At 41.2% G+C, this 62,631-nt stretch overlaps 2 protein-coding genes and 1 long non-coding RNA gene across 4 annotated transcripts; all 3 read right to left on the reverse strand.

The window, feature by feature from the left end:
- Positions 1-1,572: 1,572 nt before the first annotated feature.
- On the reverse strand, positions 1,573-17,135 carry LOC308385597 (tumor necrosis factor ligand superfamily member 10-like). 2 transcript variants are annotated; one of them, XM_080864609.1, is made up of 6 exons: positions 16,314-17,128; positions 15,218-15,343; positions 10,955-11,012; positions 10,746-10,841; positions 10,001-10,242; positions 1,573-5,092 (listed from the first exon to the last, which is right to left on the reverse strand). In XM_080864609.1, the coding sequence occupies exons 1-6, from the start codon at positions 16,419-16,421 to the stop codon at positions 4,883-4,885; spliced, it is 840 nt and encodes a 279-aa protein (XP_080720735.1). In that variant the 5' UTR covers positions 16,422-17,128; the 3' UTR covers positions 1,573-4,882. The 2 variants fall into 2 exon arrangements, with proteins under 2 accessions (XP_080720735.1, XP_080720736.1); XM_080864610.1 differs by lacking the exon at positions 10,746-10,841 and having other exon boundaries at positions 16,314-17,135.
- An 18,823-nt stretch (positions 17,136-35,958) lies between these two features.
- Positions 35,959-37,513, reverse strand: LOC308386067. Its single transcript, XR_013969709.1, has 3 exons — positions 37,375-37,513; positions 36,354-36,433; positions 35,959-36,159 (listed from the first exon to the last, which is right to left on the reverse strand). It is a non-coding gene; the product is annotated as an uncharacterized lncRNA (long non-coding RNA).
- A 3,694-nt stretch (positions 37,514-41,207) lies between these two features.
- Positions 41,208-52,637, reverse strand: LOC308385799 (neutral cholesterol ester hydrolase 1-like). The gene is made up of 5 exons (XM_080864943.1): positions 52,421-52,637; positions 49,787-50,009; positions 47,451-47,520; positions 46,221-46,392; positions 41,208-45,441 (listed from the first exon to the last, which is right to left on the reverse strand). Exons 1-5 carry the CDS (start codon positions 52,553-52,555, stop codon positions 44,821-44,823), a joined length of 1,221 nt encoding a protein of 406 aa, XP_080721069.1. The 5' UTR covers positions 52,556-52,637; the 3' UTR covers positions 41,208-44,820.
- Positions 52,638-62,631: the final 9,994 nt, after the last annotated feature.

A 62,631-nucleotide genomic window follows, 5' to 3' on the forward strand; every position in this document is an offset into this window, starting at 1 on the left:
CTTTCCCAGACCAACTGGCAGGGATGCTCACCAGGCTGTTCAACCTCTCTCTGACTTATGCCACCATTCCCACCTTTCGGAAGGTTTCCACCACTATTCCCACCCCCCCAAAAAATGGCATAGACAGCCTGATTTTCTATAGCACCATAGCCCTCGTGTCTGTAGTCATGAAGCCTTTCTAGCACAAAGTGTCTCAGCACATCAGAGCCTGTCTACCGCCTCCCTCGACCCCCACCAGTTTGCTTACAGATCGGTCCACAGAGGATGTCATCACATCGCCCTGCAGATCCATCTGGAGAACAGAAAGAGCTACGTGAGAATGGTCTTCGTGAACTACGGCTTAATGTTCAACACCACCATTGCAGACATCCTCACCATCAAACTGCACCATCAGTCTGACCCCCCCCCCCCCCCCCCCCCCTCTTGTTTTGTATATATTTCTCTTGATTGTACATATTTCCTCTGTTTGATATTTATTCCTGCTATCTTACTATTGATAATTTACTCCTGCACAGTTGGTGTTAAGCACCCATAATTTTGTTGTACATGTACAATCACAATAAAGGCTATTCTATTCTATTCTATTCTATTCTATTCTATTCTATTCAGAAGCCCTGATTCATTGTTCTATTCTCTTATGTTCTATTATGACTGTCTGATATCGGGCTCTTCGATGTTGCTTTCGTGTTTCTTATTTGGAGAAAAAAACCTGGCACTTGTCATCTATTTAAATTTAAAATGTAATTTATAACCCCAGGTATTTCACATGAGGTATGATTTGTGCCCACGTTTAAAAAAGTTTTGCAAATTTAAATCATATAAATCACATAGATCTGTGATTTTAAGGATTTTAACCCCCCGTAGATCACAAATAACACACGTTCACACCTTTTTCTTATTTATTCAGCTGCTTATTTGTTTTTTCCCTAAAAATTAATTCCTTAATTACACATAGTGTATTATTACATATATTTTTCTTTTCTTGTATAATTGTTAAATGCTAACGGTATTTTCTTTTTTTTGTCTTCTTTTTCTTTTTACGATGTCTGCTTTAATGCATTCACATTTCTTTGTTAAACTGCATAATTTTCCGTTCTCTTCAGCATTTCATGCCCCTAATTTATAACCACAAACAAACAGCAACCCTTCAAACTTTGAGGAGGATTAAAGTGACTCAGCTTATTTGGTTTGCAGGCCTTTAGAGAAAGAAAAATCTCCTAATCCCAGGCTTCTTCCTCCATGATTTCTGCGACCCGCTTGCTTGCTCGTGCTACCAGAGAACATGCTGTGCTGCTGCAGCCTGGCATCACGTTACTGAGTGTGCTTTTGTAGTTTTCCAAAAACGTGGTGGTATTAATTTATGATTTACACTTTGACTGCTCAGAGAAGAAAGGCACAATATAAATACTGGTCCATTCAGCAGATGTTTCCAAGAATTTCTTATTATATCCTTAAGAGCTGACTTTCTGGACTCACAGAGTTTGCCAACCTCAGCTTTTGATTAGAGCTTGGACTTCACCCTCGTCTCCAGTGCAACTGTCTCTCACATAAGACAATGGACAAAAATCCAAAGAGCTTTTTTATTGAATCTTTATTTCACATATTTACACCCACAAAAATTGGATTATTTACATTCACATTTAATTATCTGGCAAAGAATTAAATTCTTAATAACCTGATGAGTGTCCGTTTTTGATGTCTGGCAAATAAACTGAAGTGGACAAAGAGGGCTGAATTTAAGGTACTGGCTTAATTCACATCAACTTCCCAGTCTGATCGGGAGTGAAAGGGAAAAATAGCATGGACTGTTTTGTAGTAGATCCACTTCATAAATAATTAACCCCAAAACACAAATGTGAAACCACATTTTTACACCAAAGCTGGTCCGGAGCATAACATGACTTAACAAAACTTAAACAACCACCTTTACAAAAGTTCAAACACGCGTTCTTAAACACAACGTACGAGAAATGATTGTGCTTTGTATTTATTTACATAAGTAATACAGTGAATGTTGCATTCATGTCTTTTTATGTCACGTTAAACTCAACTAAATCTTGCTGCATCCATCAGTGAATACAACAAAATACCTTTAATGGGGATACTTGAGATTGAATTCATAACCAGATTAAAAGTATTCGTTGCTTAAAGTTACATTACCAGGTGTAGTCTCGTGTTCAGCAGCATCGAGCTGATCATTTTTGTGGTAATGGTAAATATTTGGAGGGGGTTTACATTCATGCCATTAGCAGATGATGATGATGTTAACTATAGCAACTTCTCCAGGTTTTCTGCACCTTAAATTAGAATTAAGATTTTATATTTTATTCCACTCAGAATGAAATTTGAGGCCAGCTGCTTTAAACAAGCAAAAACTGGAGGAAAAAAGCTGTTTGTGTGGTTTGTTTGATGCTCTAGTTGCGCATGAAAACAAACATTTCCTTGGCAGGACTGTAGACGTGACCTGGAACTTGTTGGGGAGTGCACTGGTTTGATTCCCATCGCATAAATTTTGAAATCACTTGGCCGCCAGTTTTTACTGACAGCTAGCAGACAGGAAAAACCTGGTCATCTTATTTGTTATATATTCTGTTCTCACGCTTTATTATTTTGAAAGACTGAGTGAAGACATTTGTCAACAGTTGAATTTCTTCTTTTCTGAATCATTAGTGCTGTACCAAACAATAGCTGCTCTGCTCTCACAAATCACTGGGACCTAATACGAGAGATCTGGAAGGTTAAATCAGGCTACGGTCCTATTTGATTGCCTCAAACATTTGTTTTCCATCATGCACCTCTGTCTGGTCATGTCTACTAAGGTTCGGGGCTGCAGAGCATGTGTGAAAACAGCTTTTTAATTTGAATTACCTTGGAAGGCATCTGCTGTGTTGTTCACTACAACAATGTGGAAAGCAGCAGAGCTACACAGACATGAAAACAACATATTTCTGCTGTTTAGATGCAGACCATTTTCCCGAGTCTGAAAGTCACATCTGCAGTTAATCCAACATAGCATGAATACCAACTGCAAGGGAGCATTTAATGCACCTCTTGGAGAAAGGTTGGAGTTGACGAGCCAAAATGCTGAAGTCTGACAGAAAAAAGCGAGACTGTAAGCAGCCCTATTTCATAGTCCCAATATGGTTGTCAACATGATGGGTCGGTATATTAAGTATATCTGAAAGGCAGTAAATTGTCTCTAAGGTTTATACTTTTACCCACATGTTTGTACTCTGACTGGGGGAATATCAAGAACAAAGGGTTCACGAACTCAATACTTAAATGATTATTATAAAAATAAAAAAATATAGCACAGCATTTACATCTCTAAACAGGAATACACCTAAAATTTCTGTGTGGACTCAAATGACTTTTATACAAACATTTCTTAATGGCAGAACTGAGAACAACTGCAGCTGGTATTGCTTTTGTTTATTTGTGATTGGTGTATCCAGGCCTGGTGGGGAGCACTGTCCCCTCAAAGCAAGATGGTTCCTTGGTTTAAACTTTGTGGCCAGGTGGGCCTTTTATGTGGAGCTTTTGTGTTCTTCCTGTGCCTCCATGGGCTTTTCTCCAGGTGGTCCAGTTTGCTCCCTCAGTCCAAAGATGTACAATTTTCTTAGTGTTTCTAAATTAGTCATAGGCTTGGATATAAGCGTTAAAGCTCTGATTCTTTGTGCTAGCCCCCTGGAAGTGGAAGCCTGTTCAGGCAACACAGGCAGTTTCAATGGTTCCAACTTTTGGTGGTTTTAGGCACGACTGCTTCAGGGGTTAAAGAAGAATAAGAACAAAGAATAAAAGTTTGACAAACTCTCGGTCTTTGGCAAACTTTCCTGTGGATATTTGTGTTGCACAGCCACTTCACAGCCAAATTGTCTACCCCAGGCAAGACCACTATGGCAAAACATTACTTCCATCTGCACTAATTTACTTTTGGCTACATGACTCTGCTCTGGGACCCCTGCAGCAGCAGCAAGACCCTGCAGAGAAGAAAAGAAAAAGAGGCGATAGGTGAAGGTGGGCTACAAAGTGGCTTGCAGGTGTGGAGCAACTGTAGCTAGGCTGAAGCAGTTTAAAACGCATGCCCTACATTACATTTGCCTCAGGGTGTGTAGTAGGCTGTAAGAGTTGATCTGCAGGTTTGCATCTCAGTGTGACATTGAGACCTACCTATCCAAGACTTCAGCTAGTCTGTTGTTTAAGCCTCTGGAGACGCGTAATTTGGGGGGTATTCCGGTGTAGCCCGTGGATTAGTTTAGGAACTCCTTTCTAGATTGCATTTTAGCAAATTGAATCCTCCTTTTGCTCTCCACACAGATTGTAGATGACACAACAAGAAATTAAACAGTTTGTGCAACAAGTAGTCTATATTTTGCTGAAGATCTAGGTTGGATATTGGGTCCAGAGCTATGAATTAGGCATTAGATGCCTAGTTGGATATTAACTCATTCACTGCCAGCCATTGGCAGTGAATGAGTTAAACCCATTGACTCATTCACTGCAATTGACGGCTATAGACGTCAATGGCAGTGAATGAGTTAAAATTGCTTTTGGGCCTAAATATCCTTAAAAACTGTACTTCCGCCTTAAAGAGATGTTTGTAAAAAAAACTACACCCCTGGAAAGTCCAGTCCACACTTACTTTAAGACACTCGAATACAAAAGTCTGTTTGGTTTGATAAGCACTCATGCACAGCCACATCAGTGTCTTCTCCCCCAAGAGAACCAGTGTCGTAAAAGTTGTTTGACTTCTCCTTGACTTTTATAGTTTTGAACTCTAGGAGAAGTCTAGATGCTACCACACTCATCATTACAGCACGGTAGCATCATTAAGCTATTTCACCAGGTAAAACCCGAGATGCCCAGTCCAAGACCTGCTACTCTAGCTGATCAGAAATGCACCGAAGAAGCTGGTCTCCTCGTCCATGTCCACAGCAGATGCATTTGTCACCGTGACGAACAGGCGGTCGCCGGTAGTGAGCGGGAACAGCCCCCCCTGGTGGGCGGAGTGCAGAGAGTACTGGGAACCTCGGGACCAGCAGGAAGTGCGGCTTGTTTTCATCAGCAGGATGGGAGCCGGGTATGAGCTCATCTGTTGGGAGAAGAGCAGGTGAGAGAAATGCGATATGTTAGAAGCGCTAAAGAATGAGTGCTTCAAAGGTGGCGTGAAGGCAGGAATTACAAATTTTGATTTCATGTTTGAGTCTCAACCACAGAGAAGAGAAGCAACCAATCAGCTGTCAGCGAGCTGTCACTGCTTATGATCAAAAACCTCCTAAATTTTGTCTTAAACAAAAGCTTTCTTGGGAGTTGTTTACAAGTTTCTCAATCATACTCTGGTCCATAAATCTGTCTTTTGCAGGACAAAACAAATTAATTTCAATTATAATCTGGGCTCAGAAAAACAAAGCAAAAGACAAAGAAGAATCCAATCCATGTGCTCCATGAGTACACTGGCAACAGCTGCCTGTGAGAAAATACACACAGTCACAGCAAGACTTCAGACACAAAACCCCGAGGCTTTCATTATTATATCTGGAGACTTTAACCATGCCACACTGGACTCTACTCTGGCTGCTTTTCACCAGTTTGTGAATTGTCCCACAAGAAGCAACAGGACAATTGACCTACTGTATGCTAATGTGAGAGATGCATACAGAGCCACCCCCCTCCCCCCACTAGGGAAGTCAGACCACAACCTGGTTTACCTACAGCCACAATACACACCCCTCGTCCAAAGGCAGCCGGTCACAACGCGCTCCATCCGGAGATGGACCCCAGAAAAGGAGGATGCTCTGAGGGACTGTTATGACACCACAGACTGGGATGTGCTCCTGAGCCCACATGGTGAGGACATAGAGGGGGCGACACACTGTCTTACAGACTACCTCAACTTTTGTGTGGACACGGTCGCCCCTGCTAAGACGGTACGGTGTTATCCTAATAACAAACCGTGGGTAACACAGGAAGTCAAAGCTGTCCTCAACATGAAGAAGAAGGCTTTCAGGAGCAAAGTGAAGGAGGAGATGAAGGCAGCACAGCGGGAGGTGAAACGCTGCCTGAGGGAAGCAAAGGACACCTACAGGAGGAAGGTGGAGCAGAAGTTGGAGAGGAACAACATGAGGGAGGTCTGGAATGGTGTGAAAACCATCACAGGCCACAACACCAAGAAAAGCACAGTGGGGGGGACTGTGGAGAAGGCAAACGAACTCAACAACTTCTTCAACAGGTTTGACCAGCCCACAACCCCCCCACCCTCACCCTCACCTTCACTACAGAGTCCAATCCCCACTCTCCTACCTCCCTCGCTTCCCCCCCTTCCTGACACCATGACACCCCCCTCCTCCAATCCCTCTCTCAGCAGCAAGACATCTCCCCCCCTCCCCTCTTCCCAAACATCTCCCAGTGTCACAGTGGATCAGGTCAGGAGACAACTGAGGAAGCTTCGCCCCAGAAAGGCAGCAGGCCCAGACAAGGTGTGTCCTAGGATGCTAAAGGCGTGTGCTGCTGAACTTGGGGAGCTGCTACAACGAGTCTTCAACCTCAGTCTGCGACTGGGGAGAGTGCCCGCCCTATGGAAGACATCCTGCATCGTCCCGGTCCCCAAAAAGAACCGGCCCAATGAGCTGAATGACTTCCGACCGGTGGCACTGACGTCACATCTTATGAAGACTCTAGAGCGGCTCTTCCTCAACCTCCTCCGACCACAGGTACTACATGCCCAGGACCCACTACAGTTTGCATACAAGGCGGGTGTCGGAGTGGAGGATGCCATCCTGTACCTCCTACACAGAGCCCACTCACACCTGGATGGGGGAAAAGGCACGGTCAGGATCCTGTTTCTTGACTTTTCCAGTGCCTTTAATACCATCCGGCCCTGTATGCTTCAAGAAAAACTGAACAGGATGCAGGTGGACCCCTGCCTGGTGGCTTGGATCTCCGACTACCTCACCGACAGACCACAGTACGTCAGGCTGAAGGACATCACGTCTGACACAGTGGTCAGCAGCACAGGAGCACCACAGGGAACTGTGCTGTCCCCTCTTCTCTTCACCCTGTACACCTCTGACTTCTGCTACAACTCTGAATTATGCCACATTCAGAAGTTTGCAGACGACACAGCCATCATGGGGTGTATCTGGGATGATCAGGAAGAGGAGTACAGAAGTCTGGTGAGGAACTTTGTCGCATGGAGTCACACAAACCACCTGCAACTCAACACCTCAAAGACTAAGGAACTGGTTGTGGACTTCGGGAGGTCCAGAGAAGGTCCACTGCCGGTTCAGATAGAGGGGGAGGAGGTGGAGGTGGTCAACAAGTACAAGTACCTCGGGCTGTGGGTGGACAATAAACTGGACTGGTCATGCAACACAGAGTACCTGTATAAAAAAGCCCAAAGCCGACTGTACTTCCTCAGGAGGCTGAGGTCTTTTAACATCTGCAGGAAGCTCCTGAGGATGTTTTACCAGTCGGTGGTTGCTGGAGTACTTTTCTATGCTGTGGTGTGCTGGGGGAGCAGCACAGCAAAGAAGGACTCATCCAGGCTGGAGAAACTGATCAGGAGGGCTAGCTCTGTGGTCGGCATGAAGCTGGACACTCTGGTGACAGTGGCAGAGAAAAGGACATTAAAGAAACTGATGGACATTATGGACAATGCTGGGCATCCTCTGCACACGGCCATTAACAACCAGAAGAGTCTGTTCAGTGACAGGTTGCTTCTCCCAAAGACAAGAACTAACAGACTTAAAAACTCCTTCGTCCCACACGCCATCAGACTGTTTAACTCCTCTCTGGAGGGGAGAGGGAGGAGAAACAGGAGGACAAAGGAGGGGGGAACAACTAAGCTGTAGTGCCTCTTCACCTCACTGTGCAATACTTTTGTAAATAGTCAACGGTGCAATAGACTCAATACTTGAAATGTGCAATTCACTTGTATTTTTTATTTTTATTCCTATTTATTCTATTTATCCCCTTCGTATATTTTATTTATATTGTCTCTGTATTTATATATATGTGTGTGTGTATAACTCTGTAACTTCTGTCGGTGCTGTGCTTTTTGGAAATCGAATTTCCCAGAGGAACCCACCCGAGGGATTAATAAAGTTCTATCTTATCTTATCTTATCTTATCTTATCTTATCTTATATGGCCCTTCGGTGGCTGGTTTCTAAATGCTCACTAATAAAAAACAAGACTATTACTCAGAAAAGCTTTAACACAGACTTCTTTGATGGCCTGTACTACACAATATCATTTCAGCACCAGAGGTTTTCGCTTGGTCGTTCAGCAAAAAAATCAAGTGGAAGTTGGTCAGGTGATAGTTGAGGCAGCTAATTTGGCTAATGCTAATCAGCTGCAGCTTGCCTGGTGAGTGACTGGTTACTGTCACATACCTGCAAACATCAAGCATGACCACTGTTAAACTAGTGAAGTCCAACAGTCACATTTAATAAAACATCCATTTACAAACAGATGGCACACGGCCCGGGATGCCTTAAAAGATTGTGACAATAAGTTCAGCATGTTTTTCCACTTGCACAGTCTCCACAGTCACTACAAGAAAGATTGTTGTCATAAATAACGGAGAAGCATCGGTGCAGATCCTCGGCTCAACCTCCTTAATTTGGTTTGTTATGACAGGCCATCTTAGGGCTGTTCGATATAACGATATATATCGGATGACGATATAAAAACGTCTATCGTTTCATTTTACGCTATCGTTTGTTTCGTGGTGTCGCAAAATAAACTCTTTACGGCAATATTTGTTCATGGTTTTGATGGTCACTGTAGTGGCTATATTAATTTCTTAAAGTTCTATCTTTCTCTTATATTTTATATAACCACACTACAGATGGACAAGTGCCTGTGACGGTAAAACCATCGCGTGTCTGCTTGTTTATGTTCCACATAAACCTTTCACAATAAAGCTCAAGATCCTGTTGAGACTTTTCAAAATAAACTGAATCACGTGAAAGAGCAGATCATTTACAGATGAGAAGTAAAAAAGAGCCGCAGGTGCTAAAAAATAAACCTTAGACTCAAACGTTAGAACAGGCTTTTCCCCGCAGCACGCCGTGTAATAAATAAATACTCACAAAGAAAACGGCGGCCGTTACAACTTACGTCTAAAAATGTATAGTTTCATGCATCGGTTAAAACACTCGACTCCAGCTACATGATGCGCAGCTGGAAACACTTCACGCAAGACGAGCTGCCCGAGATTCACAGAATTTACAAAAATGTTAAATTTTTGTGATTTATATCGTTATCGGACGATAGAATTCTTATATCGGGATATGAGATTTTGGTCATATCGCACAGCCCTAGGCCATCTGTAATGTCTTCTTCAGAAGGACTCCAAAGACTCCGAACAATGATTCAGGCGTCTGAATTGGCAGAAATTAACAGTTTGAACAAACACTCTCATGAACTCATCAGCTTTAAAACTTGCGACACAATCCCAACTATTACATCCTGATCAACCAGACTGGATGCCCCAGTGGGCTCCATTTTTGACATTTTTATTTTAATTCATTTTTGATCCAAAAATAAAAAGCACAATGGATTTGAATGCCCATTAATACACAAGCATAATGCTAGAAAATGGCTCTTTTTCATTTTTACGGGTAAAATATGTCCCCTTTAATTGAAGTTTTAGCTGACAAAGCAGAAGCCAAAGGTTACTCGATATTTACAGCAATTCTGTCTGAATGCTTATTAGTCATCATATTTTACTAGTCAGACACCATCCTAACACACCCCTGCCCGCCCCAGTGACTCAACAGTCTGCAATGTTCTGTGCAACAAACACTAAAAGATTACAAATAAATGTGCAGATAGGTCAAGACAAGCTGGATTTAATTCATGCAGAAGGAGTTTTGTTTTATCGCCAAAATGAATAATTAGACTGATGCATGAGTACAGGTCAAACCAAATTTTTACAACACTAGACGAGTGAAAGAACAAAAAGTGATAAGTTAGTTTATGAATGTGTCTCTCACCTTCTTATAGATGTACTGCAGCAGAGGTTTCCCCCTATCCTCCACCTCCTCGCTGTCCTCTCCATCCTCCCCCAGGTGGCTGTGTCTGAAGTAAGTCTGGGCGTAGACGTAGTAGAGGCCCGGCTGCGACACCACCAGCTCCCCATCCACCAGCTGGACGTCCTGGAGGAAGGCCAGCCCCTTACGGCCCTCCCACCATGAGATCTTCTGGCCATAAACGCGCCGCCCAGCAAAGACTGGAGCTGAGGAAGTAAGGCAAGTGGACAACATCAGATTTTGTTATGCAATCACATGTGATGACAGCTAAAACTTCATTTTAAGGGTGGTGGAGTTCAACAGTTTGTTTTAAAGACTCCTAATAACGAGGTCAGGATATGTGAACGTAATCATTCTGAGCCAAAAACTCTCAGTTTTGGGAGTTTGTTCTACTCATAAATCTCTATGATGTCGGTGAGAGGGGATATCCCTAATGTGGTCATCTTAGGCCCAGAAGCCGCACCCAACTGCTGTCCAAATTTTGTTAATGAGGGGCATTCAATAAGAAGAAAGTTGGCTTAAAGGGCAAACAGTTTGTTTAAGACAGGGGATCTGGCTTATTTTGAAGTGTAACTCATGCAAAGCTACGCTAGTAGAGTCCAAGAATAAAATACAGACGTTGCCTTTAAATTGAAAGGTCACTCTGTGCATGCTGTTTAAATTTTGCTCTAACGCAATCCGCCTAACGGCCACTTTCAGCAGCACTCACCTCCTCCTGCTCGCTCCAGTTTGGGGACATAGCTGCCCGTGACATGAGCGGCAACTTTGGGGCGAGAGAGAGAGAGCAGCACCTGGGAGACTTCATCTAACGTGAAGGAAAGGATGGAAAATGCACCCAGAAAAGTCCGATCAGAGGATAGATCAGTATTTAGTAGGTCATAGGTCAGATGTTTGCATGTTTCGGTTTTGCTTTCTCACCTTTCACTTCCGACGAATTCTGCCTCAGCCTCTGCCTCTGCCTCTGCTGAGACAATGACTGTAGGAAAAACAGTGGTGAAGTAAGATTTTTGAGTAATATGTCTGTAACATTAAACATAGTAATAACCTTTTGCCACTTTATCTGCCGAGCGGGGCCATCAGCTCATACCGCAGACCTGCCAAGCAGCGTCTTATCTAACTTTGACCCTGTAAATGTGCTGACATCAGATCAGGAGACTTGCTCCTTTGAATAAAAAAAGAAGTCTTCGTGTTAACGTTGGCAACGGATTCTTTCCTGGAAACGACCCGTCTCCAATTTCCTCGTGTTTTTCATTTCTTTTGCCAATTAATTGGAAACTACTGCCAAACCAACTAAAACCATTTTCTAAATAATGGTTCTGGACAGTTTAGCTCAGCTGCAGAAATGTGTTTTAAAAGAAAAAAAAGAAGAGGCTTTCTGAAAGAATCTGAGAAAAGAGATAAGACATCATTTAATGATTATTTAGCTGTCAAAGAGATGATCAGAACATAACAACAGGTAACTTATTCAAATATTCCCAAAAAAGATGAGTTAATCATCGGAGATTAGAGATTCATGCATACTTTAAAAACAAGATGTCACTGGATAGTTTCAGCACGGGAATACTAATACCGGGTTGTCAGTCTGACAAACGGCTGGTCAGCCGGTTCATTGCTTTGGTTCAAACAGAAATATTTTCTCCTACAGGATCAATTGTCTTAAGGTGTCTTTTTTTATGCAAATAACGCTTCTTAGTGGCAAAATCCTGCTGATATTGGTGCTAGCACATTTGTAGGAACTAAGACTCATCACACCAGGCGGACAGGAGAGTCGTCTGCTGCTCATCTGCTTCAAGTTTTGACATGTTCCGTGTTCAGAGAAGCTCTTCTTCATACCTTGGTTGTAACGAGTGGTTTGTTACTATCGCCTTCCTATCAGTTCAATCTGGCATCAATGACGCATTTTCATCCAGAGAACTCACGGTCACTGGATATTTCGTCTTTTTCAGACAAGTGTCTGTAAACCAAAGAGATGACTGTGTGGGAAAATCCCAGCAGGTCAGCAGTTTCTGAGACACTCAGATCAGCTTGTCTGGCACCAACAACCTTTCAAAGTCACTTAAATCACCTTTTTCCCCATTCTGATGATCAGGTTGAACTTTGTCTGCATGTCTAAATGCACTGAGTTGCTGCCATGTGATTGGCTGACTAGATAGCTTTGTTAAAAAGCAGCTCAACAGGTGTACCTAACAAAGTGGCCAGTGAGTACAATAAAATGATTAAATTAGGTTTAATTGACGCTGTAAATCTTTACACCAACACATCTGCAGCTATGGGTGTTTTTTAGGTTTCTACCATTCACCTGCCTGTTGAGTGTGTTTTTAGAGGAAATACTACTGTAGATTCAGATTCCTTCCGAGTTTAAAAACCCGAACCAACGTCCTGGATCAGACCGTCTCTGTGTTGTTTATGTTCTGAACTAAATTTAATCAACCAGCAGAATCGGAAAAAATCCAACTCGAAGTATTTAGCAGAGCAGCAAAGTCAGAGGAGGAGAAAAGGGAACGAAAACAAACAATGTGCACAAATAGCAAGCAAAAGAAAATGAATATGTTTGCTGTGTGTGTGTGTGTGTGTGTGTGTGTGTGTGTGTGTGTGTGTGTGTGTGTGTGTGTGTGTGTGTGTGTGTGTGTGTGTGTGTGTGTGTGTGTGTGTGTGTGTCAGTGCAGGGCAGGGCAGGTGAATGCATTCCTGTGCTGATTAAACCACACAGGATCACATCACATCTCCAGCTATGAAGGAGTTCATTGTGCATCCGCAGGCAGTGATTTGGATCATTTCAGTTTTTCTTTCTTCAGCGAATATCCACAGGAAGCCCCTAATAATGATAATAATAATGACCCCTCTTTGAGTTTAAGAGATAAAGCTGCCTTTATTCTACATTTTTCTTTCTGCCAATGAATCCCATGGAAAACAATAAATTAATAGTTTTAGGATAACAATGGAGCCCTGTTAAACAGAAGCCTTGTTTTTTTAGTCGTACTCCTGCTCTCCCGTGGCGCCCCTCTTGTGTTTATCATCAAGAGTAAAACTTTGCTTGAAATTTTCTTTGCTTGAAATTTAATTGAACTCCAGCTGTGCGGAGTTCAATTAAATAAGGGACCGCGGAATAAAAAATAACAATAAACCTTCTTCAGCATTTGCTTTGTAAGCATTTTTCAGACTTTGCAGCTGGGAGGAGTGTAGGAGGTTAGCAATGTCTCCAAAGCCCTGTGGGTGGGGAGTTTTTGATGCAGTGCAGTGAAGGAGAAGAAATTAAGTTTTGAAATCTCAGCAGCTGGCCAAATCATTCGAGTCATTAATAGAGATCGGCTGAAACCGATATGCACAGCTCATTTTCAGATTTTACCAAGCGGAAAAACTCTGCAGCTGAGACATGAAAGCAACTCTGAGCTGCCAGAAGCTGCAGAGCCTCTAATGCAGCGGTCCCCAACCTTTTTTACGCCACGGACCGGTTTATGCCCGACAATATTTTCATGGACCGGCCTTTAAGGTGTCGCGGATAAATACAACAAAATAAAACTAGTACCGGTACCGAAAAAAAGAAAATTTATTCATAACACAGATGAAAAGACCCAGGAAAACCGAGTAAACGATAAAAACGATAACAAAATAACGCTGAAAACCGATAAAAACCCTGAAAACTATACATTTCACACCTGAGCCTCAACTCTCGCGGCCCGGTACCAAACGACTCATGGACCGGTACCGGTCCGAGGCCCGGGGGTTGGGGACCGCTGCTCTAATGACCACTTGAGGCTCCTAAAGTGAGTCAGTCCCCCCAGTAACTCCCAGGTTTAACATGTACACCTTCAGATTTAAACAGGTTTACTGAAAACTGTTTTTATTCTAGTGACTTATTGAACCCTTCATAGTAGCTTTATGAGACCTGAATTATTTTAAGTTTATCCAGGCTTAAAGTTAGGGCTGTGCGTCTGATGAGTGTCAGGTAGCCTGTAGCTCTCTGCTAATATGTGGATTCTGGATACCAGCAGCTTTTCCAGGAAGTCTTTGTCTCTTCTTTGGTATTTTATCACTGTTTCTAAGTACTAATTATCTGATATATGTGTCTGTAGGTTACAACTAAACAGTCTATGGATGCAGCAACAACAAGAACAGCATGGCATCAGCCAAAATGCTATCACTGAGGCTTCAGAAGAGGGTTTTAGAAAGAATCAGGTGACGTCAGAGGCATTATATTCAGAGCAGCAAGTTAAAAGCCAATCAAGTTGCTGTGCATGTGAATAGGAGAGGCGGTTTCTGCTGTGTGGTAGCAGACACAGCTCTCTATTGGTTAAATATAAAGATGTATTTAAGTGTATTCTAACTTTTTCTTGGCTTCCTGTATCCATAGTGTGCATAAACATGGCGCATATTCAGCATATGTTGAGTTGCTGTTTGTGTCGGCACTCTAATGAACGAATGATAACATTTCATGACTAATACTGGTTTACTCATCGTGTAGTCAGTGTGGGGCTCTGGAGTGTGTGTCAAACGTCTACAATAATGAATCTGTTAAAATGTTTATATTACTTTGAAACCCACTTTGAGGTTTAGATTTAAAATGTTTTTACAATGAGCGCACTGTGTTTATACCCTGTTTATTTTAGCATAACTAACGCCATTTCTCTTAGACGTTTCAGTGACGTTCTTCTTCTACAATAATGAAATTATTTAGATGTGTTAGCTGTTGTGTTGCTTGTTTATTAGTGAAGTTAGTTATTTGTATAACAAGCAAAACCCTCAATACTTCATCTTAAATACTGTTTTGTCCAATGTGTAACAACATTTGAACATTTCAATGAAAATGAACTTAAGAAATGCTTATTTGCCATCACTGGTATTCCTGCAGGATGAGGTCAAAATGATCCCCTAAGAGGTTTCAGTGTTAAACCTCATTTCGGGGCAAGTTAGCCAAACATTATAAGAGGGTTTTATCAGATTTGCTGCTTATTCTCTACATGTTTTTACATCCCACTGACAGCTTAAAGTTAAGACGCTTTCTCCCTATTAATTTAGACTGTAGCTTTAAAGTAAGCACCCTGATTTCTTTCACAGTTTTAATTTAATTTCAAAGTAATGCCACAGTGGCTGCATTCATTGTTTACATACAGTTTGTGGATTTTATAGGTCAGTTAAGTTCTGGGGGGTAAAAGTAAGCAATAATTCCTCGTGATACTGTACCTTCTCGATGAGGAGGTGAACCTGCTGAGTGACCTGCCAGCATAGATCCCCTCGCACATCCGTGATGCTCTGCAGGTCAGTGCCCGTCAGACAGGAGACACTGCTCCTGGCAAAAGTCTCCTTTATCTGCGAATAGTGACGGTATGAAGTATAGCATGGAACAAGTGGAGCAATGTCTCTTTATTTTCCCATCAAACATTCCTGACACACCTGACGGTCTCTGTGGTTTCATTTTGCAAAACCAAAAGTTGTTTTCAAGGTCTGTTCGCTTTAAAAACATAATTTTACATGCTGATGTTAACTTAATTGCACCAATTTTTCTTGCTCTTTTTTTGTAGAAAAATGCCCATTGTCCACACTAAAACAATTACTGTCTAAAGAGTTGGCTTTAGAACCTGAGTCATCATAATTTCCTGGCATGCATCCCTTTCCTTCCTTGTCATGTGTTTAAGTTTCATTTTCCACATATCGCTGCTGCATCTCATCTCTGGGTTAATGATTGATTACTGTAAACAAAGGCTGAGAGGTGTACTGGACTGAATCCATCTGAGCAGAGGACTCTCAGATGTACTTCAACAAAAGTACAGTCAGGGCAGCATAATCACACTCACAAAAATTCAGGCGCATAGGTCTGTACAAACTCTTCCTGACAGTCACAGATGATCGTAAAATGATCTGCAGGCTGCTTTTCTTTTTAACTTCCTTGTTCTCTGTTCTACGTTTGCAGCTGCAGAGAAAAACAAGGTGTGTATGTTTGCGTGACATTGCATTGTGCAAACCTTACTCCAGAGCAGCATAAGTGACCTGCATTACAATGTGTAAAAGAAAAGAAAAAAAGAAAAATAAATTAAAAGTGGGCTATATGTTCTTTGGAGCGCAGCAGCAACACCAGAGCGCAAAACTAATTAAAGTGGTTTGCTCCAGAACTTGTCACCGCTGAACTGCGCATTAAAACTCTAATTAAGTCAGCAGCAAAATGAAGTAAAACGCGGCTGCATCAACTTTGCCCCCGCCTCGCTGTGCGCAAAGCACGGCCATGCGTAAAAGCCTCCGCGCGTCCCTTACTCCTCTGTCCGAACTTTAAATTCTTCCTTACCGAGTTGAGAGCCGTTGTGAAGTGCAGCACGGTGATGGTGACGACCACAGTCTGCAGCAGAACCGCCACCAGCAGCAGGACCCCGAGCTTCGGACCGGAGCCCGTCATAACGACAGACTGCCGTCCGGTACCCGACCAGCGCCACCCGTCCCGTTCGCAGACGTCCAGAACAAGAACAATGGCAGAGAGCTGACTGCTTAACTTCTACCCTCTCTGTCCCCTGCAAGCAGGAGGAGGAGGAGGAGGCGGGGCCGGGCCTGAAGAACAAGAGCTTTTCCCTCTTTGAGATTTGTGCTGCAGGGATTATTGTTTCATTTCTGCGCTGAAAAAACACAGATAGCCTTCTAGTTTATTATGAAGTCTCATATCGTTGCTATAGATCTCTGCTCCAAGTTTTACTGTGAGAAAAATGCCTTTGACATGACCGGAGATCATGTTCTGAAACATGCTCAGAATAGCTCAGCAGTTGGATTTTGGAATGCACAGGACAGAGAGTTTGTGGAGGCTAATCTAAACGAATGATTTCACCACTTGTATTAAATCTTTATGAATTTGTGGTCCAGGGCAACAGTGGAACAGCTGTGTTTATCATTAGTATCCTAAATTAATTGTATCTTCAGTTCAGATGTAAGGGGTCATATGTGTGTATCGCCCACTTAACTGTTTTGATTTGGGGATTCAGAGAGGTGAAACGTCTTCAAGCAACTTAAAGAAGTCCAGACGCTTTTCTTTGCAAGCTCCTTTGACTACGATGACCTGGATGACTGAGAACCTTCACAGACATTTGGGGATTCACTTTTTCTAGTTTCAAGTTTTTCCTGCTGCCTGGTGTCAAGTTAATAAGCTGTTAATAAGCTGTGTTTCTTTCCATAAGGAAGAGGAAGAGCATTAATTCAGCAGTCATGCCTTACATAACAAATGGTATCTAACTGTATGAATGAATAAAGTGTATTAATTCGTACAATAACAAATAGAAGCTAAAATAAGCATATTTGTTATTCACCTGTTGTGTCATTTCAACTCATTGTGAGTCTTTACTACTTGCTGCTGTCATTTTACACTTGAACTGGTTTCTCTGTGGCACCTCCTTTTACTGCTCAGACACGCACAAGCATCACACTTGGCAAGAGGTGCGGTGAAATCATATTAATTGAGTTGACAACAACAATGTAATGTAATATCTCTTCCAACAAGTATTACACTGAACAAGTGAGAGCAAGAGAGACAAAGAAGCCAACAGGGGAAAAACTGTAGGAGGTTTTCAGTCATTTCAGTGTGTTTGACCACAGTTTGTGTTGAGGTCAAAACTCTTTACAGCCTCCAAACTGCTGGTCCTTTGTAGTTAACTTCCTCCGTGCTATGTTAATGCTGTCAACACCGAACAACACCGGAGTAAAATGAATAAATTGTCCATTTGTCATTTTGTCATTTGTTAAGATTTTAGGACATTTTGAGATTTTTTTGAGATTCAGGTCTTTGAGTAAGTTTTGGATCGATACCTGATCCAAGTGTCACATTTTTGCATCATTTTTGGCACTTTAAGCTTTGTCCTTCAATGAACTCCTTCTTGGAAAATTGTCAGATTTAGATAATATTTTGTCATTCTTATCTTTAATATTCTAAAAGTTTAAACTTTTGCTACAGTATCCAGGGTGCTGTAGCAAATTTCAGAGTTTCATGAAAACAATACCGAAGTTTTAACTTCAAAGCGCATGCTTAGGAGTTCCATCTGAAGGGATCAGCGTGCATGAAATTCTTTGGCTGCATATAATATCCCAAGATGAACAAAACAACTTCTTGCAGACATACCCAAAATCCAACAGAAAACTGAATTGACTGTGTAATTACTGACATTTACAGGCTTTATACGTAAAAACAAACAAAGAAAAACCCGGTGCAGAAGGTTGATCAGGTCATCATGTAGGAAAAGTTTAAAGCAGGTTGGGAAGCTTTTGATTTTTTATTGACCAAAGGCTCCACGGTGCAGGTTTTAATGCCGGCACTGTCCATTCTACTGTGTTTATTATTCCTGATAAGTTGCATGTATGAAATTCTGTAGCCACACATATGAAAAACTCTTGTATCATCACCTTGAACTGTCAAGACTAATGGACTGGTAGAGTCAGGTGCACACTCAGGAGAGCTCAGTCAGTGCATTTATTTACAGTGAAGACGCTATTGCAAATGTGCAAACAGGGAATGGTGCTCCAGGGAGGGGGGTCCAATGGAAAGGGGTCTAAATATCCACTATGTGCAGTTTTCTCACTCTCACGCTCAAGGTCACACCCACCACAATGGTGGAGGAAATCCAGGAACCTGTGCACAGGGAACAGAGGGTCAAAATCCACAAAGCCAGGAGCAGAGCAAAAACACACGTAGATAGAAGCTGGAGCAGAAGCCAAGGAGGTTCAGGGACCACAACATAAACCTAACATGATGTCAGTCATTTTAAATTTACTGTGTGATTATGGTGCCATTTTTACTATTTGCAGGCTTTTTACTTTTAGCAAACTCCTCACAGAAAATTTATCACATTACCATATTTGGTCAGTTTATTCTTATAGGATGTTTGTGACGCTTTTGTTTCAAACCTTTGAGTTTTTATTGAAGGGCATGTAATTTGTGATTTTATATGTTTCTACCATGAAACATCAACCACCCTAAAAGCCTAATAACTCATATGTACATAGCACATACTCAAAGGCCTCAGTAAATACGTGCCATTTTAATTGTTTTTAAAAATGTCCAGAGAAATGTCCACGCTCTGAACACAGCCTAGTCTCCAAGATCCACAATGGGTCATTGCAGATCTCACAGACTAGGCTGTGTTCAGAGAATGGAAGCAGCAGCAGTAAAGGCTCTGTCCACAAAGGACTGCAGTCTGGTGTGAGAGATGGAGAGTAAGCCTTTATCTGTGAAATACAGAATTTAAAATGGGGAGTAAGGGAGGAGAAGGTCAGATAAATACTGTGGAGCACACGCATGTAGGGATTTATAGGTGAGGAGAAGGATTTTATATGAGAAACATGTTTTATATGCAGGGTTTGATAGGGAGACCAAACAAGCAGGAACAAAGGTTTCAGCTGCAGAGTCTGAGCGCTTTGGCTGGAGTCTGGAGATGTTCTTTAGTTGGTAGAAGGCAGAGTTACAGATGGATTTAATATGGGATGAGAATAATTGGGTGGAATCCAGGATATGACACCCAGGTTGCAGACCTCTGGAGATGGTGAAATATATCATCCATCAATGTACAGATGGGCAGCTTTTCGAAGCAGAGATTTGAGAGCCATAAACCAGGAGTTCAGTTTTACTGTTGATCAGTTTTAGAAAACTGTTTGAGATCCTGTTTCTGATTTCTCCCAAGCAGCTGGTAAGGAACAAATGGGAGTACTGGCAACTGTATGTCATTAGCATAGCAGTGGAAACTGAACGTGATGAAAGGAAGAGATCCCAATAGATCCTTGAAGAACTCCTTGGTTGACTGAAACAGAGGAACATAAGCATTTTTAGGTGACATATTGCGTACTGCCAGTAATGTAAGACTGAAACCAGAGCCAATGTGAAAGAAGAAGAAGAGACTTTCTCAAAAACTTCAAAAACATCTTGTGTTTTAAAAGAATTCTGCCCTGCATGAGCTCAACATGCAAAATTCTGCAAAAACTGCTATTCTGATTTTGTTGTGCAACTGTAGCAACCTCCCAGCTGTTTATAGACTTTGTGTTCCAACAGATTCCTGGAGAAATCCCGGAGAATCAACCGCGTCAACATCAAATATGTTCAGTCTCACCATAATCTAAATTGCAAACCTTTCGACTTTTTGAACGCCGTGTTTGGTCTGTGGGGGAATTTTCCTTGAAATTGGAAGTATCACTCAGTCTGTCCCAATATTCTCATGTTTGATGAAAGTTCTGGCAGCGTGAGTATTCTGGCAACAAGAAAGACAGCCTTTGGTGGACAGGACAAAATTAATTCTTGTGTTTTACACATGATATGCAGTAACGTGAAGCGCAATTTTAACTAGGTGTTTTCTAAGAGATTTGTATAGCTCTTTTGTAACATCCTGTAAGAGTCCAGACCTGAATACATGCCTGAAATAAAGCCCATCGACTGCAGCGTGCCCCGACATGCAACAAGGTGCAAGGGCCCATGATTGCTGCTTGCAGCCTGAGCAACAGATATGTTTTGCATCAATGAACAACAGCATTCTGATTTGAGTTAAAAAAGGGTATGCTCAGGAGAAAATCATAACTTAGAGTTTACTTCAAAGACTCTGACCACCTGAAGATACACTCAACAAAAATATAAACGCAACACCTTTGTTACTGCTCCCATTCCCCATGGGATGGACGTAGAGACCTAAAATTCATTCCAGATACACAATATAACCATCCCTCCCAAACAGTGGTCACAAATCAGTCCAAATGTGTGGTAGTGGGCACATCTGCTATATTGAGATAATCCATCCCACCTCACAGGTGTGCCACATCAGGATGCTGATCTGACATCATGAGTAGTGCACAGGTGTACCTCAGACTGCCCACAACAAAAGGCCACCTTGGGAGCAAATAATTGATGAGAACACTTTGAATGATTGCACTTTCTTGGAAGTGTACAGGGTTTTGATGTTCATGCGTTGAACATGCCTCTGCGTTGAAGGATAAAGTCGGATGGAAGGAATTTGAGGTTAAATGATGAAGTCGGTATGAAAGAAAGACAGTTGCTGCCCAACTTTACAGAAAAAAAATAGCTGCACTGACATTTAACCTTTAAACAATGGTGGCTAAAAGCCAAGTTTTGGGCGTCTCAGTGATAGAGTTCATTTTTCTCTTCCTGGCTTGAGTTTAAATTGTAAATGCTGCGATGCAGAGACGAATTAAAGGAAAAGGTTTAATGTTCACCCTTGAAAATGCAGAGAGGGGATCTGGTGTTTTTGTAATGGTCATTTTGCTCACTCGGTCTAGTTGTCCCCTCAGAGGAAAGGTTTTTCTGCAATTACAAACTCGATCGGGATGATCATTTTTATCCTATGATGACACATTTCGATCCCGCTGGGAGTGGTCTCTTCCAGCATGACAGTGTTCGTTTTTATAGGGCACACGGGGTCAGTGGATGATTTGATTATTATGAAAAATGATGTGAATCATCTGCTACGGCTTTCACAGTTAATAGATCTCAACCAAATTTAACACCTATGGGAGATCTTGGATCAACACCAACATCAAAACACCAAGTGAGGGAATATCTTTTGGAGGAATGGCGTTCCAAACCCTTCAACGGAGTTTCAGAGTCTTGGAAAATCAATGTGAAGGTTGATTTTTAATGTGTTTCTCATCTGTGGGCAATACACCACACTTATAGCATGTGTTGGCTATGAATAAAAGACATTAAAACTTGTATAACCCAGTACATTATAATGTGTTGCGTATATAAGGCCGTTCACACGTATGTATCGAACCAAATCTGGAATAAATTTCCCCCTTCATAACTTCCTAACTACAGGAGATATCCACATGAATTTTTCAAGACTGCAAAAAACACTGAGGTCTGTTAAAAACTGAAACCAAATCGGTTGTACATCAACTCCAAGTGTCACAATCTAAGCCAAAATCTGTTTTTTGTCAGGGGATCTTTTTCCTATCACCAGCTTCAAGCACCAGAATCACAGCAGATATACTAGTTTCTATAGAAAGCAAGAAAAATGGTACAAAAGAAAGAAGCATTGGGACAAAATGTTGTTGACAAACTTCAACAACATTTTGGGTCCACTGTTAAGGGGAATATCACCACGCAGGATCAAAAGACGTTATGGCATATGAGAGGTTTTATTTTCAATGTTGATTCCACCTTCTATTCAATTTCTTCTGGGTCAAAATAACTTCCACACACAACAAAATAAACTTATAACTCATCAGCTTATCTTTGAGGTTATTACTTATAAAACTGAACTTTACCTCCATCTTATTGTTTTAGTGATTACATTTTATGTCACTTCTAAGTTTTTCAATAAGGTTTTGCAATCACATTGAACTTGACTCTGATTGTGACGTTACACTTCACGTCTACTCAGCCTAGTTTAATTGATTCAGAATTTTCTTTATAATTTCCTCTGAGTTTGTTCTTTTATTAATTATTTCTATGAAGCGCTTTGTGACACTGGTTTTTAAAAGTGTACACAAGCATACAAATAAACTTTATTATTATAATGCATATGATATTTTTGAATTAGTTTGATTCATGTTCATGAGTTGTCGGTTGTTTAATTTTCTGGTTGTGTAAGGAAATCATACTTTGATATCGCAGCATAACATGAAACAGTGTCTGACCCTTTGCCAGAGGTAAGTGAGAATCTAATATCAGTAAACGTCTTGGCGTTCTTGAATTGACAACAGTTTTAATGTAATAATGTTTTTTCTAAAATCACAAAACTTTGTTTTTAAAGAATGACTGTTATACTGTAGTGTGATGATTTGTGTCATCACGCGACAGCATAACAGTAACCCAGCAGCTCATAACCTTCACATCACTCCAGGCATCACGAGGGTTTTACCCCACATCTGTGCATAGATGTCACATCGCTGTCAATTCTAATATGTCAAATTAAAAATAATCAGAATAGTAAAACAGTATAATAAAAGATTTTATCACCTATGAAGCCTTATTCCATTTTTTAAAATTTTGACATTTTCAGAAACCCCCTAGTTAGACCCCCGAGCATGACAGCTGCAGCAGAAATGCATCTCACACATTTGACCCATACAGGCCTTTGCCCAACATCAGTAGTCATGTTTCTCTCAAATGTGACACAAGTGGTAAAAATATTTTCTGAAAATATGACAAACTAAAACACTAATGTGGTTTCTTTTCATCAAATATTAGCCGTTGGTTCTTTGGGATAATGACTTTGGCTCTTAAATCACTGCAGAGGAAGAAGTTGAACAAGTTGAAACAAGGACTCAAAATTGAAACAATGCCAGTTAAACCTCAAACAATGGGAACCATTTGGAAAACATTATGTAAATATAACATTTATCCTCGCCCCAAGCTTCAGTTTGAGGAAGGTTACAGACTCCTTGTGGATATGTGGAAGAATGAGTTGGTCAAATGCTTTAAGTACATTATGATTAGATGTGTACAAAGCACTGTTTCCACTTTATCTGCTTCTATTAAAAAAAATCAACTCTTCCCTTTCTGCCAGCTTTAAAGGTGATATATTGACTACGGTTTTTAATGTTTTGCACTCAGTTTTTTATGGAAACATTTCATCATCTCTGCAACTAACTTAAAAAACAAACAAACAAGCAAAAAACACTTTTACACTAAATATTTGAAACCATCAGAGTTACAACTTCTAAAGTAGACCAAAAATATCTTCACCATTCAATAGACTTTAAACTTTAGGGAATAAAAATCCCCCAAAACTTACATCTCCAAGTATTTCCAGTATTTGGACATTTCAACATTTTCTGGAGCTATAAATGTTCACAATTTTTTGTTGCTTGTCCCTTGTGACTGAAAAAATGTCAACGTATTTTTAGACTGACCGTCCTGGCATTTTCGAGCTCAAGGAGAGGATTTGCTAAAGTATTTATAAAGATAGAGAATGAAAATACCTGCGTTAGAAAGCTTATACAGTGGAATCACTGGGGTTGTTCTCGCTCTAATGTCGCAGTCAGAGAGCAGCTCTGGTGATGTAATTGTCAATACATTGTTGTGCAATAAGGCGGGCTGAGCCTATAAATGGATCCTGGTCCTGCTGCCTCGTTTCTGCATCTGCAACATCTGGCCTCAATCTGACTTCACGCTCCACCGCCCCCTTGGGAGACGTGCTCCCCGGTTAGGTTTCACTCAGCTCCGTGGCTAAGTCTGCAGGGTCTGCTGGGGGTAACGGCGTCTGTAAGCCATGTGGCGTGATAGAGAGTGCAGAGAAAAGGTGCATCAAGGCTGTAGGCGAGACAAAGACATGCATGTTGACACAGAGACACAACTTAGTCATTAAAGAGGAGGTTAGATTGACTCATATTCAGCCTCTAAAGATTTCATCAGAGGGACGGCATGTCTGACCCTGACCTTATTGCGAACCTTAAGCAAAAAAATACGTCTCAACCCTAAAATAAATCTTTACCTTTAAAGAACAACCTTCAAGGGCCCATAGCGTGATATAGAGGATTTAATCCCCACTTTATGATTAATACAGACCCAAGCTCACGGTCTGAGTGTAGTTCTGAATGGCAGCCAAGTTTTGATAGGGATACGAAGGGGAGAGCTGACCGACTCCCCCACAAAGTTACTCCCTCCTGCCTCAGTCGCCTTCCAAACTTCGTCTTTCACTCCCTTCTGGCCTCGTTTTCCTCACTCTCTTTGTCTCTTTGCCTCTGTTTCTTTCTCCCATTGTCCCTCAGTCCAAAGTTCTGATTTAGTTTAAAAATATATTCTTATTGTTATTACTATTACAGGAAGAGACTGTCCTCCTGTAAAAAAAATGGCCCATTGAAGCTTATTATAAACTACTGCTATATAGTTATTCTGTTGCTTTATTGTCTGAGATTTTAGAAATTACTTTGTTGGACATCCTGGACTTACCAATAAAACCAGCAGCCAGAACTGCAAACCTTTCACTTTAATCACTTGGCTGTACAAGGTTTACAATTTACATGTAATAAATCTGAATGTAAGGGCTAAACAAAAGGGGCTTTGCGTACAACTGGATATTTGGCACACCAAAACCAAAGGAAGAACAGAAAATGCCAACCAAGAGTGAGACACCTTGTAAAAAAGAAAAGAAAATAATGTTTTCTGTATTACTGCCAGCATGAAGTGGTTTCTAAAGTGGCTCTATTCAGCTCATTTACTGCTCCTTATTTCTATCCATGGACTTGAGTAGACTAGAGTAGCTTTGCATGATTCACAGTTTAAAATGATCCTTATCTATCTGTTGCTGGGCCTCAGTGCAGCCCTTCGGTTCATCTTCTCAAACAACATGTTTTAGCTCCCCTACTCTTAACTTTCTTCTGATTGGTTGCTCCTGCCCCCGCGCCTTCAACAGTTAGATCCAGAAGCAGTGAGAGATGAGAAAACTAAACCGCATTAGTCTGATGCATAACCAGCTAAATAATGACAATGGGCCTCACACAGCTCATGAGGCTTCTCTGTATTAGTCTAATTTTCTCCATGTTAGAGTAAGTACTTCTGATACTGCCCTGAAGCTCTTAAAAGAAGACCAGTCCAGTTTAAACTGGTTACTGTCTAGTAACTAGTGAGTTCTGAAATTGGGTTTTGAGGTTTAAATAGGCCAGAACAAAATTATGTTTTTGATAATATTGGAGTTTGATCTGTTTTGCTCATTTACAGCTCTGAATGTATTTTTTATACTTGGACTCTACTGGAGAGCCTGTTTTATTATATATTATACAGTGTATTTCTTGTAGTTTTCCATTCATATTGTATTATGGTCTTGTGTGATTGAATGTTGTAAATTTTATTTGTGTATAGTGAATGTAAAAACCCCACAAGGGACAAGGGTTGGACATGAGCAACAGCTATAAACTCTATGTGCAGCACATCAGTGTCATTCTCAGCTCCGTATTGGAACTATGTTAAACGGCAAGTGAGATTTCAATATAACCACAGCAGTCTGTGAAGCTGGTTGAGCAACAGTCCTGCAGACATCCCAGATCTCCTCAGGCTGGTTGTGCTGAGAAATCCAACCAAACTGGCAAAGATTAAAAGCAAAGATGTTTTGTTTCCTTTTTCTAGTTCACTTAGTCCTGTAAGCACACATAGTTTTAGTTTTTAGTTTACTATAATGACCTTGGTTGTTGTGGCCCCTCAGTTCATTGTGTGTCAGAGATGATTGTTTTTATCTCCTCTGACTTTGAGCCAACTTTCTCCTGATTGATGACGATTCAGATTCTGATTGATTCTGATTGAATACCCCTCATAAATAGAAGATCTTCAGAGCCTGAAAAGGCTGTATTAAAGTTTTGTAGTCATGTAATTGCTAATCACATGATGTTAACTTGCCATGCCAGTATGAACACATGACACTGTAGTGTCAAAACGATAAGGCCCCAGTCACAATGGCCTAAAGACTGGTTGGCAATCATCTGACAGCCACTGGTCCAAATGGGAAAATGAGTATTCCCTGACCGATTAGTAAGCGGTTATTGGAGGGTGATGGCAGTCACTGTGAAACTGATTATAAAGCCCCAGTCAAACAGGCCTACAGGCAAGTAAGTAACCCACTGGAAACAGAGAAGTTTGCCTTCAAAATAAAAGCTGCACCTTGCACAACCTTTACTTTGAAGGTGAACATTCTCCCTTTCCACTTTGTTTTGCACTTTGTACTTTAATTTTACTCCAGCACAGATATTGGTCAGCAAGTTTTTGCAGACAAGTTAGCATCTTCACTGCAAACTACAGGTGACCGCTGCAGTGCAAGAGGGAACAAATCAGTCAAAAGGAGGTTTTGGTGCAGCGCCCTTTTTGCAGCCAATTTCACCTCCAGGAATCATCTGCAAACCAGTCAAAGAATACCAACTTCTCCCTCGCATTTCCTTCACATGCACTGACCTCATTGTTTCAAAATGGCCTTGTTTAAATGTCCAGGTGTGACTGTCTGCATGAAATAAACAAGACTATAAGCACAAAGCAAGAGCTTGTCTGGAACACAGTGTAAAGATAAAACCATCCAATCTTGGAGGCACAGAACAAGAAAACGGTGTTGTGCGGGCAGCTCACAGCGTGCATCAGGATGGACTTTGATTGTTTTGAACTGACTAAGTTTCCATGCCAGATGCTGGTGCTCTCTGCTGTTTGTAACTGTAATGTTTAATGACGTGCTGGCAGTATTTTCTCAATTCAGAATTCTTCCCGTGATTCAGATCAGCTGTGCTTACCCCAGGCAGTCAGTTCAGATCGATATATTTTCAAGAGTAGAAATCCATTCAGATAATCACATTAGGGGAGCAAAGAGCTGTTCACACAACAACCATTAATTTGAGGATTTAAAATTAAAGTTTTGATTTGCATTGACAAGTTTATGTCTGTGGGAAATTAGTGTAATTAAAGCAAGCGAGTGTGAACCTAATTCTAAAGCTTTTGGAAGCCTATTAAAGCCTAAAGCCTGTTATTATAAACATACACGTTATTAGAAAAGGAAAACAATCACTCCCTCTCTCCCCTTTTCTCTCTTTCTTGTATTGAGTTCTTGCCAAAGAAAACACCCTCCTACCACAAACACTCACACACTGTATTCGTTTTATCCATGGACCCATAGCTGAACAATATCACTGATATCTGCCACATGCACATGCACCCCTCGGAAAAAGAGAGGTGGGACAATCGAGGCTGCCAATAGGCACACCGGAAAGCTGAGATCTGACCAATGAGCAAACAGGAAACTTTTGGGGACTTTCCAAAGTTTCTGTCTCCACTTGTATTTGTCAGATATTTTTATGTTGCTGTGTGGACTGTTCTGCATGTAACAGGCCCTAACTCCTACTCCCTTACTTGTATGTACGTGTTTGTACGCGTGTGCGCATGTGTGTGTGTGTAGGCTCCACTTCGCCATGTGTGTAAAGGCTCTAACGTCACTGCTGCTGGCTCCGTGCTTCGTTTCATTTCAGGAATCAGGAGTTCAGAACGGGCAATCGAGGAGTCCACTACTCCCCAGAGAAAGAGAGAGAGACCCCACTCCTTACCCACACACACACACACACACACACACAATTAACAACAATGTGTGTACTTACTGATGCTGTGGGGACATTTATAGTGCAATGTAAATGTTTACATTTTAGTTTGCAGTCTCAGTTCAAGGTAAGGTTTAGGGAAGTCATAGTTATAGTTAAAGCGAGTCTCTGAATGAATTTCAGTCAGTGTCCTGATGGAAACATGCCTGCGCCTGTAAGTAGTTTTTAAACCTGTGCCGTTTTTCTCGAGGTTTGAGTGTGTTTGTGTGCACTTGTACAACTATCAGTGTGAGGATCAGTCTGACTTCTTCACAATCAGATTTAGGACATTTTGGAAAAGTGGGCACATTATGGTACAATCGCAGAGTCACTGAGAATTAAGACTCTAAGTTCTAAGATTAAGGTTAGAATTAGATGCAGGTTAGAGTTGAGTTAAACGTGCGTGTGATGAAACTCATTGTGGAGACCTAAAGGTTGTTATTTGTAGCCTAGTTGAGTGGCCAACACTGTTATACAGTAATGCAAGCACAGGGCGGCTGTGGCTCGGGACGTACTGAGCCACACCATTCAGCACGCGCATCTGCAAATGTTAGACAAGGTGCTTAGGTATAGAAAAAAGTACTGGTCCGTTTTAATTGGGGAAACGCTAGTTGATGGTGGAGTTGATCTCTCTTTCTATGTTATTCTCCTCCAGAGAAATAAAGAAGAAGAAGTAGGACGAATCAACAATACCAAATGGGGCAGTCACCATCCTTACTAGATGCTCTGGTGTGACATGCGGTTACTACACAGGTTACAGAGCATGGTTTCATGCGTGTCATAAGACACATTATAGTAATATGATTTCATGGCAGGTGCAAAAAGCAGGTTCCATAAATGCTAATTATTAGATTTTAAATATTTTAACAGTAAAGCAAATTGTGCATTTAGACACAGGGCTAAGCAGGAGCAGGTTATGGTTAAGGTTACTGTAAAGACATCCTTGTCTCTCTCAGTGTATGTGTGTTTTGGCTTTATCAGTTGTAGATGTCAGTATGTTGTCCTTCCATAATGTCTGCATACTTTTGGCACAGAGTGTGGATAGCAAGTACTGTGATTATAGTCGGATAGAGGGAATAACCTGGTTCCCAGTAGTCCAACTCCTTGAAATTATTATTCTGCCTATCAATCCCATAACGACTCTGACACTGATCACAACAAAGAGGGGAAATACCTCAACAAACATGCACGAACATTTAATCCACAGCATGCAACTAATTTGCATGAATGGAATTTCTTAATTGCTCCTTAGCTGTGGTGACTCTCAAAACGGAGCCAATGAGAACCCAATGACAATCCAGAAGTTAGTTGCATTTTGCTCTGTTGCTTGTGAAGCTTGCACACAAGAATTTCACTCGCATGTGCTGCACCAGTGTACCAGCACATGTGATGTGACAATAAAAGTGATTTATTTTATTTTAAGAGGATCAATAAGGAATTGAATTAATAAGTGATATCAGTAATGGAATCGGAATTGCTAAATTCTTATCCGTTCACATCACTAGTCCCGCATGGAAAGCACATGATTACCACTTCTCGGATGAACTCCTTACCAGACAGTTCAGGATTTCCAGCATGTCTTGACTGCACAGCTGTGTTATGTTCATGCCACTGCATCTCACTGTGCTTAATGTCAGGATTTCAGGGTGACTTTTACAAAACGTGAATATTCGTCTCCTCCTGTGTTAGCGTTCTTTTTGCTTTGCATTATTGTTTGTTTGATTAGCTAAACCTGTCGGGTTTCAAGTTTCAGGTCATGCAGAGCCACCCTGCAACATTTCTTTAAAGGAACTTTGAATTTATTGTTACTTCAGTGGTTGCAAACCCTTCTGTCACTGGGATAGCGTAGCAGCCAGTCATGATACCGCCACCATGCTTTACAGCAGAAATGAGGTATTTCTTTTAAACACGTCTTTAATTAAGGAGTAAAACTCTTCAGATTTTAAATCTCTTTTGCAAGATTTTTCCTTGGCCTTGATAAACAGAATTATTTGCATGTTTTTGAAGAGGGAAACAATAGTTACAAAAGAAAACCCACACAAACATCAGAGAAAATTCCAACTCCACAGAAAAGGATCCTGTCAGTGTCAAACCACAGTGCTGACAGTGCTAAGCCATCCAGGATTTGATGCTGGTTTGCAGTATTATTCTTTCCACTAAATGTAGCATTGTGTGTTTTACCAGAAAGGCAGATTTGTTTTGTCTCGTGTGTACACACAACATTGCTCTAGAACACAGGTGTCGAACTCCAGGCCTCAAGGGCCGGTGTCCTGCAGGTTTTAGATGTTTCCTTGATCCAACACAGCTGATTTAAATGGCTAAATTACCTCCTCAACATGTCCTGAAGTTCTCCAGAGGCCTAGTAATGAACTGATCACTTGATTCAGGTGTGTTGACCCAGGGTGACATCTAAAACCTGCAGGACACCGGCCCTCGAGGCCTGGAGTTCGACACCCCTGCTCTAGAAGTACTGTGGAAAAGCCATGTGCTTCCATATAAACTGTTCTTATCCATTAAACTGTATTTACAATCACCAAGGGAGCTCATCTGTTTGTAAGTAGGATTATCGAAAAAGTTAAGGGGGATTCGCATTTTATGTGGGTCAACTTAGAAATCATTCCATTTATGACATCCAGAGCTGGATCCAGAATTTGTTTCTTTACCAGTTTTGAGAACGTTTAAAACTGGATATTTCAGATTAAAATGGGAGACATTGTCTTGATCATACCCTGGGCCTCGATGCATGCATGGTGCAGAGGAAATGTTCAGGCTAACTGGAGGTCTGCTGTCTCTGTTTGCTCGTGTTTTTATAGCGGAAAGATGGAAACAGATTACAGCACATTGTAGACATGTTTGGGTCTGCAGGTGTTTTGTTGTTCCCCCTTTTGTTTGTTCTTTACCTCTTTCAGGAATGGTTGGTACTAAATTTCCTCCATTTGAAAATAGTTTGCCCCGTTGTGGATTAATGGACTCCCAAGACATTTGATAAGCTTTTATGGCCTTTCCAGGGTTTGGTGATGTTTTATGCTTCTTATAAATGTCATGACATTAAACCAGCCAATCTTTCTTCAGATAGCCTTCGTACGTCTTTATTTGCAGGGATGGGCACCTATGCAACCCAAGTTTTGAATCTCACCCCTTGTAATTAAATACTTGACTCTGTGTAGTTTTTGGAAAAGTCATGAGCACAGAGGTCCACTTAGTTTTTCCAGTCTTAACTGTAAGTTATTACTCAGCTTGTTTTCAGGCATGAAAACTGCATTTATTTGTGTGTGTGTGTGATTAGTTTGGTCAAATTGTTTTTGTCTGTAACTAAGATTTATGTATTCATGAGTAATCAGTGCAGAAATAATTCCGCAAACCTTTTCTCCAGCTCAGGCTCAAGGTTGAGATTTTATGGTGTCCGCATACTTTTGGCTAGATTTGTATGCGTGTTTGCATGTCGAACGTGTCCTTGTGCAGTCTGAGGCCCACATTGTGGTTTTCTGTTCCTCCCTACCAATCTTTCTCTGTCCTCCCTCTGCCTTTCTCTCCCTCTGTTTCTGCAGTTTCACCCTCCCTCCACCTCTTTTCAAATTGCCTTACACTCCCTTTTCTCTCTTTGCCGGTCAGGAAGAAGTGAACAATATGACCTTTAGTCGCAGCGATAACATTCTCCCTCATGAATTCCCAACTGCTCCGGCTTTCATTTCACATTCTCACCAGTTTGTTTTCACTCCTGGCAGCTCTGTTTTCCCAAGAAATGATCATCCAGGCACCCGGTGATTAACGAGCAGCACGAGGGGGCAGGGAGCAAGTCGGGCCTCTGCAGGGTCACACATAGGCAAACCGCACAGGCGCTAACTATACTTCCATGCTATAGAATGTCTCATCTGTATTCTTATCTTCTCTCATATGTCCCACTCATAAATGCAGTGGGAGGTTTTCAAAGTGGTGTGAATGGTGAGAGCTGCATGTTTTTAAATCTCCATGTGGGGCGAATGGAAATGTTTGCAAATGAGACCCAGAGGCAGGGATGACTTAAGCCAAACTGCGTCCCTGGAGCACAATTTGAGCTGCTGGGAACCCCCCATTAAAACCCCAGTTCAACCTATCCTGTCACTTTTAAGTAAAAGCTAACTACAGTAGATACAGCTGACTACACACGGCTACATTATTATGTTTTGTCTGGAGCGTCTCTTACGTCAGTCAGGACACCTGTACGGAGTAATGTTTATGATTTCGACTTGGAGCTTCTTTGGAAAATGTGGTAATAACACAGGACGTTCCTAAAGATATAACCCTGCTTAAGATAAACAAGTTTATTTTGAACATTTACAAGAATTAAGTAATTGACACATATGGACATTCAAAGAAATAACATCACAACATATTAATTGTACAAATAATTCAAAATGTATGTTTGAAAGGAATTAAGAAGTGTAAACTTATATGATTCTACACCTTCTTCCTGTAAATGATCACAATATTCTTAATTTTTAAAGTCTTAAGGTTAAAGTGAAAAATCAATCAGGATTGGATTCTTTCTAATGAACAGCGAGGGCGGCTCTAAAAGAAAACATTTAAAAATCTTGGGGAGACACTGCTGCCTTTATCTGTGACCTCTGTAAACACTCATTTGATGAGTTTATGTTATTAAACGATAGTTTCAAGTCTGGTTTAATGTAACGCAATGTCCATTTTGTATGTTCTGAGTAACTTTAGCGTAAAAAGACATTAAATAGAATTACATTTGCCCTGTATTCAAATTATTAACTGAAAATTTACACTTACCACTTCATCAGGTACACCTTGCAGGTACTGGACCCCTTTTCTTTCTAGAGCTGCCTTAATTCTTCATAGAATAGCTTCAACAAGATGCTGGAAACTTGGAGACTTGGTCCACATTGCCACATTGCATCGATGATGCAGTCCTCCTGCACTGAGATAGTGACATGATCCTCAGACGATGGATACACTGTGGTCATAAAGGGACGGACAAAGGCTGTGGTGTTTAAACGATGCTCAGCTGGCACTACACTGAATCGTCAGTGCAGGATGGATCTGTGTTTTCATGCTGTTTGCTCCAGTTTCCGACCAACTGAATGTTGCAGCAGAAATCATGAATCATCAGACTAAAGTCCTGTTGTTAAATTTGTTGAGCCCATGGAATCTGCAGCCTTATGTCTGTCGAGTCAGCATTCTGCAACAGCTGCAACCATAAGCTAGATGAGAAAATAGATGAATGGTGTGTTTCTTAAAATTAAGGCAGATATATTGATTTTTCACTCCCTAATTTTTATAACCCAGTACGTGACAATAACAAAACTATCAGAATATCTGTAGAAATATAATAATTTTACTCTGAATCTCATCTTATCTTAGTTTACTGTGTCGCTTGTGCATAATTATACAAGAAGAACAACTGCACAGTTATTTTGGGATTACCACTTGGGTATTATAAACATAATATAGATATGTAATTTTTAAATAGCAAGGGTTGTGGCAATATAAATAGATCACAACACCACATAAAGTTAGGAGGCCAGTTTACAAAAGCCAAAGAATTCACATATCTGATAGTGCACAGCTAAAGGTTAAAGGTTAATGTACTTGTCATCATCGCTGATTACTTAGACTTCACAGGGTTACATTTGGGGATTAGTCTATAGATTTTTTCTACATTTCCCAGAGTCTTTGACATGTGGCAGTTCTCGTGAGCCTGTGATTTATTCCCTGTTGAATTGCAGACTTTGAAGGATCCAGCCTCTGATCTGCAGACAGAATGCATGCTGGGATAAGCTCTTGGCTCTGCTGTGGCTCTAAATGGGATTAAGTGGTTGTGGAAAAACAATAGCTGAGAGAATATTCATGCAGTACTTGCACTCACTCGTGTGGCTTGTTTAGCGTCAGGCTGCAGCTGTGTCACTGACCCACCACCCACTCGCTCAGAAAAAGAGTGTGTGGTAATGAAGTCCTTATGGGCAATTACACGCTAATCAAGTGTGCAATCAAACACTGAGCATGCCCCGTGGCCAAGAGAATAGGTTTCCTTTGAACATGTGGGGGAGTGTGCATTAAGAAGTAATCCCCTGGGAAATATTCAGGATCAGACTCTTCAGTTTGTGCATTCTGATGATTTTTTTTTTTTTACTCTATTTTTACTTCTGCATCAACACAGCATGTGTCTTTATTTTATGTGAAGGAAAACATAAGAAAAACCAGGTGCTGCTAATTGCAAATATTATTCTCATATTTTCCCATTTAACATTTACTCTTCTGAGTCAGCACAGATGTAGGCGTAAGTTACTCTTCTCTTGCACGCCTGTGTTTTTGACGAGGAAGATTTTTAGTAATCACAGGTATGCTGAGACTGACTCAATGCAAAGAGGATAGGCAAGATCATCTGAGCACTCAAGTAACCATGCTATTTCATGCTACACTACAGGAAATAGTGGTTGGGGACCACAGCACAAGCAAAATTACTACAACTGAACTTGCCGTCTCATTGCCTTTGAAAACAGGCTGTGTAACACTGTAATGAAATGCCTGTTTTTACACAAGTTTACATAAATGGCAAATGGTGAAATTCAATGTGTGATAAAAAAAAATGCTGGAAAAAACACACTCAGAAAAATATAATATGGGAAAGCGTCATTTTGTTGGCCTTTTTTGTTTTGCTTATAGTATATGAAGTCAGTTTGGGGTACTACAGCAATTAACAGTGATACATCAGCAAATACTGCAATGCTGTTGCTGTCTACATACACAGGAATTCACATTAATGACCACATTCAGAGTCCAGCCTGAGGCACAGCGAGTGATGCTGCAGGACAGCAGTTTAAACTGTGTATAAGTGACATAGTTTCTCCATGACATTGCTTTTATATACAAACATGGCCAAAATACTGTGAACAACTGTGAGTTGTCTGCCTACAATAATGAATAATAGCTTGCAAATCTTCTGGAAGCTAAGTGACTGCAGTCAGTCAACAAGTCAGACTGACTGTTTGGGGACAGGTCGCCCTCACTAGATGATCTGTGCAACAGGGGCGGATCTACTGTGGTGGCATCGGGTGGCGTGTGCCACCCTAAAAATCGTTCAGCCAATAGCATCGAAACAGCTTTATTTCTTGTTGCCAGTAGCAACCAAAGCCTATGATTTCACCAGAGCACATTTTGAATCAACACCATGGGCATTTCGAATTTCAACAAAGGTGTTTGATTCCTAAACTTTGGAAATGGAAAGACGGTGAGAGTTATTAAACCAATAAATCATGAACAAAAATTCTCCAGATTTTTTAAATGTTTTGTAAATTTAAGCACAGTTTGATTATTACTAATAAAAAGAGTGTGAAACAAAATTAGAGTTGTATTTCTAACTGATCCACCTCATGTTCTGTAGCCTTCTGGGTTTTATATTTTTGGGCTACATGCTGGTTTATTATATAGGCTATACAGTACATAAAATCAAAAATGTAACTAGTTATTTGGGCTAAAGCCAATAAGAAAGTTACAGACTATGTTTATATGAAAGGTGTATACTTACTGCATTTGATGTATTTTAACCATATATAATACATATGACAGAATGTAAAACCTGTACAAATGTAAAGAAATGGCTTTGATTTTGCCACCCTGTTTGATTCCAGTGCCACCCTAAAAAGATTTCTCTAGCTCCACCCCTGCTGTGCAGTCACCTTTAAGTTGAAAGTGCTCACCCAGAGGTTGAGGCTGTTATGTGCTAAACCTCTGAACACGTAGTTGGTCACTGCTACTATTTCCAGTGAATCACTAAAGGTGAAAAAAACAAACAAGCAGGTTGCAAAAACCAATTTTTCTTAGTCTTAAAGAGGCTTCAGTCCTGTTTTTATTCTAGTGTGAGTGAACCAAATCAAGTTTGAGTTGGGTGCCTGTTACAATTACTGTTTTCTTAGATCTTTTATTTTAACAGCTGTATTTCCTGTGACATCTTTGAATATTTGATTCATGTTGGTCATTGATGAGTTTCAGTGTCGCATCAATAGTTTTTGGTTTGTGTCGTGGAAGTTTAAGTTCATTCCTCCTTCTCCACTTTTCCCTCTTCTTCGTCTTCAGGTTTAGTTTGAGTCCTCGTGTCTCCATGTTCAGTATGTTTCCTATTAAAATGTAGTTATTAGAAGTGAAAGATTGCAATCAAATCAAAGCATATAATCTTAACCTTGTGAGAGCTAAGTCATCATATGATGACATTAACTCTACACTATCAGAACATGTATTACTGTTTTTACATTTTTTGGCAACTCGGAGACAAAAAGAAATAACTACCCTGACATGTATCAAATATATTTACATTTTTCCAAGGCATGTGGTTAGAGTTGAGGTTCTCATCAAGTTATTATTCTCGCACCAATGTGCCAATTCCTGTGAACCCTGAAACGCAGTAGAGGTAAATTAATGATGGGAAATGTATTTATTATTGAAATAAAATACCCATCCTAGTCAGATGGCAAAATGTGAAATGAAACGTAATTTATCCATTTGTATTCATGAGCACGAACTGTCATGAACTGTTGTGTGACAATCAGCAAGATTTTGAATCTCACGTATTTTCAAAAGGAAGTATATTTCATGTCTGCAGCACATATGTGGTCCAGACAAAGCGGGGACGTGCCACCAAGAAAACCGAAGTTTAGAAGAAGCGGCAAGCATTGCATTTTAACACAAGCAAAGATCTTTTTTAAGCCTAACCGAGGCACTTTTGATATCCAAACCAAACCAAGTAATGGATTCAATGGATTATTTATTAAAAATAATAAAAAATGATGTGTGGCTCAATCTCGGGTCCCTGGTGTGAGCAATGAAATTATTTCTTTTATGTTAATGTCTAATGTCAGTTGGCAGAACAAAAATCATATTCAGTGACAGGCAAAACTGTAAAATTCAAATCTATAAATTAAAGGTCGTAACTACCTGCTGTGAGACTGTGTGGGAATATCACAATGATACATATAAAAATATAGCTGGTATCATAAATTACACCACTGGGTCACTTGAAGGAAACCGACCACATCTAAACTTAAGAAAGAGCAGCTTTTTAAACTTTTCTCCTTTCTAGCTCTCCGTAGTTGTGAACATACACGTGTTCATTGTTTTACACAAGATCCTGTGCAGCAGGAGGGTCTGTACTTTACAATGTAAAGCACCTTTGGGATGATAGTTGTTCTGATTTGGCGCTAGATAAATAAAACTGAATTGAATTGAATAGCAGCTAACTGAAATTAAAACATGTGTTTAGAAAAGACAACAGGAAAGAGTCATAATTCACATTTTGGCAGTGAAATATGATAAATCTTCAAAGAAAAAAGACCCACCCGTGTTAGAGACATTGCTGCCTTGCAGTGTAATGTTATACAATCTTTTCCCCTCTGATTCCTTCATGCTTTTCATCAGCAGGGATCTCCTGAATACCTCCTCAGCTGTGCTCATTGCAGGCTTGATGATGCAGGTTTGGTTGTTCATAGCATGCAACGACAGAAAGACCTGTTTGTCAGGGAGAAGCATATTTTTGCCATTTCTTGATCACATGACCAGGCAGGCATGTTGTTTACTGTCACACAAGCACCTGATGAATTTCCGGTTCCTTGCAAGCTTTGACTTGAAGAAGAAAAAACAAACGAACAAGGAAACCTTGGGATGGGAAGCCAACCTATTTCTTTGATATCCAGTGTGAGATCGGCTCAGACTGAAGCCAGTTTTTCACCCGGATGACAGATGGAGAAAGTCTGGCACAAGTTTCTCGCTCTGCACATGTTTTTACTCTCCAAAATGTCAAATAAGAGACACTGATTAAAATCGGTCTTAAAAACTAAGTCGAGGAATTAAAAAATATTGAAGTGCAAATCTATCACATTTACTACAGAACAATTTGGTTTTACATCGTTTATAGAAATATGGTAGTGATAAATAACATCAACCCATATGCGTAACGGTGGATTTACTGGCTGAAGGTTTGCGTGCATTGGAGGATTTGGCGCCATCTCCTGTGGTAGACTTTTATTGTGAAATTCAATACCAGTTCATTAAATGCTGCTAAAAAATAAGTGCTAGCACGTGCGTGCTGTATATTTGAAAGACTTAGAATACGTGTAATAGACATACACGCTTACTTACTTAGAAATGACAGCAGTGGGATGAAGAATAAAATAAGTACATTATAGGCAATTATAATAAATGCTAATTTAGTGACTATAATTTATGAATGTGTGATCCATAGCGAATTAACTGAATAAATAATTATGTAAAGTCTAATTAAATCACTCCGGAATATTTGTTTTGTTATTTCAAATATTCCAATCATAATAAATAAACCCCTATTTCATTTTTAATATCACTAATGAGTGTAATCTACGCTCCTAATAACAATAATTAAATGTGAATATCAGACAGGGTAAAAGCAACACACATACAGATGTGAAAAATGAAGTACACCCTCACTGTTTGCATAAAAAGTAGTAAGGTAAGTAGAAGCTGGGTCCTGCTAATTAATTCCACCTGATTATCTGATCACCAGCAAATGTGAAAACATCTATAAAAGCAGCAGTTTGGGCAGTTTTGCTGGTGAGGACCATTCAGGTATGACACAGAGAAAATACATCAGCAATGATCTTAGAAAAGCTGCCCATCAAACTGGGAAGGGCTATGAGGTCATTTCCACACTGTCTGAAGTCTACCCCATCAATGCAACTTGAACCTTGTCTTTAGAATCACATAACAGAGCTTATTTAATGAGGATAACATATGCAATGAGGGGCAGTTCTCTGTTGATGCCAGAGGTTGGAGGAGAATACCCAGACAGCTTTGAGCTGACGGGAACACAACAGCAACTCAAGTAACCCTTTGTTACATGAAGTTACGCAAAAGAGCATCTCTAAACAGACAACGCATTGAACTGTGAGGCAGATGAGCATTAGCACAGACCTTCCCAAAGTGTGGGGCCCGCCCCCTAGGGGGGGCGCAGAGCCATTACAGCCATTACAAGCAACTTCATTCTAAGCCAAAGAGTAGAAAATATGGTGAAGCATATCTTCCCTTTGGTTTCACCTGCACAAGTGCCGAGGTAGGTCTCCCCTGCAGAATTGGGTTTCCCTGTGTCAGGAGCACACATTTAAAAATATATTTTTTGTTGTTGTTTATTAAAAAAACAGTTGGGTAGTTGTTTTTTTAATCATAATTCATCATCATTTCACACCTTGGGAGCAGTTCGTTGCCCACCCCCCTCTCTTACTGCATGCGTTTGTGTTGTGTCTGTGTATCTGTACCCCATAGTTAAAGCTGCAGGTCCAAAGCCTTCCTCAGTGTCATTCCCAACACTGGTGACTACTCAGTAACAGGCTCCCTCCATGAAGCGGTGTGGGCTCTGTTTTTGTTTTTGGTGTATGTGGGCGCTGTGCTGGCCCCTCCGATCAGGTCTAGAGGTGACTCAGAGCTGTGCAACTGTGAGATGAGTAACAGCAAAGTAATAGTGACTTTAAAACTGAGGAAATCTGACCTTTGACTGGACTATTTGTTCTTTTTTCCTTATTACTATTATCCCTCTAAACTGTAGTTTACGATTATATATATTATATACTATAACCACATATATTATGACTTCGTTATATAATTACCTGTGTGTATAATAATAAAGACAATGTGATGATGACTTGCTGTTGAAATGATGATGATGAGAATTAGAATAGGATAATGATGATGGTCTCAAATTGTTTTAGTTTTCCATTTTTCTGCTTGTCTTGTCTTATTTTGTCTGACTCAGTTGTAAGTGTAGTAATGAAAATAAAGCAGTTTGAAAAAGAAAATTAACATCACTTCATTCTTCTGTTTTCTTAGCGTAGTCGAAGAGTCTGTCAATCTTCTTGGAGACGAGTATATTGTTATTGAAATTACTGCCAGATCATCTGTGCCGTTAAGATCTTCTATTTGTGCAAACATCCTCCGTTGGACGCATCGTGGACGGTCACATGTTGTTTGACACCTCAACCAGTCGATGGTAATGAAAAGCAGGAGCGGCGAAAGGTAGGAGCGGCACCAGCACCGAGGAATTGAAGTGTTGCGTTTGTGTTTTTGCCAACACCGTCTACAGAACTTTTAACTGTAACTGTGACCACCAGGTGGCAGTATTTAACCAGCAGGTGCGTGACATGTTTTCTGAAGTGTAAAGGTCTTGATGTTTCTTCTTTTCCTGCCATGGTAAATAAGAACATGTTTTTAATTACTTGGTTAAAAAAAGGTTACACTGCCTCACTGCTCCATCTTGTGGTAAAAACTGGTATTACACAAAAGTAAACTGGAGCCCAAGTTCAGCGTGACTTGACATTTCTCCAGATCGATAGATTTTTTGACAAAGTCACAGCAGTTATCGTTTCACATTCTGATAATAGTTTAGGTGAATGTTGCAGGAGATTTAAAACAAAAGAATTCTATGACTGAAGTGCTGTGCAAATGTGTCAAGCTACCCCTTGTTTCTTTATATTTCCTTCCAAGGTGTCAGACATTCTTGAAATTTTTAAAGTGGTCTTGGGTTGTAGTTCTCCACACTTTCTGGTAGTCTTTCAAATTTTTTCTCTGGACACTGACTGCTTTTTCCCACACCTTCAGTCCAGTGCCTGTACTTGTTTGTTCCACTCCTTATCACTTAAGCAAAACAAAGATACCCAACTCAAGGGATGAATCAGTGGTGTCTGCACACAGCAGATAACTTGGCAAAGAATCAATTTTGAACTGTATCTTTAGGGTCACAAATTTCCAAATTTTTCAGCTGAGTCTACAAAAATGTCACAGATAAAACAGTTTGGCAGGCAAAAGAAATGCAATTTTACATTAACATGGTGATGCAGAGATCCCAAAGAGCTATTAGCTGAAAACTTAGTGACAGAACAAAAGAAGCACTTGCAGGCTTAATAAATTATCTACAGCAGATGAACAGTGTGTGGAAGTCGTGTCCTTAAGGAGAAGGAAAAACCACTCCTGCAGAGACCTGACACAGGACCTGAGATCGGCATCTGGCCCTTCAATCACACAAGCTTCATCAGAAATGGTCTCAGTGGAAGGGTGGCTGTCAAGAAGCCATTCTTAAGGAGGGGAAACAGGAGAAAAGGCTGTGGTAAGTCAAATTACACAAGAACTGGACTGAAAATCAGGGCAACAGGTCAAATGGAAGGAATCCAAATTTTACATTTTGATTGAAATCATCGTCAGCGTGTGCGGAGGCGGTCAGGCTGCTCAGAAAGTTCAGGCTGTGTTGAAGAATAAAGGTGGTCACACCAAGATATCGAATTGTATAAACTCGGTTTTTGCCTGATATACTGTAACGTCACATTTTTCAATAAATCACTGCACATTTTTCCACTTTTTACAAAGAAATGGCTTGAGACTTTTGCCCAGTACAGTACCTTTAATGGTCAAAAACATATGGGTTGTGACTTGAAGAGGGATATGCCAGAAAAAACAGTTTAAAAAGCACTCTGACAGTAGTACTTCACTGTGTCTGATATCATTTCTATGCTGCTTTTACATGCTCAGCAGGACGGTTAATTAAAGCACAGTGTTACCAAAACCTGAACCTCATTTCAGCTGCAGTCATATCAACATCAGTAAAATTATAAATGATTTATGGGTTTGGATCTTGGCTTTTTTGAATAACAGCAGATGTAGATAACAAACCATTATGTTGCTCTTCTACCCGGTGCTGCTGAGCACCGCCTGCAGTTCCTTTGTCCTTTTAATCACAGCTTAAAAACTTATCCAGGAGTGTCACGGGTCTCCTGCACTGACACGTGCACGGACAGAAAATTAAAACCCAGATTACAACAAACATACAGCACAGAGTGGAAATAAAAACATAGATAACATAAAAGGAAACCTCTTCATCCTCCCTGCACAGTTGTGACAGCAGCCAATAAAACAGCTCCTTTACGAGATTTACCAGCACTGCAGGAGCACATCTGGGCCCGGTTTTCCATATCGGCTCGCCTGAAACAACCTGTTGCATAACCCGACTCACATTAAAACCTTATTTATACAATGTGAACCCATTAAACGCATAATTTCACATACAGAATTAAAATGACAGCACTCAGACTTACTTTACCGCAAGCCCGCGTGTCTAATTTATAGATGAGTTTGTACGTGAATAAAAGCCACATGTTAGAAATAAGACGTCTGGAATCATTTCCTTTAAAGGAGAGAAAGAAAATTACATTTTTGTGGAATAATTCGAGGGGTGTAATGACCACCCTCAGCTCGGCGTTCCTGCTCCAGTCGGGCTGAACGCCAACAGCGAGTCATTCACCGCCGTCAGTTCATTATATTTGTTTTGAGCCAGCAGCACCGGGCGAGCGGGAAACGTGATATTCCGCTTGGGACCGATTCTCTCGTGGCGATAGAGCAATTTTACTCTTGTTTAAAAAGTAATAATTCACAGCGTTCATCATTGCATTGGCCCCGTGGTCCAGTGGTCATCTGAGAGTGAAGTTACAGAGATTGAGAGACAGTTTGAGACATACATTATTGCACAACCCAGTGAGTATACACAGCTGTGAACTCTGACATACTTTTACAACACACACACACTAAGCCCGACTGTCTGGCTTTGTGTGTGTGTGTCTTCAGTGTCTCGTTACATCATAAAACATCATATCTGAGGAATTTTGAGCCGTACTACAGGCCAGCTGGGCCTGTTGTCGTTTCTCTTCATAATTATGCTGAAAATGAAATCGAATGTTTTCAGTCATTTCAGTCCTGAATGTCACCCAAAAGTCAAACTTCCTGCTGCAAAAAACCCCCAATTTGCAGCAAATGACGTCACTTTGTTATCAAACTTGCGAGGTTTAAGTTATCAGCCATCAGAATGTGTGATTTTCTGCTTTTAAAAAAGCCTAACTCACAGCAATCAAGTAAAAAAAACGCACTAAACGGTCTAACGTTAAAGAAGAACTGTTTCATTTCTTGTCATAGAAGTCTGTTTGTTTATCCTGTAAATTACAGGCTTTAGATTGGGAGCAGGGCAGCTGGAATATTTAGGCCTCTGAGGGTTAAAACGACCCAGAGAAAATGCAACTGATGGCAGGAAATGTTGGAAATAAGCCACAGATTATCCTTCAGCACGGTTAAGCTGTGGCTGTGTCGTTTCTTCTTGCACTTCTTCTTAAACTAAATAAAACGTTTTTTCACCACCTCGGCTGTGTTTAAAAAAACAAAACAAAATAATAATAATTCAATATTTAGTATCCAGTGTTTTCTCAAGTCTGAGTGTTAATATGTATATTTTATATTTCCTGATAAACAGAAAAAATCGTTTTCAGAGGAACTTTGCTAATAAAAATCAAAAAGCATACCTGACTATGATAAATATCAAACCTTTGATTCACATTTAACTGATTTGTACTTCTTAGCATCACTGAGATCAGATATTAAGATGAGAACTAGCAGGGATGCAGTGACCAGACATGAGAAAATGTCAGTGAAATTCACAAGTTTGCACATTAGCAGGTCCAGATTTAAATGTATCTTTAGTTTGAGTGACTAAAGTGGCTACTAATGATACAGCTGACTGCGGCTGACATTAGAGGGATAAATTAAGCCTGAAATATCCCCTAATCACTGACCATCAGCTACAAAGTGGCGTACGACAAGGTTTTAAGTTACGACTCAGAAATTAAACGGTTTTAGTGGAAGTTGAAACCACACACAGGAGCAAGCTTGTCATTTTTTACGACACTCACGGGGTTATACACCATGAATCTCTCCCCCGTGGCAGACTGTAATCATGCAAACTCTACGATAATCTCCTGAGGGTTACAACTGTGCTGACTCAAAGCATTTAAAAGCGTTTTTTTTAGTAGCCACATGGTTTGGTGGTTTTTAATCATCAGCCACTCTACTCACCACCATTCAAGTTCTAAGGTCCCCATTTTCACACAGTGGAGTAGATCCAGAGAGCATTGCAGAAAAGTCCAAATGGTCAGAATTGGACTCCTGGGGAGCAATCTAACTGATCGCTGCCTGAGGAGGTGACCTTGAAGGGTTAGATCGGCCCAATTTAAACCAGGTTTGACTTTTGACTTTTATGGGCGGAGCTGTGGAGCAAAAATACCGCCGTGTAGCTGTGCATCTGGCAGTGATGATGCCGAATTATGATAATTTGCTTTACTGCTGAGTAAAACAAGAGCCGCTCTTAGTTTTCCTGTTGTTGCACTGACCCACTAACTGACAGCAGTAATTATACTGTGGGCCAAAACTGCTGCAGCGTTAGCCGTTTGTTTTAATGAATCACCTGCCAGCGAATCACAGTTGTATGCTGCTATGGCACAATGTTTTAAGCTTTAGGGGTTTTCGGCGAGTATTATTGTATAAAGAAGTTTCTTATATGTTTATATTTGTAGTTTTCTACTCGTTTCCATTTTAAAACTAATAAATAAAGGTAATAAGTATAAAACCTGTCTTTATAAGTTTGCCATTAATTATATAGATGTTTCTATATAAAAACTTTCTTTGGTCACAGTTGCTTGAAGACGTTTTGGTGTCAGGACACACCGAGGATGTGCGGTGGCGTGTTTGATTGTAGATTTATAGGTCCAGTGGTTTTAAACTTTAATGTGCTAAACAGACGCCTCCGCATCGACACAGTGGATCCAACCTTTGACCTTCTTGGCTCAAGCTGGGATGTTTTAACAGCTATGATCATGTTTTTTTCCGAGTCATCCCAGATTTCTGCCCCAGTTCATCTTTCATACCACAAAGTGGAAACTACGATTTTTTTCCTACAGATTTTGGTCCAGCCAGCGGATGTAGTTGTTCATGCTCCTCCGTCCCACGCTCGACATCATCGGCAGATACGCAAACACCATGCAGCCGTGAAAGCCGTCCTCATAGTGGTCACTGGTCACCGTGACGCCAGCGTCCTGCAAACGTCTGGCGTACATTAAGCCGTCATCCCTGAGCACGTCAAACTCACAAGTCATCACGTACGCCTTAGGCGTCCTACCCAGAACGCCCTGCTCCGCCAGCAGCGGCGACGCCCTCACGTCCGTGAGCCCCGGCACCTCGCCCACCACGCCAGGTGACCCGGTTTCTTTAAGCACCGGCCGGAAGTGCTTCCTGCGCTCAGTCGGCAGCAAAGCGGTCCAGTTCAGCTTCGAGCGAGTCTCGGCGCTGATGCTCGACTCGTCCAGAGAGCTGTGGTTGTTGGCGAGCAGGAGAGGCTCCAGGGAGGTGTTGCCGCCCAGGTACTGCAGCCAGAAGCGAGCCATGACGGGCCTGTAGAGGATGGGCACGGCCTGGTTCTGCTGGTAGGATGGGGTGTGGAAGTCGAGCGCCTGCAGCACGGGGTAGATCAGCGCCTGGACCTTGAACTTCACCTTCAGGGTGTCATCTGAGCTGAGCTGTGGACACACGCAAGCTTTAGATTTTAGTTCAGAGGAAAAACACTCAGAAACACCAGATTTCAGTCCTTACATAAAATATTCGGTGGCAGCTTTTTGCCTGATATTTAAAGCCCGACCAATTTTCTTTTTTTTGACTGACACCAATATCAATACAGGCCAATGTTTTTTCTCCTTTCAGAAATAGGAAACATTAACATTGATTTCTATGGATTCTAAGATAATGTGATAACGCATGTTTAAAATGAAGTTGTTCTACAGTCACAGTCGCAGCTTACTCGCTTGCGCTCTTCCCGACCCTGCACACTGTAAATGCTCTTCTTTTAGCAGGGGAAGGGCACTTTAGGACAAACCTGATTCACACTGTCCACATGCTGCCTTGTGTCACCTGTGTAATAACTCAAGCTGATGAGGTTAGTTTCTGAACACAGCTGGTGTCTTCTGACAGTTTCCACCGTCTCAGCTGTGATAGGCTGGTTAAACCAGGCTATAATGATGTCAAGGAGTGAAGGAGGACATGCAGAGGGTTGGTGGGACAGAACTGGATGTGATAGAGGCGGACGACCCACTGTGGCACCCACTCAAGGGAGCAGCCAAAAATAGAAGAACACTAAGATGTGCCCATTGCTGCCCTTTACATACAGGGTCGCTTACACCAGGTAATCATTTCAAGAGATAAACAAACAGAAACGTGTGTATTCTGCGTAAACAGAAAGTAGAAACAGTAGCAAACTACCCCAAAACTGCTTCTCCTTCTATGTATGCATTTGTTTTTCTACCTTTTGCGCCACAGCGGCAGCCAGGTTTCCTCCAGCGCTGTCTCCCGACACACACACCCTCTCGGGATCGATGCTGTAGTGCTCTAAAACCTCAGTGGACAGGAAGGCCCGCGACGCCGCTATTGCATCATGGTACTGATCTGGGAACACGGCCTCTGGAGCAAGACGGTAGCTACAGCAAACGGACAATTTAACATGACAGCAATATTATACTCAGGTGTTATAATGACGATAATTAAAAAATAGACAGAAAAAGCTAAAACTGGAGGTAAAAATGAACATCTGTTATATTAAATGTTGACTTTCTTTGTATTTCACAGAATATTAAAGTTTTAAATCCTTCATCTGTGATGATACTCCTGAGCTAGCTGCTGGGGTGAACAGTGATTTCAGTAGGTGCTTACTGCAGAGTCAAACAGGCTGAGCTGGGCCTGGTTAAAGGCTGTGGCAGGGATGTAGATGGGTTTAAAGGCAGAGCTGGGCTAGACCAGGGGCTCTGCAGTAAGCAGCCTTTCTGGCAGTGCTGAAGAGGAGAGCATATGAAGATGGATTTGGATAAAGAAGAAAAACAAAAGGAAGAATCCAAGTCCAGAAACTCTCCATTAAGAGGAGAGAGTCACCAGTGGGGGCAAACTGATTTGAAAGAGTAATCTTTTCCTGTGTAATCTTTCTCATGTCAAGACAGGACAGAAACTTCAGGCGGATTTTTACCAAAAGGGTAAACTAAAATAACAGAAAAGTAAATTTACACACACCCCTTAAATATCTGTGAGTAAATGGGTCTTTCAAATACTGACATCAGCCTAGAATGGCACAATCTTTGACCATAATCTCATCACAAGTTTCACTGATGTTTTGAGCACATTCAGCCACATCACATGGCCTTCAGCTAAACCACATCCATGATAAATGAACAGACCCGAGTCTGTGCTGCAGACTGTTTCCAAGGTCACAAACGGGCCTTGATGCTAAACATGGAAAAAAAAAAAAAAACTCTTGAAAACTTTCACCCAGTTTTCCTCCTTTGGGAAGAGTTTGAAACATGCTGTCTGAAATAATTGACTTTCAGATCAAAATGAAACAATCAGCTGTCATTGCTACGATTGGCTAAACAACAAGAGAAAAGCATAACTTGTTGTCTTCAAACCTTTTACATAAAAATCCACCACCTGCAGCTTCAATGTGAGGTTTGTTCCTTCTAGATTCACGTGATCGACGCCCAAAACTTACTCAACTGACATAATGACGGCATCCAGGTCCTCTGCCATCTTCCGGCAAAGATGGTCATAGGAGCGCATTCCTGTGAAGCACATAAACAGTGACCGATGCTGAAGTTACAGTAAGGCTACAGTAATATATTGCAAATACATTTTAGGTTTAGTTGATAATACATTATACTCGATACCACGAGATTTAGAAGTCTCAGCATTCCTGGGCAGCAGAGGATGACTCATATGGCTGCTCATATAACTTCCTGTAGTAGTAAAGTCTTTGGGAATATGACTTTCAGATCATTTGACCTGTGACTTTATGACTTTATTGATTCAGTCGTTTGTTTTGACTCATAACGAATAAAAAGTTAAGTTATTTCTGTAAAATACTGGAGGTAGAAGCTACAATATGCTCACAAGCTAAATACAGCAAGTCTTTAGGCAATGAAAGCACCACACACCGAATAAATGAGGCTCAGCGATGATGACACGGGTATGAAGATGATAGCATCTTCATACAAAAATGAACTTTAGCCCAAAAAGAAAAGCAGTGTTTGCTCCTAATGTGAGAAAAAAGTTCACCCTTCATATACAGTGGGGCAAAAAAGTATTTAGTCAGCCACCGATTGTGCAAGTTCCCCCACTTAAAATGATGACAGAGGTCAGTAATTTGCACCAGAGGTACACTTCAACTGTGAGAGACAGAATATGAAAAAAAAAAAAAATCCATGAGTCCACATGGTAGGATTTGTAAAGAATTTATTCGTAAATCAGGGTGGAAAATAAGTATTTGGTCAATAACAAAAATACAACTCAATACTTTGTAACATAACCTTTGTTGGCAATAACAGAGGTCAAACGTTTACTATAGGTCTTTACCAGGTTTGCACACACAGTGGCTGGTATTTTGGCCCATTCCTCCATGCAGATCTTCTCGAGAGCAGTGATGTTTTGGGGCTGTCGCCGAGCAACACGGACTTTCAACTCCCGCCACAGATTTTCTATGGGGTTGAGGTCTGGAGACTGGCTAGGCCACTCCAGGACTTTCAAATGCTTCTTACGGAGACACTCCTTTGTTGCCCGGGCGGTGTGTTTTGGATCATTGTCATGTTGGAAGACCCAGCCTCGTTTCATCTTCAAAGTTCTCACTGATGGAAGGAGGTTTTGGCTCAAAATCTCACGATACATGGCCCCATTCATTCTGTCCTTAACACGGATCAGTCGTCCTGTCCCCTTGGCAGAAAAACAGCCCCATAGCATGATGTTTCCACCCCCATGCTTCACAGTAGGTATGGTGTTCTTGGGATGCAACTCAGTATTCTTCGTCCTCCAAACACGACGAGTTGAGTTTATACCAAAACGTTCTACTTTGGTTTCATCTGACCACATGACATTCTCCCAATCCTCTGCTGTATCATCCATGTGCTCTCTGGCAAACTTCAGACGGGCCTGGACATGCACTGGCTTCAGCAGCGGAACACGTCTGGCACTGCGGGATTTGATTCCCTGCCGTTGTAGTGTGTTACTGATGGTGACCTTTGTTACTTTGGTCCCAGCTCTCTGCAGGTCATTCACCAGGTCCCCCCGTGTGGTTCTGGGATCTTTGCTCACCGTTCTCATGATCATTTTGACCCCACGGGATGAGATCTTGCGTGGAGCCCCAGATCGAGGGAGATTATCAGTGGTCTTGTATGTCTTCCATTTTCTGATGATTGCTCCCACAGTTGATTTTTTCACACCAAGCTGCTTGCCTATTGTAGATTCACTCTTCCCAGTCTGGTGCAGGTCTACAATACTTTTCCTGGTGTCCTTCGAAAGCTCTTTGGTCTTGGCCATGGCGGAGTTTGGAGTCTGACTGTTTGAGGCTGTGGACAGGTGTCTTTTATACAGATGATGAGTTCAAACAGGTGCCATTCATACAGGTAACGAGTGGGGGACAGAAAAGCTTCTTACAGAAGATGTTACAGGTCTGTGAGAGCCAGAGATTTTCCTTGTTTGAGGTGACCAAATACTTATTTTCCACCCTAATTTACGAATAAATTCTTTACAAATCCTACCATGTGGATTCATGGATTTTTTTTTCACATTCTGTCTCTCACAGTTGAAGTGTACCTCTGGTGCAAATTACTGACCTCTGTCATCATTTTAAGTGGGGGAACTTGCACAATCGGTGGCTGACTAAATACTTTTTTGCCCCACTGTAAGACTGTGTTTAACAAGCTCACGTTGTCACAGTGAGATCTAAACACTGAAACCAGCAGAAAAATAGGCTTAAAAACAGACTTAAGTTGATTGGATTTGTTTAACCGTCAGCAGCTTTACGGTTGTCTAAAGCCTCTTATGCACCGCACTCACGTCCGCTGCCGAGGGCCCAGCCGCCACCGTGGAAATAAATAACTCCTCTTTTCAGCTTCTCCCCTCCGATGGGATGAAACACCCGGGTGGGCACGCCTCCCAGCGCGGAGTCCGTGACGTTCACGGCGGGGCTGGAGCGAGCCTCAATCACCTCCACCCAGGACACCACCCGGTTCAACACGTGGACGCGGTGGCACACGCCCATCGCATGAGCTACATCACTCTGGAAATTTTAAAAAAGAAATAACTTTTATATTTTGTGCTCAAGGAAATTTTTTCAAGTACTTTTTGCAGTTCTCTTCTGTGGATTCTGTTGGTCTCCATCACAAACATTGAAATATTGCAGGTTTGCAGTTGAAACTATGATAAATCCCATAATACTGATGCTCAAAGCTGGTTACAGAACCACGATTTTGGCTTTAGATCGTCACACTTGGACTGAGCATGCAGAGAGTTAGCACAGGGTTTGCCTACACGACCTCATCTGACACTTTCACCAGTCTTAAAAGATTTTTTAGGTTTAGCTAGAGCTCTGCTCTGAAGCAGAGCAGATCATTAGTTAAGCTTGTGTGGCACCATTCGCCTATTCCCTGAAATCAGTTTACAGTGTAACCCGATAATCATTCCCACCATCCAGCACAGCGATTGTCCTCAAATTACACATCCAGAAAATTTTAATCTGGACTTTTTGTGCGGTTGCAAAGAGATTTAATAACGCATTTTTGTAATAATATTCACAGTTTTCTAAGGGAACTGATTTAGTTTGAACTGGAACGCCACAGGTTTGGGGTTGCAGTCTCCAAAACACAAAGAGAACCATTTGTCTCTTTGTGCTCAAAGTGACGGGACCTGAAGGTAAGAAACCAGCAGGGCGTGAAAACCTGTTCAATGTGGGGAACACGCATGGAAACTCGTCACTCAAGCTGTGGGCGTGTAAACTGTGTGGTGTTTAATTAAATGTGAAGCATTGCAGGTGAGCTACAGCTCTGTGGCATGTGGCCTGCCTAGTTAAAGGTCCTTTTTATGTTATTCCCTGAATACAGATTGAAGGACTGTGGCTGATTTGTACTTTTCCATTGATGGAAAGCCAAAACCTGTTTGGTCAGTGCCAATATTTTCTGTATGGAGGAAAAACTCTAATATATATAATATAGTTTATAATTAATTTCCCTGGAAAAACTGTCAGGATCAGGTTAAAATCTGCCAAATCGAATATGCAGATTTATCAACAACCCTTTGTGAAAGAAGCTTCATGCAGTAGTTCTGATTCTCCTGTGAAAGTTCTGGTTTACTCAAGTGTAGGACAAAGTTTCCCAGATAAGGTGAGGTGAAAGTCTTCAGATTTAGTCTTTGCCAATGTGTTGAAATAGTGACGACAACCAGCCTGAGGAGGTGTTATTGCTCCGTGTCAGTGAGTCACCAGCCCTGAAAAAATGCTGTGGTTAGTTGGAATCTCAAATTCCAAAAACTTCCCCTTACAAACAACTTATAATTTAATAATAATAATAATAATAATAATAATAATAATAATAATAATAATAATAACAACAACAACAAATATGAATTTTCAAAATTTGCACACCGATTAATCAAAAATTAAACCAACAAACTCCTTGTTCTGTGTAAAGAACAAAAAAAAAAAAAAAAAAAACCCGAAGTTGTTGCTGTGCATTATTGCACTAATGCTCATTATAATCATTCTGGCCAATATAGTAAACAAATAGTAAACAAAATTAGTAATGCCTAAACAAATACATAAGGAGTGTATTTAAATATGAGTGAAAGGGATGCGCTGAAAGGCAAAACGAGGATAGTTTGAAAAAAATGCAGCACAAAAATCAATGTTTTGTTTTAATAATGGCTGCAGTCAAGTCCAGCCACCTGGTGGGATTTTCTGGGAACATAAATTGCAAAATTTGCATTAAGAGTTTTTCTCTCTGGATCCCGTTCAGATTTAAAACTGCAATCAGGACAGAGAGAGCAAATCTATTTTAAGTGTCATATACAAGGATTCTGTAGGAGCCAGTAATGAAAGAACAATGAATGAATGCATAAACAAGAAGACAGAAAGGCCATCTTAGTGATGAAAGCAAGCTTTAAAATAACCCCAAGACTTCCTAAAACTTCTGGGTTTATCCTCTCAATTAACCTGTTGAACCTATGAACAGACTTAAGTTAGTTGTATATTTTCTAGTTACCTTTTATTTCTCGTCCTATTTCTGTATTTGTTTTGTTTCTTGTGGTTGTTGTGATTTTGTCTTGACGTTATCAATTTCAGTGTAGAGTTAGATCTTTTTAATCATTAGATTATAGTAGACATTCGTCAAAGGCGAGATTTTAGAAGGTGAGAATAGATACTGGCTGAGACTAAAACCATATTTTTATTCCTGTTTAGATTTGGCTTTTACAGACATTTTTATTTTGGCTCATTCGCCATACCAGGCTTTCATTTTAACCAGTAACTTCCTTCTCTCTGCACGACCTCGGATCTGCTATAAAATAAACCCTGATTCTCATATCACCCGTTCACCTGCACGGTTTCGTGCTTCAGGTGTTGTGATCCTAACAGCCCTGTCTTTCCTCACATCAACCTGCCCTTTTCTGCCCTCCTGTCAGTCATCAGTCAGCTCTCACCGCCTTCATGAAGCTCCGGAAAAGCGCGTCCAGCAACATCAGTTTCCACGGCTCGCTAACTCCGCTCGGTAGCGGCAGGTAGACGTAGTAGGCGGCCGCTGACAGCAGCACGGCTCCGGCCAAACGGAGCCTCATCGCGTCCACGGTTGAAACGAGATTAACCCTCCCACACGGTCCTGAGCGGTCGCTGCCTCCGCCAGAGATCGACGAGAATGGGAGGAATGACCCCGGCTTCAAAATTAAAGCTCTATGCAGAGAGCAGGGATCTTTTCACAAAGATAGGACGTTACGCTGGAAACATACATCTTATTTTGAAATGTTTCCTAAGGAAGTAGCTTAAGAATTTCGTAACATTGTTGCATTTGGGAAATGTAGTCCGTTTGAGCTCCGATGGTAAACCGAAATAAAATGCTGAAATAAAACTGCGACATTTTGACAAATTTTTTGAAGTTTTGATCAGATTTATAGCTATATTTGCAAACATTTTAATCTAAACGTTAAATAGAAATGTCAATTTATTAAGTATGAATATAAATTAAAATGGTAAATCCAAATATGACATTATAAATATTTATTTAAAATATGTAGGAAATTTAAAAAAGAAATAACAAAATTTTTGTGACGTGTAAATAAAAGTGATATACACTTAATATAAATAAACAATTTGAATTCTTAAATATAAAGTATACATTTTAAATCACAATTTGAAAGTATTCTATGCATTTTACAAATATAATTTTTTTATAGTTAAATGTAAATATTAAATGCATATTTTAAATTTAACATGTTTGTATTAAAAATAATGCAAATATAAAAATATTACTGTAAACATTAAAAGTTTGTTTTAATAATTAAGTGATGAATCTAAATACTGAAATTTAAATGTTGTTGATGATGTGTTTTTATTTGTTCACAATGGTAAATAAAATATTTAAAATATCAAATAAAAATTAAAAATAAATATGCATTAAAATTAAATTTTAATTTATTAAAATACTGATTTTAAAAACAAACAGATTTTAGATATAAAAATATATTAAATATAAATATTAAGAAATCTGAACACTACGCAGGTCTGCTTCATTTCAAACAACCCTGATAAAACATTTGAAGAAAGCTGAACTGAAGGTTGGCAGAGTGTTGCTTAAATCTGCCTGCAGTGCCTCATTGTGCTTCGCTGGTTTCTTAATTAGCTTCACCTGGCTTCAAGTAGTCACACAGCTGGCCAATTAAGCCAGAAGGTAAGAAAATAAAGTTCTGCAAAGAGTTTCGCTGCCTTACTGTCTGTTCATTAGTTTCTAGGTCCATAGTTTGGTAGCAGCTGACAGAAGTGTCTGTCTTTGCTGCTTCCTGTAGCTGAAGCTATGATGTTTATATTAAGGCAAGCCTTAAAGAAGTTTTTTTAAAAGTTAAATCAAACATATTTTTAATGTCACTATTAAAGCTTATAGTCTCTTTTGTCTAGATGGTTGCTGTTGTTCTTGCTAGCTGTCAAAAGTCATCAAGAAAATGGTAAGCAAATAAAATTTGATAATTTTATGCACCAACATTTTTGTCTAACATATTCCAATGTTCTCTCACAGATCAAGAATTAGCCCATACGGATGATCAACTGGATTTAAGCATTTACTTTAAAAATGAGACATTGGGGACCAGTGGGATACTTGATAACTATAATTCAACCTTGAATGAGAGTAACTACAGCACAACAGTAACAGTGGATTATCAGCCTGAAGCCGAAACACTGGCACAAAATGGGTCTTTGCCAGATCTCCAGTATTCATTAAGTAATACTGAACCTCCACTAAAAGAAGTGGAGTCTGGTTTTCAGGTACAGGTGCTCCAACAGCAGCGTACCTTCTCATCCAGGCAGTCACAGGAGCCCCAGGTGCCGCCACCTACCTCCCCACCCAGTGAGACTACATGCCCATCACAGGTGCTCTTGCAGGTGCCAATGCCGCGTAGTCCTCCACTTTGGCAGCTGGAGGTACCACAGCAGCCCCGTTCTCCACTCAACCGGCTGGGGGTGCCTAAGGTGTCCCAGGTATCCCCAGAGTTCTACTCTCCATCTCAGCAGCTGTGGGTGCCAGAGGAGCCTGGTTCATCACACCAGCGGCTGGATTTAATCCAAATGCATCAATCCCCTCTCCAACAGCTACAATTTGCAGAGGTGCACCAGCAGCCTAGAGCTGAACTCAAATGGGCACAGGTGGCTCAGGCACCCCAGCAGCCTGGTTCGGCCCTAAAGTGGCAGCAGGTACCCCGGCCAAGTATCCGGCTCCAGCAGCCGCAAATGGCCCAGTGGCCACAACGGCCACCCTACCAGCTCCTGATCCCTCGCTACCAGGCCAAGTACTCACATTACCGGCCCATGATATCCCGTTACCGGGAAAGGCTGCTAGGACACCGACCCAAGACTCCGCTCTTTCGAATCAAGCATCTTCGACACCCCCAGCAGATCAGATATGCACGTTGGAAATAAGTTTTTCAAGCAGACTCATTAAAATTATGATCCAAATCTTTTTCTTTTTTTTTCTCCCCTCAAATTTTGTAATCAAACTGTCTCCGCTAGGACGTTATAAAAGTAGGCAGGGCAACATCGGGGGACTTTTGTGTTTAACATGAATTTCTTTCCGGCGCAGCAGCTAATAAGCATGAGGCAGCAACACTAAGAGAAACAATGGGGAAGGTTATCTAATGAAACCTCTCAGATCATCCAAGAGTTCAGATGTTACTTTCCTGAACTCACGATTTCTGTTTTAGGCACTGCAACATTGAAACACTGTTCTGACCTTTCAAAGTAAAATACAGCTACTGCTATAATTATTTTTGCTATACGTGTCTATTTATTTGTTGAAAAGCTCAATATCTAGTTTAGCGTTAAGCTAAACTAAATCCCTATATTATCCCCTATATTGTTACACCATCTTTGACAAAGGCTGCCAGCATAATGTGTGCCCCAAAAGGGTTTTTGCAACATTTCCATTGAACGTATCCATATCCATTCCACAGCACATCTACTCCATTACACTCAGAAGGCTAAGAACTGCTTCTAACTTGTTTTCTTTAAAACATTGGATCAAAGTAGATACTGTTCACCTGGCAAACCTTTGTGTTTCAATGTGTTTTCTAGGAGTGTGCAAAGTTCACAGGGTTTTTTTTCTTAGACGTTGGTGCTTTCTGCTTCAGTAAACTTTATTGTAACTCTAATAATGCAGCTTTTACAATCCCCTCCACTAGAGGGAGCACTACTCCGTATCTGTAACCTTCCGGTTACAGATGCGCTTCCCAACCCCCTGAGCCACGGTCGCCCCACGATCAGCTGTGGTAACCTGTAAAGTGAGCAGGCTGTCTTTTCTAAGCTATATGATATTCTTAAACTTTTGCAATAAATGAAATAAAGGAGATTTTTAGACTAGTACACTTATTTAATGTGTTGTTTATGTTTGTTAAGCCAAACCTACTTTTTAATGTTTGTAGCAAAGGAATTTCCAAACTTTGCAATGATTTTATTGATAGAAATCATGTTGATATAGACATAAAGCCAATGGCGGAATACTTCTGTCAGCTGCACATGTATTATTTTAGCAGAATTAACCTTCATAATTTAAAATCATACTATTTGGAAATCCAGTGAAAATATTTAGGCTTCTTTAAGAACAAACATCTAAACCAATCAGCAGCTCCAACAAATTCAGCTGCAGGTTTTTCACATTTAAGTCATCTGAACAGCATCTGCACAATGGAAGCTGCTGAAAATGATTTGCAAAGAGTTGCAAAATACCTCAAGGTCCTTTCCTGGTGTCATAGTGAGCTTAATCTGCTCTGAAGTAGAAACACCTGTGGTCACCTAATCAACAAGATAAAGGGAAAACCTTTTAAAGATTTTCGAGAGCTCAGGTTCTTTTTCTGGTCTCCTGGTTTGGTAGCAGCTGACAGCAGTAGCTGCTGGGTTTGTGGGTTCTTGCTGCTGAAGCAATGAGGTTTTCATTAAGGCAAGTACTAAATAGGTTTCTATGAAGCTAAAAGTTTTCAGTTAGAGCTTACAGACACTTGTTTTCTTTAGTTGGCTGTTGTTGTTGTTACTTCTCACTGTTGGAAGTCATCAAGCAAACGGTAAGCAAGTTAAATTGCATCACTGTTTAATTGCATAGATTAAATATTCTTAAAGGTTAACAAACTGCTTTTTGCTGGATACCAACCAGATTCAGGTAGTCGTTACCCCAGAGTGAATGCTTCATGGCGCAGCGAGTCAAATGCTGCTCATACTTTAACCCTGAATGCAAAGGCAAGTGATCCTGGCACAACAGTGAATCTAACCGTGCAAGTCTCTGCCTGATAACTAGTTTTATGCACATCATCAAATGTCACAGGTAGTGAAGTCTGGTTTGCAGTCACGGGTCCCCCGGCAGCAGCATAAACCTCAGGCACCCATTCAGCGTGTATGCTGGCACAGCTCAAAGGCTTTGTGCTTTCCCCAGAAGGCCCAGCAGTTCACCAGTGCACCACAGCTTCCCAGACAGCAGGTTGACTCCCTATCTTGGGCAACCCAGCCAAAGTGGAAGCCTTCCTGCCCGCCCAAGCACTTCTGCCAATCCAAGGAGCCTCGGGTGTCCCACCGGCCTGGTTCTCCACTCAGGCTGCCTGGTTTCCTGCCCCAGTGGCCTGACCGTCCACTTTACCAGCTTCAGAGACCTCACTATCAGGCCAAGTGGCCACTATACTCACTCCAGATGCCTCAGTACCATGCAAAATGGCCACACTACCAGCCTTACTACCAGTCCAAGCGTCCACACTACATGATTGTCTTGCCCATCTACAGGGGGAAAGTTATTGGTCTATCCAGGCAAGCAACTCCAGTATCCCCACCAGGTGAGTTACTTCTAGAAAGTTAAACTTTTTAAACAGTCCAATTTCTGCTCAACCTTCATCTGGGTGAGCTCTTCTTACTGGCTGAGTAACAGGAGTGAATTTTAAGTGGGATTTATTTCTTTCAGGCACAGAACGTGGTGCTAATGTAATAGCCACACAAAGGGACCAATGGTCATGGAAAACGATTAATGAGATAACTGGTTTTCAATGGCCTTTATTCATGAATGTTTTCTCTTAGGCACAGCAATGTTGAGCCTTCTGAATCGTTGTACGGACCTTCCCAATTAAAATAACTTTCATCTTGACTCTCTAAGCATTTACTGAATGATTTGGTAATAAAGTTTGACAAGATGTGTGTATGATGCCAACACAATGCTTTCCTTCTGTTAAGAGTTACAATTTGTAGAAACTTGTATACAAAGCAGATTGAAATTTTACACTGCAGATAAGAGATGCTGTGGAAGAGCTCTCCCCAAAGATAATTACTAAGGATTAAATACGGAGTGGTTTATAAACGCAGTGTGAAAGGTGACTAAAAATACTTGGTGCATCATGGGAATCCCCCAGAAACTATTACAGTGTAACAGAGGGAGGTTTTTGGTTCACCTGATCCAGCCCCAACTATATGCTTTAATAGACGTTTTAAGCCTATTTTTGAAAGTAGAGATGGTGTCTGTCTCCTAAATCCAAATTTGAAGGTGGTTCCACAGAAGATGCGCCTGACAGCTGAAGACTCTGCCTCCTGTCCTACTTTTGAATACTCCAGGAACCACAAGAGTCTTTGTCACATTGTCATACAAGTACAACACACAATGAAATGTTCTGAACTGCTCCTTTGATCGAGACTTAAACAATAAGTAAGGTTAAACTCTGGAAATGTACATTGTGCAAATGGAATGTTAAAGTGCTTTCTGCCTTATTAGCATGGCAATTTATTGACAGAGCAATGCAAGTAGAGTGACCAGTGTAATGTACAACAGCGAGCAGGGTAATATAAACAAACGGTGTAGCAGCGTTTGATATAACAAATCAAATATGACAGTGAAAGTTCTGGAATGGGACATAAGGTCGTAGGACTTGGCCTGAGGATAGAAGCTCACTGATAGTGGGAATCACACACGTGCTCTATTGGGGTGATGCAGTACTATAAGGTCTTTAAGATAAGATGGGGGGGCTGATTATTCAAGACCTTGTATGAGAGGAGCAGGATTTTAAATTCGATTAACAGCGAGGCAAGGAAGAGAAATTTGATCTTTCTAGACCGTATCAGTGCTCTTGCTGTGGGTTTTGGATAAACTGAAGGCTTTTAAGGGAGATTTTTGTTTTTTCTTACATCCTGATGATAATAAATTTCAGTAGTCCACCCCAGAAGTAATAAATGCACGAACTAGTTTTTCAGTGTCACTCTGAGATGGGACAGTTTTAACTTTAGAGATGTTGTGCAAATGGAAGAAAGCAGTCATAATTGTTTAATATGTGCATTGAAGGACATGTCCTGGTCAAACTTCACTCCAAGGTTCCTCACAGTGTTACTGGAGGCCAAGGTAATGCCATCCAGAGTAAGAATCTGGTTAGATACCATATTTCTAAGATTTTCAGGACAGAATACAATAACCTCAGTTTTATCTGAATTAAGAAGCAGAAAGTTAGACGTGATTGACGTCTTTGTCTTTAAGACATACCTACAGCTTATCTAAATGGTTTGCGTTATCTGGCTTCTAGATAAAATTGGGTGTCATCTGCAGAGCAGTGAAAATGTATACTATGCATCCTAATAATACTGCCTAAAGCAAGCACATATAACGTAAACAGAACTGTTCCTAAGACAGCTGATTCAGATAGGTCAAGAAATAATTCATTTTTAAGGGCCCCCAAACAACAAGAACTAGTTAAAACACAGTTTATAACAATAAATACCAGAATAATAGTGACCAAAAACTAGTAATTGACTATAAATAAACAGAATAAAGTATCAGTGATAGAACTGTTAAATACATAGGAACTGGCCCAGCCTGACCTATTATGCTTTACAAAAAAAACAAATGTATTGCATACAGCACCATGTAAAACAGTAGAATATGGCTGTATCCTAATTCAGGGTCTGCAGCCTTAAAGGCCGCATTTTAAGGCCGATTACGTCACAGCGACAGCGAGGCTGTCCCAATTCAAAGGCTGCTCGAAATGCAGCCACAAATGCGTCCTTGATTTCCCTGAATTTTAAGGATGTGACGGCGTAGACTTCGTGGCCCAAAATATCCCAGACTTCATAGTGCAGCAGTGGGCGTGGATAATTTTGCCGAAAACTTTTAAAAGTACTGAATAATATGTCACTTATTTATGTGCAAATGTTGAATAATGAAGAAGATTAAAACATTACTGTTGGCCACAGTGTTTCCTAATTAGCTACACCTGCATACAAACAATCACACCTGAGTCCAATTAACCACCCATGACAGAGAGGAAAATTTTTTAAAAGGGCTGCACTGGCCTTGCTGTGTTTTTCAGCTTCTTGATTTGGTAGCAGCTGAGAGAAGTGGCAGAGTTTGCTGCTTCCTGCAGCTGAGACCATGAGTTTTTTATTAAGGTAAGCTTTTAAAACTGTTTTTACTAGTGATGGGTAGATGAGGCCTCGTGAAGCGTTTCAGCACATTCCCCAAACTGTATCGACACTGTGTCGACTGTTTTGCTCCATACTGACACCTGCTGGACCTTAAATATCATTGCAGGCAACTTACTTGAGACTCACAACAGACACTGATTCAATGACCTAGTCATACTTATATGCACTGTATACACTGTAAGGTATTGTACTTTCCATGGAATCATTTTATATCTTCTATATTGCAAATATTGTAGACATCTTTAAAATATATTATGAATGACATTAAGTGAAAATTAAAATGAAAGTATTGTGAATGTAATATTACCCATTTGACTCAGTTTATTATAAATTTCTATTCAGAAAAATAGGTTTATCCTCCGCAGAACAGATGCGACATTTAACCTGCATAAAATGAAATGAATAATTTACACTTCAAGTCACATGGCTGTTTTTTTTCTTTCTCTATTCTGATAGATTACACTGAAACAAAGACAGACAAACTATTACCTTATTTGCAGTTAAAAGATCAAAATGATTCCACACAGCAGAAACATTTCTTTTTCTTTCGGGCTCCATTGTGTTATGGAGAGATGTGTATTATTATTATTATTATTATTTTAATCTTTGCGAGAGTAATTTTGTGTTTTGTTTTGTTTTTTTGGTGGGGACTCATTCCGTTGGCGGATGCGGTACCTTTTAAACACAGTTTGGCGCGTTGGCAATGAGCGATACAGCAGCTGTATCGATCACGTGACTTTTTCTTAAAGCGACGCACGGCAAGGCATCGCTAGTGGAGCTTGATACATGCGTCGGTGCGTGAGTGTTGCTGGACCCATCACTAGTTTTTACTAATATCTGTATCAAACCATCTCTTAAGTTGTGTTATTAAAGCTTAGAGTCATTTTGGTATTTTGTCTAGATGGTGGATGCTGTTTTTGTTAGTTGTGGGAGGACCTCAAGCAAATGGTAAGCAAACACACCATTGCATTTTGTAGACTTAAATTTTTGCTTAAAAGCCTATAACACTGTCCCTTTTGAAAATCATGCAGATCAGAAGGTGCCTGTTGCAGATGATCGATTGGATTTAAGTAGTCTTAACTCTGGGAATGACACTTTGCATGGTAGTGAGACATTTGGAAATCATACCTCACCCTTGAATGCAAAAAGCCACAACACAACTATGTCCTCCACTAACCAGTATCACCCTGAATCTGAAACCCTAAAACAGAATGGCTCTGTGTCCAAAGAACCAAAGCCTGATGTTCAGCCCCTACCAAATCTACGGGCATCTCAACCACGTCAGCGCAAACCCAAGCAGTCACAGGTGCCCCAACAACAACTAAAAACTTCCTGCCTACCCAATAAGCAGCCTTCATGCCGACCCTGTCCACCCCAGGGGCCTAGCTGCCGGCCCTGCCCGCACAAGGAGCAGTCTGCCTGCCGGCCTTGCCCAACCCTGAGCTGCCAGGTAAAGCAGCCCCAAAAGCCAGAGTTGTCAGAGCATGTTGGTAAGCCAGCACTGCATCAGCCTCAGGTGCATCCACCCAGTGTGCCTAAGGAGAGCAAGCAGACAGTTTTGCATCCACCCAGTGTGCCTCGGGAAAGCAAGCAGACTGTTTTGCATCCACCCAGTGTGCCTAAGGAGAGCAAGCAGACAGTTTTGCATCCACCCAGTGTGCCTCAGGAGAGCAAGCAGACCGTTTTGCATCCACCCAGTGTGCCTCAGGAGAGCAAGCAGACCGTTTTGCATCCACCCAGTGTGCCTCAGGAGAGCAAGCAGACCGTTTTGCATCCACCCAGTGTGCCTCAGGAGAGCAAGCAGACAGTTTTGCATCCACCCAGTGTGCCTCAGGAGAGCAAGCAGACAGTTTTGCATCCACCCAGTTTGCCTAAGGAGAGCAAGCAGACAGTTTTGCATCCACCCAGTTTGCCTAAGGAGAGCAAGCAGACAGTTTTGCATCCACCCAGTGTGCCTCAGGAGAGCAAGCAGACCGTTTTGCATCCACCCAGTGTGCCTCAGGTGAGCCAGCAGACAGTTTTGCATCCACCCAGTGTGCCTCAGGTGAGCAAGCAGACAGTTTTGCATCCACCCAGTGTGCCTCAGGTGAGCCAGCAGACAGTTTTGCATCCACCCAGTGTGCCTCAGGTGAGCCAGCAGACAGTTTTGCATCCACCCAGTGTGCCTCAGGTGAGCCAGCAGACAGTTTTGCATCCACCCAGTGTGCCTCAGGAGAGCAAGCAGACAGTTTTGCATCCACCCAGTGTGCCTCAGGTGAGCCAGCAGGCTGTTTTGCATCCACCCAGTGTGCCTCAGGTGAGCCAGCAGGCTGTTTTGCATCCACCCAGTGTGCCTCAGGTGAGCCAGCAGACAGTTTTGCATCCACCCAGTGTGCCTAAGGAGAGCAAGCAGACAGTTTTGCATCCACCCAGTGTGCCTCAGGAGAGCCAGCAGACAGTTTTGCATCCACCCAGTGTGCCTCAGGTGAGCCAGCAGGCTGTTTTGCATCCACCCAGTGTGCCTCAGGTGAGCCAGCAGGCTGTTTTGCATCCACCCAGTGTGCCTAAGGAGAGCAAGCAGACAGTTTTGCATCCACCCAGTGTGCCTCAGGTGAGCCAGCAGACAGTTTTGCATCCACCCAGTGTGCCTAAGGAGAGCAAGCAGACAGTTTTGCATCCACCCAGTGTGCCTAAGGAGAGCAAGCAGACAGTTTTGCATCCACCCAGTGTGCCTCAGGTG

The sequence above is a fragment of the Rhamphochromis sp. 'chilingali' genome (assembly GCF_963969265.1).
Source record: "Rhamphochromis sp. 'chilingali' genome assembly, chromosome: 18".
Lineage (NCBI taxonomy): Eukaryota > Metazoa > Chordata > Actinopteri > Cichliformes > Cichlidae > Rhamphochromis > Rhamphochromis sp. 'chilingali'.

Excerpts from the sequence above, each read along its gene's own strand:
- LOC308385799 (XM_080864943.1), bottom strand. The coding sequence starts at position 52,555 with ATGAGGCTCCGTTTGGCCGGAGCCGTGCTGCTGTCAGCGGCCGCCTAC. Across the intron at positions 46,393-47,450 it reads GCCGTCATTATGTCAGTTGA|CTACCGTCTTGCTCCAGAGG; the intron begins GTAAGTTTTGGG and ends CGTTTGCTGTAG. Across the intron at positions 45,442-46,220 it reads CTGCCGCTGTGGCGCAAAAG|CTCAGCTCAGATGACACCCT; the intron begins GTAGAAAAACAA and ends GTGTGTCCACAG.
- LOC308385597 (XM_080864609.1), bottom strand. The coding sequence starts at position 16,421 with ATGACGGGCTCCGGTCCGAAGCTCGGGGTCCTGCTGCTGGTGGCGGTT. Across the intron at positions 10,842-10,954 it reads GAATTCGTCGGAAGTGAAAG|ATGAAGTCTCCCAGGTGCTG; the intron begins GTGAGAAAGCAA and ends CCTTCACGTTAG. Across the intron at positions 10,243-10,745 it reads ACTGGAGCGAGCAGGAGGAG|CTCCAGTCTTTGCTGGGCGG; the intron begins GTGAGTGCTGCT and ends TTACTTCCTCAG.